Source organism: Abramis brama (genome assembly GCF_963993115.1).
Source record: "Abramis brama genome assembly, chromosome: 20".
Taxonomy (NCBI): Eukaryota; Metazoa; Chordata; class Actinopteri; order Cypriniformes; family Leuciscidae; genus Abramis; species Abramis brama.
The window spans coordinates 21994449-22066537 of record NC_139982.1 but is presented as its reverse complement, the minus strand read 5'-3'; the positions used below and the strand labels follow the sequence as shown (position 1 = coordinate 22066537).

The 72089-nt window shown below is 36.5% G+C and overlaps 2 protein-coding genes across 4 annotated transcripts in view; both read right to left on the bottom strand.

The window, feature by feature from the left end:
• kitlga (kit ligand a) overlaps positions 1–3480 on the bottom strand; it is a 16539-nt gene extending 13059 nt beyond the window's left edge. The window contains exon 1 of the mRNA XM_084095384.1: positions 2981–3480. Coding sequence (XP_083951510.1) covers positions 2981–2995 — 15 coding nt within the window. The 5' untranslated portion in view covers positions 2996–3480. The remainder of the gene's footprint in view (positions 1–2980) is intronic.
• Positions 3481–13041: 9561 nt separating this feature from the next.
• Positions 13042–42711, bottom strand: LOC311070613 (solute carrier family 23 member 2). Of its 3 annotated transcripts, none has more exons than XM_084094576.1 (12): positions 42475–42711; positions 37236–37391; positions 34578–34735; positions 32722–32893; positions 31153–31334; positions 29969–30086; positions 28038–28194; positions 21397–21650; positions 19651–19815; positions 19414–19522; positions 14954–15049; positions 13042–14309 (listed from the first exon to the last, which is right to left on the bottom strand). In XM_084094576.1, exons 1-12 carry the CDS (start codon positions 42547–42549, stop codon positions 14125–14127), a joined length of 1827 nt encoding a protein of 608 aa, XP_083950702.1. In that variant the 5' UTR covers positions 42550–42711; the 3' UTR covers positions 13042–14124. The 3 variants fall into 3 exon arrangements, with proteins under 3 accessions (XP_083950702.1, XP_083950701.1, XP_083950703.1); XM_084094575.1 differs by lacking the exon at positions 42475–42711 and adding an exon at positions 38822–39008; XM_084094577.1 differs by lacking the exons at positions 13042–14309; positions 14954–15049; positions 42475–42711 and adding exons at positions 18051–18286; positions 38822–39014.
• Between the last annotated feature and the right edge of the window lie 29378 nt (positions 42712–72089).

Here is a 72089-nt window from a genome sequence, read left to right as displayed (position 1 = left end):
CTTCTTACTTTACACAATATAAAAACCTTCCCTTCATCAGTGATGTTTACAGATGAATCATCTTAAAATCAGATTTACGGTCTATAAACTTTCATAAACGTAGACACAACAACACAGTTTTGTTCATCTACAGCCCAAACAAAATTACTTAACTGCATCACAAAAACATTTCTAGCAAAAACCAGAAAATCTGTTGTTACCAAGATCCTTCCACCATATACCCCAAAATGCCCATCAATAATAACTCTTTATTAAACATTGTCTTCACATTTTTAAAAAAAAACATTATGCTATATACATTACAGTGATTTTAGGGAGGAAAATGGCTTATTGCTTTAGTTTACAACAATCATTTAAAATAATTATTCAATAAATGGTTATCTACAACATTTGATTTGAAGTAAAAGTATTTAAATTATGGGAAAAGACAACGATATATGATAGCCAATTTATGAGAGAATTGATGGACAACACATCCCATAAAGCACTGCAAATAATGCAGGCCATCTGTGTGTTTTTAAATATATTTTCAGAACACATTACCTATGTATTTATTGCAGTAATGCTGCAACATCCCATATTAACTAACATATGGTAGACTTATTACTTATAACATATTACTAAGACTTTTGCACAGTAACAAGACCTTCCAGGGATTTGCAAACTAAATGTGCTTTTTTAAATAAGTTGAAATTACTACATTAAAAAAAGTACTTATGACTTATACTCAAGCATAAGCCATCGTTAAAAAAAAATCTTGTTGTTCGTGCTATGCGTGTCTTAAAAGATTTGTTGTCATTAAAACCAGTTTTAAAGATTATGAATGGAATTACTGCTATGGTATGCTATGCTATACAGCATAAGTTACGCCAAAAATACAGAATAGCTCATTTATTTTGCAATGAGGTGCTAATATACCTTTTCCCATGTCTAATTTCAGAGGTTAAACACACAAATCACATTTGTACATATAATACAGTCCATACTCAAGAATGTCAACAGTCAAAATACCTGCACATTTCAAAAATTTTCTACAATGGAGTCTTCCAGGAAGAAGCACTGGTGTAGTGTGCGCTTCATGTGGACGTGTGAAGAACATACCAGACAGAAATCTGGTATTAGTTACTCAAGAGAAGGAAATTCAATAATGCAAAATTCCCAATCTTCACCTCCTTCAAGATTGCTAGTTTTCGATGCATAGCATACTTCCTCATAGTCACATTGCAAACTGTCACTTACTTTTGCCTTTGGGCTTGGCACATGATCGAAGGTGTTTGCTTTCATGCTAGATGTTGCTTTCATGCTAGATGTTGCACATAATTGTGCACAAGTTTTGCCAAAGGGGCCGATGTATGTCAAGGGTGATGGAAAAAAAAAATGAGTTCAACGATTATTCACATACTAGGTTAGGTTTTTTAACTGCAGCCACAGAATACTGTACACTGAAACGGAGCTGCACACACTTTCCTCATACACCGAATTCTTTCTAATAGAATAACCACAAGATGAAATGTCTCAATCTTGATCAGAAATCAAAACTGTCACGTGTACAGTATGAGAGAGCTTCCCTGTGATTATGTTTGCCAATGATTAACTTTATTTTGTGTAATAATGTTACAAGTGATAATGGCAACAAGAAAGCAATGATATTCAAATATAGTGGCACACTCTTAAAAATAAAGTTTCTAAAGGGGGGTTTCGCAGAGATGCCAAAGAACCAACATTTTGGTTTTCCTTAAAGAACCTTGAAGGTTCTTAAAAGAACCTTTTTTGAAGAAGAACATTTTAATAATCTAAACCTTTTTCCACTATAATGAACATTTTGTGCAATGGAAAGGATCCATGGATGCCAACCGTTCTTCAATTTAAAAAAACAACAACTTATTTTTAGGAGTGCAGATGAAAACTGCTGAAGTTGAAATTAATTATGTATATGGTAGGCTACTCAAAAAGTGTTTTATTGAAGCAAGTGAATGTTCCAACATTTCATGCCAATGTATCATCTTAAAACTGCCTTACTCCCAGAAAGAGGTAATGCCAATACAAAGCATGGCAAAGGTGCAAGGAGAATGACTTCTGTCTGCTCTTCATACATCACTATAGATTAAGCCGCCTTGATGTGAGAGAAAAAATATCCTTACAGCATGGCAAATGTTTTTCAGGTGAATGCTCATAACAGTAAACTAAATAAAAGACAAGCGCAAAGCTTGACATAGTTTACTTCAAAGAAAGGAGTATATTGATGCTGGTATACATACATGATGCATTTCGACTAAATATCCCCCACAGTCAATGAAAACCATTTCCACTGGCTTAGTTCCCGCTGTATAACATGTCTAAGACAGCGAGTAACGTATTAGGAAAATCTAGTTTTCACAAAATATGTTAATGTATAGCACCTGTGTAGGCCTATGTCTAAAGGTCGTTCCGTTTAATCATAGTTATTTTGCTTTTATCTCCGTTTTCTATCACTTTATATCTATCGCTCATTTTGTCATGTTTTAATTGTCACATTATTCAGATAAGCTACATCATAAAGAGGACACCACATATTGTCGAGGACATAATATAGCCAACTGAACGTCAATAAAAAGCTGATTTATTTTTTTCAGGGCGAACGTTTGATAAGATCGCACCATTGTAAAAACAGTTTATCCCAATGAAATCGAAAACTTAAGCTTATTTCCTGCCTTAAATGTTTCAAACAATTTGAAGGTGATCATTTAATTGCACTTTCGACCATTTGACCAAACTCTGAAAATTCATAGGCTATTGAGTAGAAATGACTTGAAATTCGATGCAAGAAAGTCTGACAAGACGAAGACTATCGTTTTAATGTGTTCTAATATAAACATGCTATTGTGTTCATTTACATTTCCTCCAGTTATCTTCTGCAGACAGCGCAGTTTTGCAAGCGCAACGGAGCGAAAATGTGATTCACGCTAAATGACTCGCGTTAAAGCAAAAGCCGTTCACTTACGTTTGACTTCTTCATATGGAACGAGAGGAGTAACTCCAATGTCAGCGAAACCCTATTTTATCTTACTTCGGCGGGCAGGGAAAGGGTTTTCTTCATCCCAAAGGTACATATCCAAAATCATCATAAAGTAGAATCCAAGTCGGGAGGGAAAGAAAGTCACCTAAATCTGCGTAATGATGGTAAGTATCCAGGTAGACGCTTCATACCGCACGATGGAGAACGGAAGGCTGCGGAAAGAATCAAGAGTTTTTTCCCAAGAGCAAAGCCTTTTTATCGTGTGACTTCTGCGCACTCCCGCCCACCCCAGTTTCTCTCGGTCGTCTACTGCCCTGGGTCTCACTCAATCGATTTCACAATCACCATACAAACGTCCAGTTGAGATTTATTTAAACGGAGATGTTTTCCTGCTAATTTTCACAGGATGGGGTCACTTGTTTATGGCTCGTCGTGACAGCAATTAGTTTGTAAGATGTTTTGTAGCTAGTCTCTGGCGCTGGAGTGATTTAGCCCTGAGGCGTAATAGAAATGTGGTTTTTGGTATCTTTCTGGAAAACGTTCCATCACGGGAGCGTTTTTACGGCATCTTATTATTCCTGTGCTTGTGATATATCAAAACGTCTTAACCTAGACGATGAAGAGCAAAACAAACGGCTAAATTAGATTTTGTAATGGAAAATGTAAGAAATGTATTCAAAGTTTAAAAAGAAAAGAAAAAAAAAGACCATTCAAAGTTTCGCCAACGGAAAATTGAGGGTAAACTAGCAGCGAAGTGATTTTGTTGGTTTCATACTGCACTATTTCAAGTTAATGTGCAAAACAAAAGTGCAAATCTCATGTGCTCAAATCACACGTGTTTCACTTATGGTCAGACAGACGTGTGTTAACACTGAGGTAAACAGTGACATCTACAGCAGTAGTACAGTATTCTGGTACAGTATTTATTTTTTTATTTTTTTAACTAACCCCATTCCAGTCTTTTTTATTTTTATTTTTTAGTTATTTTAAAGAAAGTTATTTGAAGGCTAATATTTCCTGTAATTAGAGGCAAAGCTTACTATATTAGTTGAACACATTTATAATATAAGGGTCATTCTACAGAAACGTAGGGCCTACACTTTTGGTATGGCAAGATGTCTTAAAATTGATTTCTTTTTCTAACATTTAAACTTAGACCACATTATTACCCTTTGACTTTATAATTGAATACACATAAATGCCAGCTTAATGATTTTTATCATAACCCATAATTATTATAATATACTTCATCACAAAATGAATTCTTCCAGCCGTGTAGCAAATACTCATAAAAAAACTTGTCACTTTTCTCATGTGAATCTCAGCTCAGGGTTCTAGATAGATAGACAGACGAGGAGGTGACAGCTTATCCACTGACCCATCTTACCCCATCCTGCCCTACCACACAATGAGAGCACCCCGAATGCTTTATTTGAATTGTATTCTCTAAACTTCAAATAATAAAACTTAATAGCTGAACATTCAAGATGACATACATACAGTGGGCAACTTTTAAATATACTGTTAATACACTTTACTAGAATGATATAGCAAGCATAAAACACTGGCTTCGCTTGACATCTGGTGTACAGTCTACTGTAAAGTTTCAATGTGGATTGCAAGTTCAGAATTCATAACTCATAAATGATTTGTCAATATAGATATGAAAGTGCCCCATAAATAACTTCACCTAAGACATTTATATTATTATTATCATGTCTCACTTGTTTCATGGATGTGTCAGTGGAAGAACAACCTTTTGTATAAGTCTAACAATGCACAATTGTATGTCGCTATATATTTAAAAAGGGCCATATCTTGTCAACCATAACCATAAATCTTTATCATTATTTGTGTTTAGTATTAGTGCAGAAATCTCCACAATATCATATTTACAGTATTATTTGCACATAAGAATAATATTCAATCAGTTTTTAAATTACTTTGTTTACAAAAATCTCCATTTCTGTTTTCATTCCAGTGGGATATTCTTCAAAGCTTGTCTGATGATAAATATTCATTTTAGAAAAAAAGTTGTTTCAGTTGAGCAAAACAAAACTGGCACATCTTACCCCACTCTCCTCTACTGCAGGGCAACATTTCTCTGCGTTTATTTGTTGCGTTTCTTACAGAACAGTGTTCAGTGTCGACCTTTAACTAATCTCTTGCACTCTTTCTCCAACAAGTGTTGTTTTATGGGTATGTCCGCTCTATGAACTAATGCACTGTCATTCCTCTGATAATGATTTCATCTATTATTACAGCTTTTTCCTCTTTCTCCTGCTCTCACCAGGTTGTCACAAGTTTCACTTCTTTTCCCCTTGTGCATCTGTGCATGAGTGATAACTTAATGGTCTTTTATTTTCTGTTGTCTGTTTTTCTTGATATTTATGTGTAACTTAAGATCAGACAGAGGGCTAATTTTTCACTTCCATGACAGACACTAATTTAATCAAGCCGCTGAAATCTTTCAATTTATTTTCCCTCAACACTCAAAATGCATCACTTCATCACTTCATCACTTGTCCCTCTAGAGCTCACGCATTACCAAGAAAACACAGGGGCTTTCAGACTCTTCAGAGACTTATTTTAACCCTCCAGGCTTATGATGACTGTCTATTCAAAAATGTATGTTTCCCATCAGCCCTTGCTGAGCCCCTAGAACACGTGAAGGGAATTTTTCAGAGATTAAGAGGACATGTTTGTTGTAGGGTCAGAAAAATTGCAGAAAACAGTTACAGTCTGTTTGTTACAGAATACTAGGCCTATATAACAAATGTATTATATACACACATATATATATATATATATATATATATATATATACACAATTATATACAATTATATATATAAATAAATATATATATATATAAAATACATAAAATATATTTTATATATTTAGATATTTTAATAATTAAAGATAAATATTATGAATAGTAGATAAATATATAAAATATGAAAATTCAGCTTTGCATACACAGGAATAAAATACATTTTCAAATATTTTCAAATAGACAACAGTTATTTTAAATAGTCTATTTTTGAGACCAAAGCCTCTCTTAAGCTACTACATGTTCCCAGTAATACATCAGATTGTACTGCTATAAGCAATACCACATGTTGGGGGGCTTGAGCAGGGTGTTCCCAAAGAGGAGGAGACCGTAGAAAGACAAGAGTTGGTATGCATAGCATAGATAGCAGAACACAAGTGTAATTTGAACAAGGTCTAAATGTGTTCCCCTTCAATAAGAGAGATATTTCATTAAAAATGATTTACTGGAGCCCACCCAAATGACTATCCATCTTCAATAGTCTGCTCCCAGGGCATTTGCAATGTCATTTGGTGCACTGTTTCAGCTTAAAATATTGGGTCAAGAACTGAAATTCTTATATACGAGGCATAACAAACGTCAGAACAACATTCCTCATTCAAGTCAAGAAATACAAGAGAAAAATCCAGACAACGGCAACATTGTCACCTCCTAGAATATTTCCCCTCATCTTTCCTTGAAAAAGAGGTCACACTGATTGAGAAAACCAGCCACTTTCACTCATTTATGAGCAAAGCAGAGAAAAGCAACCTCCCCAACATCACCAAAACAACCGTTTTTCTTGGTTCGTTCTGGCGTATTGCCTTACCTTAATTTGTTAAACTGTTTATTTTGTTGTTCTCAATTTAAAACACATTGGACATTGGCGAGGCTGATAAGCCTTGGTTCACATGATCCAAAAAACAAAACAAAAAAACATCACAAATGCTGAACTTGATTTGTGTGAAGACTTCCCCATCCAGATAATGTGTGGCACCAGCATAAACCACTGATCATAAACTACTTTAATGGCTCTGTCCCAAGAGAAAAAGACTTATAGCTGTCAGATAGCACATTTGGGATGGTTTAGTCACAAGTAAGTAGGCTACTAGAAACTTGCTGGTCGCTGTCAAGGCAATAAAACACAGTTTTATTTTACACTAGTACAGTTTTTATACAGCATATTGTCACAACAAACATTTTTGCCATTTTTGAACATAATTGCCATTATGTAATTGCCAAATTATTTTTTAAATCATTATGAAATAAAAATGGCAAATTCTTGTTTTTTATGGAATAATATTGCAATATTTATAATAAAAAAAATTAACCTTGTAATCTTTAACCAAAGTAACTTCCCTCCCCTCCTTCTTTCAGCGACATCTCTTCTCTGATGGCGTGTTTACTATCGTGACGGCGGGACAAGCTGTCACTCACATGAGATCGACCAGTGGAAAACCACAACCATTCAACCAATTCCCAATGGACAAAATTAAGTCCCGGCCAACATTTTTTCTTGTGCAAGGAGCCGATTCACTCAGATATACATCGCAATAGTGGAAGAAAAGACTATCGCAACTTCTGTTTCATGTCGACTTTAAATTATTAGTATTTTTAAAGATTAACTATAAGACAGCATACGATGTCTACAAAGGTAAATGTAAAAATAGCACTAAGAATTTAGTCTAAAAATCTCTCAGAACTCCTTAGCGTGCTTTGCATGGCAGGCACCGCTCTTGTTTTCTTCAGAGAATGTAAAAATCTAGTTTTAAAGGGGTGGTATAATGCCCTTTTCACAAGATGTAAAATAAGTCTCTGATGTCCCCAGAGTGTGTATGTGAAGTTTTAGCTCAAAATACCCCACAGATATTTTTATATAGCATGTTAAAATTGTCACTTTTTGAGGGTGAGCAAAAACCCACCGTTTTGTGTCTGTTCCTTTAAATGCAAATGAGCTGCTGCTCCCGGCACAGAGGGCGGAGCTTCAAGAGCTCACGTGTTCGCAGCTCTGATTACCTCACACGGACATGCACTGAAAATTGCAAAAACTTTTAGCCTTTTATGTTCAAACTGGAGTCAGACAATGATGGAAAGACTCGAGAAGAAGTGACAACATGTAGAATGCAACATGACATTTCTGAATGGTTAGTTGATGAATTTAGGTAGCTTATGTGTAGTGATCTTCTAGTCATTGATTAGCATATTCTGTCTTGATAATCTATAAATCGTGTTCAGGGGGCGGGGTTTATGTAAATTCTTGACATCACCAAACCTGGAGGAATGTCGTGCAATTTCTTTAAAAGAAGATATCTCCCTTTGCTTTGAACTTTGAGCATTGTAACTTTGCAGATGATGTTTAAAAAAGTGAAATCATAATCAACCACCCCTTTAATTCAAATCATGTGACTCTAGAATTACAGTCATGTCTAAACATTACATCTCATAAAAAGTGATGGATTTATTTTCCAACTTAATTATGCTTGACTACCCTGCCAGAACCCAAAGCCACAAACTTAAGGATTAACTTATCAAATGTCATTTAATTGAGAAATTCAGAACACACACGTGTTTCCCTCACCAAATAAAGCTGCTAGATGTCTGTTGCCAGCTTTAGAACAGAAGCTACAGTTGTTGTAGGTGTGCACTGGATAACAAAACATGACATAAGATTAAGATCGCATAAGAGTTATTAACTTCCTGGTAAGGCAAAAAAAAAAAAATTGTAAAGAAAAGCGAAATTTGTTTTTATATTATCCGCAATTAAGTGTCATTTCCTTTTTAAAATAGATCTGACTATTAGTCAAAAGATTAATAATGACTTTTTTTTTTTTTTTTAATTGACATCCCTGATAAAATTGCTGCTTCAAAACAGGATCACTTTTAAGAACAAAAGAGCATGTGACTAAAGTGAGTACACCCCTCACATTTTAGCAAACATTTTAGTATATCTTCTCAAGGGACAATACTATAGAAATAATACTTGGATATATTTTAGAGTAGTCAATGTGCTGCTTGTATAGCAGTATATATTTACTGTCCTCTGAAAATAACTCATCACACAGCCATTATTGTCAAAAACTGTTTTTTTTATTATTTTATTATTATTTTATTATTATTTCAGCAAACTGTTTGTTGGCTTTCTTGTGAGCCAGCTTCAGAAGAGGCTTCCTTCTGGGACGACGGCCATTCACGAGGACTCAAGTTCTTTGACTGACCCATGCGAGGCCTGTTCCGAGTGGAACCCGTCTTGGCAAACTTCTGTATGACCCTGGCCAATACTGTAACTCAGTTAAACGACGTTATCACTTAAGGTGTAATCACTTTTTTTGCTAGCTATTTTGACAATAATGGCTGTATGCTGAGTTATTTTCAGAGGACAGTAAATATATACTGCTATACAAGCAGCACATTGACTACTCTAAAATATATCCAAGTTTCATTTCTATAATATTGTCCCTTGAGAAGATATACTAAAATGTTTGCTGAAATGTGAGGGGTGTACTAACTTTCGTGAAATACTGTATATATATATCACTAATAATCTATATAAGCATGCTATTTATTTTCATTTTACTTAAGAATTCAACTGAATGTGTCAAGCGTTAATAACTATAAATTAATAAACTCAATTATCTTTAGATTTTCTTGTTATTATACAATAACAATACAATAACAAAATAACATTATTTGAATATGCTAAGCCGTTAAAAAAATAAAAAAATAATAGGACAGTCAAAAGACAAAACAAAAACAAACAAATTGTAATTTCTGTCCAGCAGATTTACCAACTCAAAATATTTCCATGTATCACCTGGCTCTTGCTTATATTGCCATTGTTGGGAATCACTGCATAGGTGTTAACATCTTGGAGCACTACTAGAGTGGGCCAGCTGTAGTGTTCCACCCTAATCGGATATCTTTACTGACGAAATGAGAGCTAAATGCACTGCCCCATTTCAGGGCGCAAGTACCAGCTGGTGGCCATTTGGTCTGCTGGTGATAATTCAATATGATGTACCTTTGGGTAAAGCTGGATCAAGGGACTTATTGGAACAGGTACAGAGCAAAAGTCACAACAATGTAGCTCAGTGTTTTCTGCTCTAGGACTGGGACGATAGCTTCAAAAATCACGTATATGAACCCTTACAAAGAAAAGAGCAGGTCACAAACACTTCAGGCGCATGTGTCAGACAAGACATCATACTCATTAATTGAATTAAAGTGGTTTGGATACTGCTGTTTCTCAGGTGTAAGACATTAGACTTTATAAGTCTGGCACAGTTTGAACAACATGGTGCACTATTACACAATTGGCTGAGTAAGCGGCATAAAAGGGAAATTAGTGAACAAATTGTTCTTTTGAGTGGAATCTTTTTTTTTGTTGTTGATGTAGTTCACAATGATTGAGGGATTGATTCAACTCAATGATCAGTGCAAAAAGACTATCAGCGAATGAGACTTTGTTTCTGTCTGTTTCTCACATAAAGCAATCGTTTGGCTTCGGAAGACTTGGAATATTTATGGTGTTTTGTGTCTTTTCTGGAGCTTAATAGCTCTAGTCCCCATTCATATTAACAGCTTGGAAAAAAGCAGCCAGGACATTCTTCACAATTTCTCCTTCATCATAGAGTTTTGGAATGACTTGAGGATAAGTAAATAGTGGCAATTTTCAGTTTGGGGGAACTATTCCTCAATGGGTCATATTTGCTCCAGTGAAGAAAAGAAATGGCATCAACCGCACCTGGATTGGACCTATAAATCTCTTGGCAGGTGGAGACAGACTTTCACTAATACACAATGTTCAAGGCCTACCAGAAGATTTGTTGCTTAGTCAGCCTATACATCTGTTAATGTAATCCAATCCTAGCAATCCAACTCAAACTAGGAGGCCGAGTTGTAATGCTGTTAGATTTACGCCAGTACTTCTGAGAGTCAAGTTACCACACTGGCTTCACTGTAAGTGTGAACACAACAGTTGTTACCTAATAGTTACTGTAGTTAAACTGCTTCCAAGCCTTGTTGCATTACAACTAGGGCCGTCATTTGAATAAAACATTTTATTGAATTAATAACATTACATGGAGATTAACGACTCAATTAATGAACATCTCAAACATGAGCGCAGCAAGTGAAGTCAAAAGTAGCTGAACTTTGAAAAACGCATCTCAAAAGCCCTGTCTTTAGAACGATATTTAGAGAGAGAGAGAGAGAGAGATAATGTTTTACATCTCGATCAAACCTCATTCATGACAGGGTTCGTTGTCTACAAATTTGGGCAGGTTTTATTAATAGAAAAGCATTCCATTGCTAATATAATATTTTAATTTAAGCATTTTCTCTGCATCTATTCCAAAATGTCCCATATCTTGATCAAGCCCACGATTGAATAATGCCAAAGATGTCGCCAGTACGTCCAATTGATATCAGCTGACTGAGCTGAGAAGCCACATGAGTGATTGAAATGAAAGAGAAGAAACCAGATGTTTAGTAAAGTCCCATATCATCTGTTTTTATAGGTTGTATGCTTAATTTGTCTGGAGGCGATTCCTCAGAACTTCACTGGATTATGTGTTTACGTGCATGAAAAGGGAAGTTGAATGGCACGCCACACACACACACACACACACACACACACGTCGATTAGTCGTTGGCTCCGCATGTGATCTGCCTTGCATGTATTGATATTTCAGAGTCTAGAAGGAGTTTCTTGAAAATGTTTTATGGTGAAAGTTATTTCCTCATGACATAATGCTTGTGAAATGAAAGGTTATTCAAAATTGTGTAATAAAGAAACATCAAAAGTGCCGCATAAAACTGAACTCGTTCCATGGAATTCTACAGATGCAAATAAGAGATCTGTGATTGATTGAGGGTGACTTTGAAAATTGGTTACTTGTGTTTTACTCGTTTAGTCAAGCGTGGCCTCAGACAGGACTGCAGTCATCACAGGGATTCCCATAGGCATTAAAAACAAATGTTGTTGCATGAATTTCTCTGAAAGGGAATGAGAACTGGCAGAGCTGTAATTTCATTTGGCACAACTGAAATGTCATGGCAAAGTTGGTCTTTCTATTTACTGATACTTTGACGCAACTGTCCTACGTCAAAGAAAAAAAAAGAAGGCTCTTAGGTAAATGAGCTAAATATTGTGGTGCCGAGGAGTCCAGATCCTCTAGTGACCAGTGTCTAAACTCTTTTAGGTCACAGTTTGTTTTCAACGTTTTTCCCTACTAGTTCTCATTTCTAGACTTTTCTCCATGCTTAGTGTCTAAAAGGAATAATTCACCCCATTCTTTTAAAATTCTATCATTATTTACTCACCCTCATGTCATAAGAAACCTGTGACTTATAGAAGAACATAAAAGAAGATATTATGAAGAACTTTGGGGCCCAAACAATATTAGACCTCAGTCACTTTTAATGTATGCAACAACAACAAAAAAAGAAGCAATGAAAAGTAATACAGGTTTGGAACAATATGAGGCTGAGTAAATAATGACATAATTACCCATGTTGTATTTATTTTTTATTATATATATTATCTATAATAATATTACATATATATACGTATATATAAATACACACTGTTAAAATTCAATAAGTCAATAAGTTATGACTACATATGTTTATATATATATATATATATAATCATTTCACTTTGTATAAGGCCATGTTGAAGCAAATTAGAAAATGTTTCATATTTTCTCAGTGTCTTAGTTTCCAACATAAATACATTTAAACAAATAAAAAATAAAATAAAATGAATAGGAACACAAGTCAACAAGATATTTATTTTCAAGGAAGACGAACACAAATTAGTGTATTTATTCACAGACCTGCTTGTCTGTGATCTAAAGATTCAGCTTGAAAGGACTTGTTGCTTTTGTCTTTTTTTGTCATTAACATGCACAAGTGTGCAAAACACAGTACTGAAGATAGCATTTGCATTTGAGGACAGCATAATAGTCCTTTTAAAGAATATTTAATTTTCTGTAGAGGTAGCATAAAAGAATCTTGCTTAAATTATATTGTCACATGATATTCAGATGTGAAAATACACTGTATAGTGTGTATATATATATATATATATAGGATACAACAATGTCCTCAAAATCACAAGTCTAATATACAATAAATCTAAAAATAGATTTGAATGGCTATAATTATTTAAGTATTAATCAGGATCAAAAATCTAAATTCCTACTTAAAATTTGAATGTGTTCAAAGCGCATTGTGGATTTTGAATATCTGATGCGCAGTTCTCACAGAACTGACATGACATTTATTCTTTAGTAGTACATTTCTGTATTCAGGTTACAGAATTCAGGTAATGTCACAAAGAAGAACTGAAATCGCATTTTTGGAATTTTTTATATTGTGTATACACAAGTACTTATTGCCAACAAAGCTGGCATGCCATGACAAATGTGTTATACCATGAAAGGAGTGCAATTATTGTCATGAAAACAGTAGCATTTATGGCAACGGTACCGGTGAGCTCCAGGGTACAGCAAATCCACCACAGGCATGAGGTTAAGTTATGTTATCCACTTCAAACAGTGAGTGCAACCAGATTCCACTGACGCAAATGGGTTTTATTTGATTTATTATGAGTATTATGAACTTTTTGAAACCTGAATCTTAGGGTGGGACTTGTACGTCACAGAAAAGTGATGTACAGCCATCATGCTCACAAGCTCAAGAACTCGAAACCAAAGAGTTTTCAATTGTAAATGTGAGTTACTTACTTGAAAAAGTAACTTCTATATTATGATTTAAATGGTACCAATGTGTTATTATATATACATATACGTATATCATTGCTGTCAGGCAGAAACCATTTGAATTTTTTTCTTATTAATCATTACTATTTGTTAACCTTTACTCTGCATCTGTCTGTGGATATAGCAAATATTTATCCAATGAAAAGTATTAAAAAGAACTTGAACTTGAAACTGTCGGTTAAACCGCATAACTCCTCCCTGCCTCAATGTTGAATGAAGTGGCGTTCACATTTTGAACCATCTCTGCTTGTTTGCAATGTAAGGGTAAATAAAGAACTGTTTTTTTCTTTACTCAAGAAATACCATATATATATATTTAAGGAACTTTTGAGGAACTTTCATGTAATTTAAAAATCCCAAAATAGCTGAAAATGTCCAATGTTGTATGAGTCCCATGAAAAATGGGAGCAATTCTGTGGTTAGGGTGAACTCTTATTCTAATGAGCTTAACGTTGGAGCCGGGCTTGAATGTTGCTCACCTCTTGCCTGGAATGTGCCATTCATAAACCAAGCCTCACCACAGAAAGCTATGGTGCTACAGATGCGTTCCCAGTTCCTGTGACTCAAGTGATGGGAGAAATGGGAGGTAGTGGAGCAATTTGAACCTCTGAATAAAGTTTGTGCAGAAAGGCAGATTGTAACAGGAATGATCGGTCATGTGTATTTTAGATCCTACATCAACCTTCCTCCAGCTCTTTATTCCTCTTTCTTCTTCTGTTCCTAAGGAAAAAGACATGATTTTTATTAATTATATTAACAATACTTTGACACAACTAGAAGAAAAAGCAGATATTTAAATCTTTTCATAATGCAAACATTCATTCAGATTTCATGTTATATGCCAATTAGATCTGGACTCTTTTTTTTTTATTGGCATCTGGTTCCATGAAGAACCTTTAAAGGCCTGTTCACACCAAGGACGATAACTATAAGGTTAACAATAAAGATATAGTTTTAAAAATCATTCAAAAGAATGCTATTAGTGTGGACGCTAATATAGTTATCATTATAGTTATCGTTCTTGGTGTGAACGGGCCTCAACATCCAGTTCTTTATAGTGGAAAAAGATTCTGTAGATTACTAAAATGTTCTTTACACTAAAAAAATGGTTCTTTTAAGAACTGTGGGGAACCAAAAATGGTTCTTCCATGACATCACTGCAAAAATGACCTTTTGGAGTATTCCTTAGCATTTCCTGTTATGTTCACAGATGTCATTTTTATTGAATAGTGACTTTCATATGGCTTCCGAAGAGTTGAAACAAGCCCGTACAAAGGCGTAACAGGCACGCTAGCTAAACCTTTTGACCACAGTGTTCCCCTGCAGATTTACATGCCCAACAGTCATGCTTTTTTACGACTTACCTGGTATTGTGTTGTCCAATACAAATCCAAAGAATCCACCAATGAACATGTGGGTGGTGAAGAGAATCATAATGAGCTGATCCAACTCTTTTATGCCTGTTGACAGATACAAACCATTCAAGTCACAAAGAGCTGGGCGGACAGTGACAGATGCCCAATGCATGTATATATATGCAAGTCAACGGGTAGGTGTAAAAACTCTTGGTATAAGATATCTTATTATTATGTCTTAATAGGGTAAATATTATAGGACCAATTAACATCCATCTGACGAAACCAACACAGCAAGCGTTGGTCAGGAGTTCAATATGTCAGCTTAGATCACTAATTCCTGAAAGCCTATCATTAAACTGCTTAAAAGAGGCTCTGATTAAGCACTATGAGACTTATGTTGAAACCCCTCCCTCCTCCCCTCCCCCCTCCCCAAATTTTAAGCAGTGTTAACCCAACACGAAGTTTAGGACAAAGTTCATCGAAAGGGTGCATTGGCCAGAATGTCGAAGGGGGAATGCTGGTTTTCACGTGAAAGGTTTGTGCTGAAGTGAAGGGAGGAGATTACAGCAGAGTCAAACGTAGACTTGTAAAGAGGATTGGCAGATAAATCGCCCTAACCTCAGGAGTCCAGACAATGCTTCTCACCACTGCGGATAAGCTTAGGATGTGCCACTTGCACCGAGTGACCCGCCACATAGCTGTAGTTATGACTCTCAAATGAGATCTCAAAGAAATGAAAGCTTTAGCGCAAGTTCTGCCAGGAAGACTCAATCGTTACGTCACTTATTACCTTCACATCTAACCAATCATGTTCTAATACTTGCAGTGTAAAAGATTGGGACTTACACATGTCTGAGTTCGCAGATGCTGACGCACACAATTACCTCCATCCTCCCCAACCACCACCAGGATGGTCCCTTCCCATACCTCCCGGGGGATCGGCTCGCCCCTGCCTTCATCTTCAGACAGGAAATGCAGATTCTGATACCCTCGGATTGCGCGCTACGGTCTACGCCAAATAAATTTATAAATATTTGCTTGCAGGGCTGTTAATAAATATATGCTTTTGTTACATCATTTTATCTCCCGAGTTTTTCTGGTAGAACTACTGTTTCTTGCCCTGTTCAGTTGCTGAAGCAATATTTGAGTCTAATGCGCAGCAAAGGAGTTCAGACTGGAATTGTTCTTTTAGTGTATTAGTTATTTTTTTATTAGTTTTATTAACTTTTTCAAATGTGTGTGTCAGACCATGCAATGCTACACAAGAAACTACACAAAAACAAAAAACAAAAAAAACAATAGCTACATCTCAGACTGCAGGTCTCAGTTAAATGTTAAAGTTCATGACAGTACAATCAGAAAAAGACTGAACAAGTATGGCTTGTTTGGAAGGGTTGGCCTCTTCTCTCTAAAAAAACATGGCAGCATGGCTTAGGTTTGCAAAGTTGCATCTGAACAAACCTCAAGACTTCTGGAACAATGTCCTTTGGTCAGACGAGACCAAAGTGGAGATGTTTGGCAATAATGCACAATAATGAACACCAAACACAGCATATCAGCACAAATACCTCATACCAACTGTCAACCACAGTGGTGGAGGGGTGATGTTTGGGCTTGTTTTGCAGCCACAGGACCTGGGCACCTTGCAGTCATTGAGTCTACCAAGAACTCATTTTTGCTTTATTTTTGTTAAATAAATAATGACATTGATTTGACAATTGATTTTTTTGTTATGCACTGACGCGCAAAACCATATAATGCAAAAGGGTGTACTTTCTTTTTCACATGACTGAATACATACATAAACACATACATGCATTATATATAAACACACATACATGCTGTAACAGTCATGTTCTTTTAGTTTTGTTTTCATGGAATTTTAGTTTGTATTTAGTTCCTGTTTTCCCATGTCAGAGTTTCCCACGGTCAATTACCATGGACACCCATCTCACCAGCTGTCATTCATCATGTTCGTTAGCTCTGTGTATTTAGTTCCTCGTTGTTCTCTGTTTCCTGTCAGTTCTCGTTAACGCACTAGCTAAGTTTGGTTATGTATTCATTCTGCTATTAAAGCCTGTTTATTCTTATTTCGTCTTCATCGTGTTCCTGTTGAAGCCACGCTGAGCCAGATCGTGACACATGCATTATATATATATATATATATTCAGTTTACAATTAAGTTTATATTTTGGCAAAATGCAGTAGGTATGGCTCAACTATACTCTTATTGAACATTTATATCAAAGCAATCAAGATTAAACAAAACTAAACTTAATTTTGTGTGAATGCTTCTTGAAACCATAACAGAAGTCATCAGGTAATGTGATTACGCTCAAAACGGCGTAGTTTTCAGTTTTCTTTCAGCCTGAGCTCACTGAGTTTTAATGAAGAATCCTTTTATGTGTAAACATGATGTAAATAAGAGATTCATTGAGCTTCTTTGATTATAATGGGAGTTTTCGCAAGAGTGCAGAACTGAGACTGAAGTTATTGACAGCTTCAATGATTAAAGAGAGCGCACTTTGCAAGCTTTTTGTATTGGCTATATCCCATTCGCTATTTCAATAAATGTTTTTGACATTTATTGTGTTTTTCATGCTACCAACACACTACACAGAGTACAGTTTCAGGAGTGACAACCCAAGGGTGAATCTGCTAAATTATTGTTTTGTTAAGTCACCCGGAAATTTTAATGATTGACAGAGATAATTATAGCAATAGACTGATGGAAAAAATGATGATATGTAATCAAGCGGCAACATTCTGATCTGAAAAATGAAGCCTACCCGGAAGTGCGAAAAACTGCAATACATCGAAAATCAGCTAGAGGGAGGTCCCAAAAGGGAGCAAATGTCCATAGACCCCATGTAAAAATGTCCGTTTTCACAGCATAAATTCATGTTTTTACAGGTTGGTCCCATGGACTTTTATTGTATTTTTCGATAGCTTCCGAGTGCCTGACAACTGTGAGGGGGGTGAATTTTTTTCTGACTCGTTAGTTTAGATCGTATTTAGATATAAAATGTATGACAAATAAGGGCGTGGTTAACTTTGACAGCTTAGGCTGCGCCAAGGAGAATGACAACATAAGAAGCGCCATTTTTTAACACAGTTGAAATATAATACTGTTTTTGAATCATGAAATGTAGTTTTAAGAGTTTTTCAGGCGAGAATGTAGTTGTTTAAATCTCAAATCTGTGGTTTATTTAAAGATTTATGAAAATTTTATCCAGTTGTGAGATCCAGCGATGACCGGGCGCTCGGCGTCATGTACCCCGTCTGGAACAGCCTTTCCTCGGCTAGTCGTTCTGGCATTTGCCGCGGACTCTGGCGTCTCTGTAGTGGTTAAACATGAGATATAATTCGTCTTGTCTATATCTAATGGGCGATTTTTGGTCTTGTGAATATAATTTGTTCCCTGGCCAATCGTTTTGGCTGTGGGGAAGTTTCATAACTTTATAAGCTATTTAACTTTACCGTTGTATGGTTAGACTAGAGTGCTGACTTTGTATGTTTGACTGAATTGTTTGCTTTATTTGTATAGCTTCTTGTACCTTTTACTTATACTTTTATAATGGCTAATATTGATAAAAGGGAAATTTAACAAAAAGAGACTGGGTTGAGTTTTGTCATTTTAAATTTTTATACAACGAAGATGATCTTTAAAGTTGTTTACTGTAAAATCTGTTGTTTAGTACAAATGCACGTATTGCCTGGACAATATTAAAATGTTTAATTTTTTATATTATATTTAAAACGAAAAGAGGCAGGTTTGTGTTTTATATTTAGTTTTGTTATAAATAGGCAAACGTTATGTGCAGTGAATATAATCAATATGCGTTGCCTGAACCACATTTGTGTGGCTATAATGTTTAAGATTTCTTTAAATGAAAACGAAAAGAGTTAGTATGGTGTTTTATAACATATTTCGTTGCCTAAAATATGCACAGAGATAACCGGAGTAGCAGAGCGAGCTGAGTGACGCGCGCTGCGTCAGAAGGTGGGCGGGGTTAGGATTTTCCAAGATGGCGCCACCCATACCCCCCACAAACGGCTACAAACCCGTTCTTCAGAAAGTCTATGGGTGATGTCACTGACGCTTTGTCCATATTTTTTACAGTCTATGTATGTAATGTGTTTTTTTAACTGAATTTTCACTTGGTCTTTTTAAAGGAATGATGGCTTAAAATGAAAATATTCGAAGGGTACATTATAATGTTTTAATGCAAATAAATACAATTTAAAATAAAAGCTGTGAATCATAGTGAAAATGAAGCAGTATTGGGTTTTTGTTGTGGTGAGAGGCCTGACCCTTTGGTTCTGTGACGGGGGCCCAATAATTGGTGCTACGCCCCTGGGTAGAAGTATTATACTCCTGTAAAATATGTTTACTGATGGGTTAAATGCTGCATACGATAGGTGATGCTGATGTTATTTTGTATATGTTTCAATGTTATATTCACCTGTGTTAATCATGCCTGGATTTGAATGAAACCAGGTTGGGAGCACAAGACCACTGAAGGTCGAGAAGCCAAGAATTAGGAGATTCCTGGAGGAGTTCAAGTCCACATACTGCAAGAAGAGAAATGAAATACAAAAGAAACAAACTCTTAGTATGTATTTTATTAGATGAGGTCGCCCTGACATACAATTTTATAACAATGAAATGAAAATGTATGAGAACTCTCTATCAAGTATACCTGCAGATTGGAAATACCCACTGCTGCTACCATGCCAAACATGATGAGGAACATTCCACCAATGACCGGGTCTGGAATAGTTATAAAGACTGCACTGAATTTACCAAAGAGTCCCAAGATGATCATAAGAAGCCCAGCGGTTTGAAGTACCAATCTGCTGCCGACCTGGCACACAATGTAGGGATCAGCCATCAAAAATATAAATCATTCAAAATACTGTCATGAAACCCAAACCAAACAAACCAAAAAACATTTATGAACATGCAGGAATGCAACAATTGTCATTCCCATGAAACGGAGATACATTATTAAGAAAAATGGCCTGATAACATTTAAACACCACTTGGCAAAAATCGAAATAAAATCTTCAAAATAAGACCTTTTTATATAGCACTGCCCTGAAGAAGCAGATGTTTAAGCATTCCTCCAAAAATGACATTAATCTCATATTATGTGTTGCCTCCTCAAGCATCAATGATGGCTTGCAGGTGTTGGTGATAGATGTGGATGAGACCCTCAATTTCCCTGAGAGGGGAAGACCTTAAATGTGCAGAGGATGCTCAAAAACCAAAATAATTTACAGGAAGTGCAGGATGTTTGAGAACAGTGGGCACCTTTATTACTCAGAACTCATGCACAGGAACGATCATAAAAGGCCACAAATTGTCACTGATGCTCGGGAAGTCAACACTAAATATTAAGCGCCAAAACAACCTGAAATTCTGATCAGGATTTCTGTAAATTAGTTCTTGATTTTGTAGTGTTGGGGATTATATGTATATCTGTGTACTGCATATTCTTTTATTGAATTGAATTTATTTATTTACTGCTCTAACTTCTCTTTAAAAAGTGAAAAATTATTATTTTAGTTATTTTATGTTCTGGGATATGTGTAAATATCAGTAGTGACCAGTTTTGAAAAGCTTAACCACCAAAAAAAAAACTTTTTTTTAATGCACGTGCAGATTGTCCAAGATGTATGTAAACTTATGAGCAGAAATGTATGTAAATATTTGTTACGTGAAAAAACATGCATGGTCACATGGTGATATTTTTATTAAGAACATATACAAATGGCAATATTAATATTAAGAAGATATCAAACTTAATCTGAAATTAGTTTAATTTTGAAATAGGCCTACATAAAGTTTAATGTCATGTCATTCTCACATTTTTTATTCTCAAATATATTGTACTTTACTATTTGTATATCCAACTTTATCCGCATACATACAGCATATTTAAGCGATATTTACTAAATAGCTAGTCTCAACTGCATGGTTGTTTATAGCTGTGCGATAATAGTTTACATTTTGATATGATATAAAGTTTGATCCAAATTTATTCTCATACATACAGTACACTGGCATAAATATAGCATATAGCAAATCTGCTTGATTGTTTATATTTTCACAAAATGTTTATTATAAGTTCACCCAGCTCTAATCTGTTAAATTCGTATATAAAGCATGAAGATATTAAAATCGTATAAACAATAACATAATGATTTACTGTAAAGCTGCTTCGAGGTAATGCGTATTGTGAAAAGCGCTATATAAAATAAAATCGAGTATGGATTACTAATGTGTGACTTCAGGAAGCCTAGTCAATGTTTTAGATGAATAGTAATATAAAAGTGTTGAAATATAATGAAGAACTTGCTTTGGTGTTGGTTGCCACAACGATGAAGATAGTTATAGTTATTATTATTATTGTTGTTGTTGTCAATAAACAGAGAAATCCTACCCTTGTAATTCCCAGAGCGGCGATATTCTGACTGTAGGAGGTGGTTCCATTACCACTACCCCACAGGGCAGCCAAGATGCAGCCCACGCCTTCCACCGCAATGCCGCGGTTAATAGCATGCGTGGGAGGTGGAGGCGCACCAGAGAGACGAGCGCACGCATAATAGTCTCCAATGGACTCCATTGTTGAGGCCAGCACTCCAGCCATCATGCCCAGTACAGATGACACGCTCACAGTGGGTAAACCCCACTGTCCTGTAAAAGAGTTAATAGATGAGGAAATGCTCGTTATGGACAGCAAGTTCCCTAGTATACTTTATGGTGCAAAAAAAACATATAGTATGGTTGGAAGCATGATGAGGTTACTACGAACACCATATCTTCTAAGCGTTTAAGGTGGAGAAGCTCAACAAAAAGAAACCTTTGGTTTGTTGTTTTTTCATATTGTCTATTGACACAAGGAAGCAAAGTCTGACTAGTTTGTTATGTGTCATGAAGGTATGTTTGCTTTGACTCCCATTCAAATTTGTGTCTGATTTTCAGCCAAAAAAATACTCAAAATACCAGATTTTAATCAGACTTTCTGAGTAATACTTAGTAATACATAGTTTTCTCAGTGACTCAACTCAATGCATTTAGGCATGCAGACATGGTCTAGATGATCTGCTGAAGTTCAGCCTCAAAATGGGGAGGAAAGGTGATTTAAGTGACTATGAACGTGGCATGGTTGTTGGTGAGATGGGCTGGTCTGAGTATTTCTGAAACTGCTGATCTACTGGGATTTTCACACACAACCATCTCTAGGGTTTACAGAGAATGGCCTGAGGTCAGAGGAGAATGGCCAGACTGGTTTGAACAGATAGAAAGGCAACAGTAACTCAAATAACCCCTTGTTACAACCGAGGTGTGCAAACAAACATTTTTAAGCGCACAACACGTTGAACTATGAAGCAGATGGGCTACAGCAGCAGAAGACACACCGGGTGACACTCCTGTCAGTTAAGTACAGGAAAGCTCACCAAAATTGGATAATAAAAACAATTGGAAAAACTGATGAGTCTCGATTTCTGCTGTTACATTCAGATGATAGGGTCAGAATTTGGTGTAAACACACTTTGAATTTGGCACACTTTGGGCCCCTTAGTACCAATCGAGCATCACTTAAACACCACAGCCTACCTGAGTATTGTTGCTGACCATGTCCATCCCTTTATGACTGCAGTGTACCCATCTTCTGATGGCTACTTCCAGCAGGATAATGTCCCATATCACAAAGCTCTCTCTCTCTCTCTCCCTCTCTCTCTCTCTCTCTCTCTCTATGTATCTATATCTATATATATACATACAGCTATATATAAAGCATTAAGGATAATACACACAGTAGTAGAATATACACAGAAGAAACACATTATGGTAAAAAATACACACAGTAACATGAGGCCCATGTTCAGTTATTCTTGTATATCAGCCCGGAGCACATACATGTCTCAAGGGATTTAAGTGGGTCAAGCGAAACGACTTACAAACTGACTAACATTCAGACACTGATGCAGTCAAACCTGTATAACTATTTGATGTTTAAAAATACCACATTCCCGAACATGTAAGCCCCTGGGTGACACAACTAATAGGCTTTATCTAAAGAAGTCAAATGGGACGCAGTGAAAAGTAACGATGGAAACCTTAAAGCTGTTTCAAATACATATACGTGCTAGCTGATTCCTAGCAGAGGCCCGACTGGTGTTGAATGCTTTTCTTAATACAACAGAATGACTGAAAAGACCTGAGTGGGTAGCACGCTGAAACGGGCGAGGGCTCAAAAGCCTGACTGTCATTGTCATAGACAATAATACACCACACCTTTATGAGTGAGAATTGACCCTAGCAAAGACAACTATGGTTCCCGGTGGCTGACAGTTCCCAAATGTTCTTCAGGATGAATTATAGAAGCCCTATTCATGTCACTCTTCACATGTCACATTATGTATCTCTCATCTCTGGAATCTGAAAGAAACACTACCATTCAAGATAGCTCTTTCTTTTTTGACAGACATGTCTTAAAAACAGCTTGCAAACAGCACTTTGACAGTACTGTTGAAATAGCTAACGTTCATGTTCATTGACTATGAAAATCAACTTTCATATATTATTCAGAATCGTCAGATGGTTGACAAAATGTTTGTTTAATGAGTTCCATGGAAACTTTGCATCAAACCATTCATTGACTTTTTGCTATCATGAATTGGTATTTTAATTCATGACAAGATTAATTAATTATTTCTTCTGGAATTTTCACAGTTAAGCAAGAGATAACAAATGTGGGTGTTTTTTCAACTATGGGTATTTTTGGCCCTGTGCACTTTTAGGAAATAAATCCTATTAAAACACAACCTTTTCTGAAATGTAATTTCCACCACATCTCAAATTATGTTTTTTTCTGCAGCATTCTGTGATGGAAATTCTAAAGATTTTTGGAAAATTTTACTTTTTAAAATTACTTTCATTGTCCTTAGTCATCTAAAGCATGTTTTTCATTGGCATGAAAAAATTATAAAATTATATTAAAATTAATATAAAAAATTGTTTACATGATCAAACTTATTTTATTTTTTTAAATTTATAAATATTTTGGATATATATATATGTGTGTGTGAATGAAAATGAGTGAATTCGGACACTTTTTACTGAGTAAAAAGGAATTTATACCTGTATGATACTACGCTGTACCCACATTGGACCAGCGGTTTGGAAAATTGGATGGATAGACGATTCAGCTGCGGGCGCCACCTTCTGGTCAGACGCCGGAATTCATTCGGCGTGACCATCAAAATGAGTTATGGGTATTCTCTAGCTCAGTGTTTCCCTACCCTGTTCCTGGAGGCACACACACTACACATTTTCCAACTCTTCCTTATCAATCACACCTAAATCAACTCATCAGCTCGTTGGTAGAGACTCCAAGACCAGAAATATATGGGTCAGATAAGGAAGACATCCATAATGTGCACTGTTGGAGGGCCTCCAGGAGCAGGGTGAGGAAACACTGCTCTAGCTGTTCAGCGTACATTGGTTGTACACTCGTTATTGCGGTGCATTCTGGGATTCGTCCACTATGGTTTCGGACACCAGTAAAAATGGCTGTCCCCTTAAATAGTGCACTATTTAAGGAAATAGGGGGCAATTTCAGACACAGCCAAGAGCATTTCTCAATAACAAGTATGCAAAAGTTCGGACTTGCGTCCTTGGTAGTTCAGACTCGCCAAGTTCGACTCAGGAGTACAAACTCCCGAGGAAGGGAGGACGCAGATTCAGTTATTCTGCAAATGGTACAGCAGCGTTCTTGATAACGTCACTCAACTCACCTTGGCTACTCTGGTTATCTGTATGTATATTTACAATAAAACATACATGTACACCACCCTGCCTCTTTTCGTTTTCCATTTAAAAATCTTAAACGTATTAATAGCCACACAAATGTGGTTCAGGCAATGTATACATAGATCACCTTCATTGCATGTACAGTGCTATGCATAAGTTTAGACACCCATGCTAAAGTTGACTAAAAAGAGGAATAAAAAATCAACTTTTGGAAATTGAACTTAATGCCTTAATTAAAAAAATTTGGAAAAATCCAACCTTTAAGGACACCAATTTTCTTTGTGAATGAATAATGTATCATAAATAAATAAATGTTCTTCCTTAAAATACAGGGTGCATAAGTCTGGACACCCCTATGTTAAATTCCCATAGAGGCAGGCAGATTTTTATTTTTAAAGGCCAGTTACTTCATGGATCCAGGATACTATGCATCCTGATAAAGTTCCCTTGGCCTTTGGAATTAAAATAGCCCCACATCATCACATAGCCTTCACCATACCTAGAGATTGGCATGGAGTACTTTCCATAAGATCATCTCTCAATGCAAATCAAACCAGCTATTAGGCTAACTGAAATAAAACCATGCCAGTCTCTAGGTATGGTGAAGGCTATGTGATGATGTGGGGCTATATTAATTCCAAAGGCCAAGGGAACTTTATCAGGATGCATAGTATCCTGGATCCATGAAGTAACTGGCCTTTAAAAATAAAAATCTGCCTGCCTCTATGGGAATTTAACATAGGGGTGTCCAAACTTATGCACCCTGTATTTTAAGGAAGAACATTTATTTATTTAAGATACATTATTCATTCACAAAGAAAATTTGTGTCCTTAAAGGTTGGATTTTTCCTTATTTTTTTAATTAAGGCATTAAGTTCAATTTCCAAAAGATGATTTTTTATTCCTCTTTTTAGTCAACTTTAGCATGGGTGTCTAAACTTATCCATAGCACTGTATAACCAAAGGAAATATAAAACAACCCTGCCTTTTGTTGTTTTCATTTTTAAAATATGAAACATTAATATGTTCAGGCAATATGTGCATATATACTCTGATTCTCTTCACTGTATGTACATGTATAATAAAATGAAACTCTTTTTGTTAAATGTCAGTTTTAATGATCAAAATCCCTTATGAAAGTTTTAGTATGAAGTATAAGAAGCTATACAATAAGAAATAAAGACAAGCAAACAATTCAGTCTAACTACATCAGGGGGACTAAATGCCGCTAGTGGAACAAATTGTAGTTTGCACTACTGTCTGTTCAAAATAAAATAAAATAAATCAGCATTGTGGATTTGTAGCTTTTTCCTGTTGTACTGAACTCGTATCGAACCGTGACCCAAAAACCGAGGTACGTACCAAACCGTGACTCATGATTTCTGATGTTTACAAAAGCATCTATTTCAGATAAAGGCAAGCCTTGGTGAGCATAAGAGACTTCTTTTAAAAACGTAAAAAAATCATACCAATCCCAAACTTTTGAACTATATATATACAGAGCCGGATTAACGCAAAGGCAAACTAGGCACGTGCCTTGGGCCCGATTGGCGGGATGGGGCCCAGACAGAGGGACAAAAAAAAAAAAAAAGTACAAATGTCCTATCTACAATTTATTTCAATATTTATTAATTAACTAAAAATAGTGACGATGTTTATCTTAACCATAGACTGTTACATTACTGCAGTTAAACCAATTAATGTGTCCGTTACAAAGCGGGTGTCGGCTTCTGAAAGTATGTGTAACGAACGCATCCATCAGGTGCTGCGAGGCAAAAGCCTAATAAGCACACAAAGAAGCACAGCTCATAATGCAGGTGTGTGAGTTGTCGTCATCTATTTTGGAGTGATTGCAATGTATTCTAAATATAAACTTGTACTGTAGATCAGCGTCATTTCTGGAAAAATCATTCACCGCTTTATTACGAGTTTAAAAGAGCGCGAGCGTCATTAACGTGCCCAGACGCGACGCTTTGAATTTGTGCGTACAATGAATAACATCGCGTCCGGAGCTGACTAGTAAAAAAGCTACAAAATTAAAAGACAAGACGTTTGTATTCTAAGTTAAAAAGCCAACACACTACAACATTTTTAAATGTTTCAAATAAAGGATCTCATATCTATGGGTCTATCTTCTAAATTCTGCTGCTGATTAGATTATACCCTGACATTACGCCAATAATATCAGTTTATATATTTTTTTCTGCTCAGTAGCGATCGTGTCTTTCTCTTCCACTTGATTTGTGTATAGCATATTTAAGGTAGCAATGCAAATTCAATATAAAGCACTTATGCTCATCTACTGAAGTGGGATTCTGGAACTGTGAATAAATTGAATAAAACAGCAAAATAACAACAATAACATCTTCATTAAACAAAAAAGAGATTACCTTAGATAAAGTTTGATTAATATGTACATACAGTACCGGTAAAAGTCTGGACCCATTACTATTTTTAATGTTTTTGAAAGAAGTTTATTATTATGCTCTACAAGCCTGCATTTATTTGATCAAAAATACAGAAAAAAACAGGAATATTCAGAAAGGATGTGTTAAATAAATAAAAAGTGATAGTGAAGACTTTTTTAAAACAACTTTTTAATAATCAAAAATCCTGAAAAAAGTATCACAGGTTATAAAATAAATATTAAGCACCATTTCTAACATTTGATAATAAATCAGAATATTATAAAGTTTTCTGAAGGATCACGAGACACTAAATTCAGCTTTGCATCACAGAAATATAAAGTATAGTAAAATAGAAAACCATTATTTAAAATTTTAATAATATTTCACTATATTATTTTTCTGTATTTTTGATCAAATAAATCCAGGCTTGATGAGCATAAGAGACTTCTTTCAAAAACATTAAAAATAGTAATGTGTCCAATCTTATGCACTGTGTAAGTAAAAATATACTGCTTTTAAAATTAAATGTTGTATAAATAAAAAGGTTAGGAATCATTTTTGTTTCAAGTGTTTTTTTATTGGGGGTGGGGGGGCCTCCAACATGAATTTTGCCTAGGGCCTCCTAATGTCTAGAACCGGCCCTGTATATATATATAGTTCAAAAGTTTGGGATGTTTAAGATTTTTTAATAAATTATATATAATTTATAGTGAAAAAACTTGTGAAAGTCTGGGTCTCTAAAATCTAAATCTTTAAATAAAATGTGTAAAAATGATGATGACATAATAGCAAAAACTGCAGGGTTGCAAATAAAAGTCCATGTTATTTGCTGTATAGCTGTTTGATGGTGGCTCACCTGGATAAGGCACATAAAACCATGCAGCACTTTTTACTGCATTGAGATTTATGTCAGTTCTGGCCATGTATCCGTACTCATTCGGGGATGAGGGCAGGGCATTGAAATATGTCAGCAGGAAGCACACCAGCCAGGCTCCACACATCCCAAATAAAGCCTGTACATTAAATACAACACACATAAACATGGCATTCTACGTCTCCTTGTCATGGACTTCACAATGTACACTTTCTTGTTTTAGAACCTTTAACAGCTGGATTTATTAGCTCACTTAGGCTCAATTAATGTCAGGCTAGTAATGCTAGGAATCCTTTTGTAATCTGTATCTGTAGCATGTAAAATGTGACAAGTGTATTAGCCCTGGGGTATTTCTTGATTTTTGCCAAGAGTAAAGCTTGAAACTATTATTTTTTATTTTAACTCTTCCCACAACTCTTTCGACAAGATTGTCACAGACTGAGTGTGGTATTTAAGACGTAACTTAGTTACTTCAAAACCACCATATGACAGATTACATCAGATAACATCTGTTATCAGTATTGGCTTTCGCAATGGAGGAACCTTTTCATAGTTTCTAGAACTATTGGCGGAAGAAGTACTCGGATTTAGTAACGATTTTAGTTCTAGCAATTCCTAGAGGAACTAATTTCCACTAAGACGTTAGTGTACGCTGATTGGCTAAACGCACGCGAAACACCGATACGTTATGGAACATGTTGTCAGTACACGATCCGTTTCACGCATGCGCGTAATTACGTACGTTAAATAACAAACGGGTTCTTATGGACGTATTTTGTTATTCTGTGCCGTGATGAAGACAGAAATATTATGTCGGTGCCTGTAACAGTTTTATACACTGCTGTCACGTTATTTGAGCTGTTTCTGGATGAAGGCAGAATGCTGACAGTGAGTCGTGTTGACAGAGTTCAGGGAAAACTTCCTAATGTCAAGTTTAAAATGAATACGCGCTTAAGGTGCGTGACAAAAACACACGCGCACTTTAGTTAGTGCGATTAATGTGTTTACATGGCCGCAAACTGCGATTAAAAACGGCGTACGCCACCTGTTTTAATACGAGTTGATTATAGTTAAGTATTGCGTTTACATGAGGTTAAGTATAATCGCAATATTGCTAAAATCCCATTATACGCATGCGTAGAACGGATCGTGCAGGTGGAACGGATCGTGTACCATAAGAACCCATTTGTTATTTAACGTACGTAATTAACGTTACGCGCATGCGTGAAACGGATCGTGCAGGTGGAACGGATCGTGTACCGACACGTCAAACAGTGATAGATGGGCCTATTAACCTTTACGCTAAGGAGAAAATCCAACGCAGCTTTGAGGGGACCAAGCGAAACATGATTATGTGTTTCTGCTCAGCTAGCAACACTGGACATAAACCACATGGCATACGCAAATACCTTTTCATATACTCTACTTTCTACTGTAACGTATTAGACAGGAGTGTTGGAAGAGTGAAGACAGATCGTAAACTAATCAACATGGAGGCTCTGGTTGGCGTTCTCAGCACCGTCAAAATAAAGGTCTGCCGCGCCGTCAAAATAAAAGTCACAAAAACAAGCGCGGCTTCGTCACTTCAGAGTTCCAACTGGCACTGAAAATCTGCACTATTTCTAGGTCACTAATTTAATTGAAAGATTCAAAAACGTGGTTCACCAGGCACAAACTTGTGGAATTCATGCCAGTTTGTCACTAAAGCAAAATGGGGATGGACATACATACCCAATATTAAGAAATTAAATTTTTCACTCAAATTGTTATGCTATTATACAGTTGTAATGACAATTTAAACAGCAATGCAGAAGCATTTTCTCTAGTGGCTCCAGACCTTCGGATCCCATGGTAGATATACCTACGTAATTATATTATACAAACATAATTATAATTATATAAAATACACTCACAGAAAAGAGTTTGAAGAGAGGGTACTGGAAGACTTTCCACTTCTTGTCCTTATAAGCAATGAGAGGAAGGTTAACTTTGCTCAAATACTGGGAGAAGAGAAAGATCAGGCAAACAGTTCTGTAGAAAGATGACAAGATATTATCGTTAGAAAGATAGTAGCTCATATGCACAGATCTATACAGATTACAAATTTTAAACATCTTTATCTTTGTTTCCGTATGAAATATCATCTTATAAAAACCATAATTATTCTAAAAGTATTCTAGTTGTTTTAATCCATTACTTGTATCTGTTTTGAAGGTCCAGCAAAGCAAAATCAAATTCTTTCCAAGTATCTGCCACGTGTAAACCCTGATTGGACTGCTTTAAACGTAATCTTCTCTTCAAGAACAAAATGTCAATAATCCATTGTTTTCAATTAACCATCATTTTAATGTGCATACAATTCAGTTTTTTTTATTCTAATTCAATTGGTTCACTTTAACAACAAAGGTTGCCATATTGTATATGGTGTAGGTAAGGTTTAAGATTAAGACTAGTGAGGATCAGATTAAGGACTGGACGAGAATGAAGAAGAGGATTATGAATAAGGATTTGATTTAATTTGATACTGAATTAAATATCCTCATAAATAGCATCTGCTTTGATTTTTTTTTTAAAGTAGCTGACAACAACAAATTTCAAATAAAAGTATATCAGCAAAAACACACAAAAAATCAACACGTTATTTGTTCAAACAAACAGGCATCTTTTGTCTTGTACACTAATTAATGCTGCCACAACCTGAATCTTATTTACAGGGCTTAAGATGAGATGTTTACTATGTGACCTATGGGTCACACACACATATGTGCCTTAAACCTTTGTTTACTCTGAGGCACCTGGACAGGGAGGGTCTGAGGGGCATGTCGCTCAAACCGATGGCAGGATTAATGTATTCTCTTAGGGATGCTTGAGGATGAGTAATGAACAGTGGGTTTTTTTCATCAAAGGATCTGAGCGATGTTTTATCATTTAAATGAAAACACTGAAGAGGGTTGATCTGTACAGATAAACACTGAACCCTGAGGGTGTTTTGTTTTTAAAGGGGCCTTGCATTGTGAGAGCCACACAAAAGCCATACACAATTAGAAATACAGATTAGTGACTCATAGAAGTTACACATAATTCTGCAGTAACTCACAGAGCAGCAATTCCCCAGTGAGCTCCTGACTTCTGCCCAGCCTGGATGAAGAGCGACAGTCCGATGAGGTTGATGGTGGGAGCAATGGCCAGCGGCCCGATGAACCTCAGCACTAGCCCCACAAGACCCGACAGGCCCAGGAAAAGCTGAAGCATTGAGGCCACTAGAATAGCACCCTGGATCTACGGAATGTGAAAAAATGGTCAGAATGTTCTGAGAAAATATATGAAAATTGTAGATATTTATTCATGAAACAAGGTACATTCATTGAGTTTAGGTTTTCCCTGTCTGTCTGTGTTCCTAGTTAGTTTCTTTGGTTGTTAATTAGCTGTGCACATGTACTGGTTTACCTTGATTTCTCTGTCTTTAATTTAAGTATTTAATTCCTTAGTTGCCTGAGTTCTGTGTTTCATTAACGTTTTGTTGTGAGTTATTCCCTGGTTATCTCCTGCACGTTCCATTTATTCTATTAAAATATGTTTTGCATTCAAGAAATTCTTACATACATCACACAATAAATATGAATAAGCGAGTCTTGAGTGACCAGTACGACATCTCATATATACGACCTGGTCATTTCTATTTTCAAAATAATAACAATAATTAACTCATTGATTTAGTTCTGGGCTCACCTCATATAGGTTGTTATATGCATTCATTCCATTCCATTCTCCATTTATTGTAAATGTACAGATTTTACAGATTACCCTATACAAGTGAATAACTTTAAAGCCTCCTGATAATTTACAAAGAACATCAATATATTTTTGCAATACTTAAGACTGACCTTAAAGCTTAAAAATGCCTTTGATTGAAAATATCTGGTCATTCAGATGTTAAATATTATAGTTTTTCCTTTTGTAACCTCCTTAAGACAAAAGCTGCTCTTCACATCTGAGACTTTACAAGGTAAAATTATTACAGTAACAAAAAATTCTCTAATTTTACAGTCAACACTCATTATTTGAAATGAGCAGACAATAGTTCAACATGATCTCATTAGTATTCATAAGTACAGGTATAAGCATTCTTACATTTTTGTACATTACTGATAATTACAATTTCCATGACAGCTTTTAAATCAAACCTTTTTACATTTGAAAATCTTTAGAGGCGTGCAAATGTTTATCAATACTTTTTATGAATTGTATTGCATTTAATATAAATGAAATCAAACTGGTTTAATGATATTTAATTTAACGCATATACAACGGTTTTACTCTACTGCGTATACATCAACAATGTTTTCTTATATTTCATTCTTGTGGAGCTTTTGCCATTTAAAATGTCTTTAAAAGTTCAATGAGAGTATCACTACGAGGATTGAATTCCAACGCTTCCAACGATTTCAGTTTGGATGAGGTTTCGTAAAGATTTGCGAGTCTCCAAAACTCACTAAAATCTATGTGCTCACTTTCCACATAGTGGATCATTATCGTCAATCTGTCATTATTTCTTTTGCTCTTGCCACACATTTCCTTTTGACACATGACTCGCAGCTAAGAACAGACACACTTGTTTCAAATGATGCAATTTGGTTCAGGTTTGAAATAATATTTCCTACAGTACCTCGCGGATGCGGACCTTCCACACCTCGTCGCCATCCACGAGGAGGGCTGCAGAATCTGTGGTGTTCGGTTGAGCGGTGGCACTCATGTCTGGGCATCTCCACTTGGGGAGGGCGAGGATAGCCAAGGTCGGGGTGATGAATGTGAACGTCCCTCCTTGGAGGATCGGCAACCTGCAAAGTCATAAAGAATGAGGCAATTTTATTCATTATGTCAGTTAAATCATAAAAACATTGGCAGGAGGCATGCAAAACATCAATATATTCCTTTCACTGAATTATGGAGTACATAAAAACCATTGAATGCAAAGGTCTCGGCTGAAAACACGAGAGCCAGACTGATTTTAATGTACTTCTGTAAATTTACTTAATGTAGGCTACTTAATGTAAATTCTGTTATTATTTATTCACTCTCATGCCATTCCAAACTTCTTTCTTCTATGGAACATAACTACAGATGTTTTTTTCAGTCAGTGTTCAATGTTGTTGATTTTCATTGTATGGACAAAACCAATACTCTTATGTTTTGTACTATTACGACTCTAAACTCTTTACTCTTGCCATTGACAGAATTTTCTGGCAATCCATGTTTTCACTGTTATGCATTAGGGGGCCCTATTACACATCTTTTGATATAGTACAGTATCTCTGGATCAAAACACAGGAGAAGAAGCAGAAACAACAAGCGATTGAAGCATTGCTTATGCACATGTAAAATTATGCGGTGTTGATGAATGAGATCTACTGGATCTATGTTTTGATCATCGTTCTGAATCTAATTCGGATGTAGTCTTTGACAAAAACATGATTTTCTCAGCTTTTTGTTCAAATTGTCACTTTTTTTTAAATGAAACTTACCCACATTCAGTTGTTGATAAAAAAAAAATGCATGAAGCTAGAATAAAATGCTTTATTCCCCAAGGAACCTTTCAGTGAACATGCTTAAAAGAACCATTATTTTCTCAGTGCAAAGAAGACTGTAATAACTAAAGAAACTTTTTCCACTATAAAGAACCTTTTTGTGCATTTCAGAGATTCCATGGATGTTAAAGGGATTGTTAACCCACAAATGAAAATTTTATTGATGAAATCTGAGAGCTTTCTGTCCCTCTATTGGCAGCTGCGCAACTACCACTTGGATGCTTCAAAAAGTTCATAAAGAGATCGTAAAACTAATCCATAAAAATTGAGCAGTTTTGTCCAAATTTTCTGAAGAGACATGATCGCTTTATATTGTGGGACAGATTGAATTTAGGCTTTTATTAACATATAAACATTGATCAGCGAACATAAACAGAAGTTCAAACGGACTTGCTTGACGAGCGAGAACAAAGCTCTTGCTGAAGCTCAAACGTCCTGCATAACACATGAGAATGAACCTAATTGGTTCTTGAGGACCTCAAACGTGATGCGTAACACATGAGAACGAACCTAATTGGTTCTTGAGGACCTCAAACGTGATGCGTAACACATGAGAACGAACCTAATTGGTTCTTGAGGACCTCAAACGTCCTGCGTAACACATGAGAATGAACCTAATTGGTTCTTGAGGACCTCAAACGTCCTGCGTAACACATGAGAATGAACCTAATTGGTTCTTGAGGACTCCAAACGTGATGCGTAACACATGAGAATGAACCTAATTGGTTCTTGAGGACCTCAAACGTGATGCGTAACACATGAGAATGAACCTCATTGGTTCAGGCGGACCTCAAACGTGCTGCGTGACACACGAGAATGAACCTCATTTCTTTATGGAACCTTTAACATCCATGAAATTTTTAAGAGTGAAGGCATTTTTTTCAGGCAGTGTATATAACTTCAGATATCACACATTGAGGAATGTTAATCCCCATACCTGGTCCCAAAGGTGGTCTGTAGCAAGGTGCAAAGGCCAGAGACGAAGAAGATGGTAGAGATGAGTTGACTTTTGGCAGTGTTGTTCTCTTTGATGCACAACGGCTCAGCCAGGATGAGAGGAATTGCCAGGATGCCACCAAATGCCAGTATGTAATGCTGTGTGACGCAAGAAATGGGTATGAAGAGCTACCATGGATGACACCGGGCTTAGGTTCATCGCAAACAGCTTGTTATGCGGGACGAGACCCAATCTAAGACAGATGATCACAAAAAATGTAGCAAATCTTAAATCCGGCCTGACTAAGCCAGGGAGACGTGTGAGAAATGGAAGACAGATGTTGGCCTATCTGTTGTGAATATATAGCACCTCTTTACTCTCACCAGTAAGCTTCATAAATTTGTCAGGCTCAGAAAAAGTTAAACTTGCCTGAATGCTCAGCAGCTTTGATGGGAGATTATGGTGCGGATATGGAGATGGTGCACGGGAGACTATTTATACAGCAGGAGAGGTATGGAAATAAATGTGTACAGTTTGATGCTTTATGTTATCCACACTTAAATTCCTGTTGTTTTATTGTTTTTCGGCTGTTCTAGTTTATGCTTTCACAGCTGCCTTCCCCCCAGAAGTCAAGTAGAGCAGAGCGGGTAAAACAGTTTTGAATTGAATTTACAATTTCATAACCCTATAGGGACGTGCATTAGCATAAAAACACCGGTAATGAAAGCAGAAACGGCTGGGGGCTCTAAGGGAGTCTGTGCTGACATGAAATACCAGGTCTCTCCCTGCCTTTTCCTCCCCTCCATGACACCAGAGAGATGAAAGGGAGCATGCTGGAGGAGTGAGATTTCTTCTTTGTACTCCTCTTTACGCTCAGCACATCATCTTACCTCACATGTCAATGCGAGTCCCCTGTGTACCTTGCTGACCTTTCTCTCCCCCCACCCAGTTGCCTTTGATCTCCATGTGTCATCAGGACGAGTAAGTGGAATGCTTTGGCTTATATTCCCCTCACCTTAAACATCAGATGCATATAATAAGGAATAACAGGGTCAAGAGTGGCAGTGAAGCCTTAAGGCTCTTAGGCTGATGATGAGGATTAGTGGTGTCAGAGCAACCAGAAGTCATTCGTTTTTAATGAGAATTGGTGGTTTGAAATGAAAGAGACAATTTACAAAACGGAAACTGTGAACTCCTGTTCACACCAAGAATGATAACCACAAAAAAAATGTTTTAAAATGTTGTGTTCGGCAAAATTTCACTGGCAAAATCTAGGCATTTCATTAGGAATCCGCACAATCTGGTGTTTCGTGTGATGGTGAAAAAGTTCCCCTCGCAGATTTTGCTTGTTGTCAAGTTGGTCGCACAAATTCGCTGCTTTGATCAACAAAAGCTGCTTGGTTTTAAACTCATTTCTGTGTGACCTACGCTACTGACAACAGATAATGGATAATGTTTTGCTAGTACCTTAAGAAATTAGCAGAGACCATGCCAACAATATGTATAACGGCAGAGAGGAAAGATAACATTTGAATCACTTTCAGACCGATTATTTTTTTCAGTTAATGAACTAAAGCTATAGAAAAATAACGTTATCGTCCACTAGTGCGAACGGACACTATTGTAGTTAGCATTATAGTTGTTGTAATAGTTTTTGTTCTTGGCTGGAATGAACCTTAAAGCGATAGTTCACACAAAAATTTTAATTAATCATCTGTCATCATTTTCTCATCTCATGTCATTCCAAACCTTTATGACTTTCATCTGCAGAACACAAAAGAAGGTATTTTGAAGAATGTTGGTAAACAAACAGTTTTGAATACCATTGAAATTTGAATAACTATTCCTTTAAGCTATGTAAGCAAAATGCAAAGGGTAACTGAAATATACCCCAAAAGATTCATATTAAAATCAAATAAATTAATCGAATTAAGAGCTTGTAAACTGCAAAATTGGATCATAAAATATATATCTATCTAGACTGGTACCATCCGCATACTATCCGTCATAAATAGTACTCGAAATTAAAATTAGTATGTCCCAAATCATAGCATGTTAAAGTGAGTATTCCAAAGATACCCGGATGGTCTACTATTTTCGGTTAGAATACCGGTTAGTGAAGATCCATGCACACTCAATAGCTAATATAGCCCACAACCCAATGGGTGTTAGACGAGGATTCGATTAGAACTACAAACTCACAATAAAAAATTAAAACTACAAACATGCCAGATATGAGCAACCGTATCTACCTGAAAAAAAAAAGTTTATTCAGTGTTATCCACATTATATTTCATCTGCAACAACATGATACGTAAAAAAGCAGATCTGTGAAATATCAGATGCCACCAAGCTTCAGTGCAACATTCCTGTGAATTAAGGAGTTAACCTTATCTTTAGTCATCTTTAGTCTGCTCATGCCCTTCAAGGCAACTCTACCATCCAGATGTTTACTCACCTTTTTCTTGGCATGCAATGAGGAGAACTCTACCCTCAGGCTCAGTTTAACCAAGAAACCCATTAAAGGTCAGTTGTTTAAATCAGGAAAGACCTGTTTGCTTGAGAAGAGATGTGTGCAGAGATGTCTTTATGAGTGGATGGGGTTAAGCTGCCTTTCTCAAAAGGCTAACTAGAGATAATTTTCATGTCGTGTCTCACCTGGAAACCCAGAAGAATGCAGAGGTACCAGGGTGGGCGATCATTGATGGAGTAGATAAGGTTGCCATCGGGCCTTGGGTCCAGGCCCTCTTCCAAACTGTCAGCACGGGGTTCAGTGATAACGTTCTTCTCAGGGTCATTGCTGCCATCTGAAATCTGAAGGTAGTGGGGATTATTCCAGCATCTAAGGAGAGTCAGCATTGAGGTTAATTAAGAGAGCAAAGGGATAACCACTGAATCCTTCAGAGAAACAAGATATGGAGACCTTTAATGTTCAGAGAAAAGCTCTGTTCCAGAACCTATAGGCAGCTGCTTTATTCTCTGCAGCATCTTAACAGTTATGGAACCTCATAAGTGACCATTTTGGCAAACTATAAGGCAGCATTTCAGTATAGATGACATGAGGGAAATGACACACTAAACCCTGGATATATACATGGATATAGCCAAATATGTATACTTTTCTCAAGAGAAACCACGCCGGATTATGAGATAATGGGATGGCAGCCGTATTGCGCCATCAGCCCATTTCGTGACACGGAGGATATGTAAAAGCTGACAAAAGGCCTTGATATTATAGGTACTGCCCTAACAAAAGCCACATTTTTAGCAAATATTATCTCTAATAATTCATGTGCATCCATGTTGTAATTTTCTTCATAGAAGATGGCAGTGACGCACAATGGAAATAGGTTATAGTTTACATAAACCGGAAATTTTAACGCATGAGAATAGTTTCTTGTGCGCTCTCGAAAGACTGTATATTTTTTTATTTTTGCAAAGGTCCCATTAGGGGCTCCTTACTATTGAGGCATAAATATACTTTTGTATATTATGGATAAGACTGGCCATCTTTATTTTCTTATTTAATTCTAATTTATATAATTGAATCAAATTAAATTCCGAAACTATTTTCAGTATTGAAAGAAAAAATATCTTGCTCTGCCCAGCATCACAGTGTTGCCAAGTCTGTGGTTTTCCTGTGGAATTGGGCTTCTTTCACAATGTTGCATCAGGTTGTTTTTTTAGTCTGCAGGCTGATTTGCCAAGTGGATGTGAACATGATAGGTCAATATTATCCTGCTAACATTATAATCAGCCAATGACAGTGACGAGGAGGCACTGCCTCCTCTCATGTGACATTTCACTATTTTTTTTTGCAATACCCCCTCAACTGAGGCAAAAGAGATACTACATTCCTCTGAAACTTTATCTACTATACACTGTAAAAAGTGAACAGTTGGATCAACTTAAAAAAATTACTTCAATTGGTAACACCTAAAGAAATTAAGTTTTCTCAACTTAAATTATCACATTTTATCGTGAAAAACGTGATAATTTAAGTTGAGAAAACTTAATTTCTTTAGGTGTTACCAATTGAAGTAATTTTTTTAAGTTGATCCAACTGTTCACTTTTTACAGTGTTTATTTTAGAAAATTCTTCTTCTTCTTAAATTATGTCATGCTAATTATTTTCAGGAGGCTCTGTCTTCTGTGCCTCCTTGAAGAAAACACCACTGGTTCATTTTCAGAGGAACACACTACCAGACATTAATGCATTCCTGTCTCTCCTTCCAAATACTTACTTTCTTGTGTGACTCATTCAAGTCAATGAGTTTCCCAATCACCCCTTTTCCTTTCGCTTCATGCTCATTGAGAAGTTCATTCAGATGAGCATGCATGCAGCCAAATAATGGGCCTTTTAAACAGTGTTTGTTCTGTGGTTGATCTGCAGTTAAGAAAAATAGGCCAGAGCATCTCACGGGGGATAGGCTATACGATACAGCAAACAAATGACTTGATTTAACGCGATTCGGTCCAGCGCTTAATGCATGTATGAATGATTTTAAGGAGTTTGCTCTTTTCTTTTCATAAGCTACATACCCTCAGGTCAATTTCAATACATAGCATCTCTTTAAAATTAAGGAATAATGATTCATCCGTGCGTGAACGAAAAAGTCATTATGAGGTAGTGAGATTGATGATGTCTTAAAGGAAGAGTTCACCAAAAATGAAACTTCTGTCATCATTTACTTAGCTCATGTCGTTCCAAACCTGTCCAGGAACACAAAAGAACATTTTTAGCAGAATGACAGTGTCAGTCACCATCTCTGTAACTGAATGGGGGAAAAAGATGCAACAACAGTAAATGGTGACTGATGATGTCTAAATAACATAATATTTTTGTGTTTTCCATGGAAGACATATGGATTTAAAACAACAAAAGATGACAGATTAATTTTCAGCTTTCAGTGAACTAACAGACAGATAGATAAATCGACAGACAGACAGACAGATAGACAGATAGATAGATAGATAGATAGATAGATAGATAGATAGATAGATAGATAGATAGACTAACAGGTAGATAGACAGATGTACTGGCAGTCATTGAAACTGTAGCTAGCCAGTCAAACAGACAGATTAACAAATAAACAGACTAGGCAGGCTTGGTAACCAGACAGAATGTCTGAACAATAAATAAAAAGAAATAAGCTAGCTAGCTAGCTAATATCGATCAATCAGTGTTTTTCAACAGTGGAAAGAGGTCAATAAAATTGCTGGAGTAGGCTAAGTCACATAATGTTACATTTACCTCAGGAAAGCCAGTTAATGACCATAGCACATAAGTTGGCTAGAAAAAAATGTATTTTAAAATATATTTAGTATTAATATTAGAGTTAATACTCTAAAAAAGAGTATTTTGCTAAATATGTGCACTATATTACATATTTATTATATTTTTTACTTATATCATTAAAATATTAGTTGTTGTTGTAATAAAAACCGCATTAGGCCTATATTTAATTTGAGTTGTTATTTTTAACCTTTAATTATACCAGCTGACAGGGCTCTATAGCCTATGTTTTACAGCATTAGGTGAGATTTTCTTTCTTGAGAAAAATTAACACTACTGTAGCCTAACGTTACCTAATAGCCTACGTATCCAAATTGAATCAAGATCGGAATAAAACCACAAGAATTAAATTGAAATTGTAAAATTTGTATCAAGCAATAATAAAGGCAGTAGCCTACACCAATTGCACCATGCTGTCACGAAACTTGATAAAATTATGTTTAGTTAGGCAACCAAATGTTTTGACAATCACAATAACCTACACCTACACAGTCTGCTTTCCCAACAAGATTATCATTTTTGCGTACTGTATTTGTGGCATTTAAATCCACTCAGCTCTTGTTTCGTACGCAACCCTGCTTCTGTTTCAAGCTCTGATGTTGTTTGTACCAGTATCCAGTCACGTCTAACCATAGACAGTATATAAACGCGTTTAACACACCAAATCCGCCATTAAGGATATGAATGCAAATGAAAAATCTATGCATTCACGCTTCGCTGCCGCCTCGTAGTGGTAGTTGGTGGGTATTTCATTCACATTATTAGGCCTCGAGTCTTGCACCGCTGTCTCCGTCAAGTACACACATTCTGCCTTCACGTGCTATCGGAAACTTCCTACTTCCCACTTCTGAAGTCGTGATTACGAGTTCATTGCATTCAATTTTGACTTGAGACGGCGTTCATGTCCAATTTGTTAAGAAACTAGGCGTTTTTTACGATAATTCCAATATCACGTGAAGGCAGAATTAGTCTGGACAAATTGTAAGTTATATTTTTTATTAAATATAATAGGCTACTAATTTAAGTACGTATACAGTAGTAGCCTACCTCCCAACCAGGCTGTGTTGTTATTCACTGTTTTTGACTAATGCTTTGTTTAGGTTTGCAGTTATGATTGTTATATTATGTAAACGTTTAATCAATGATGTAGTTGCTCATGACATGAAATTCCACATGGTGACTGATCCTTCATTAAACCCAGTTGGCCTGTATCTGCAAAATATTAAAAGCTGGTTGAGGGAGGAGTGTTGGTTATTGTTGGACTATGGTGTCTATTTTTTGCACTTAAGGAAGTAAGTGTTTATCTAAAACAACAAGATGGTGTCCCACTGTTTCCCCCAAAGCCATTTGACCTTTCTAAATCTGTTTTCAGTCCGTAATTAAATTACTCTGGTCTTTATCAGCCTTTCCCTCCACAACATATGAAACAAATTGACAAGAGCTAAACTTATTCATATCTGTTATGCTATATTTTATAATAATGCTTTCTTTTATGGACGAAGCCTCCCAAAAATTAGGCTATTACATAACCCATAGCCTATATATCTGTAATGAATGAATAATAAACTTAATTATTAAAGACGCATTAACAGAGAATGAATAAATAAATAAATTATATATGTTTATGCTTTACAATGTGATTTTATTTCAATAACTGTAGGATATTCTGCAATGTAAATGTAGTGTGTAATCCTGATTACGGAAATAATTTTTCTAGTGTGTTCATTAATTATACTTGCAAATATTTTTCTTACATCATATTGGAATCAGACTTAATTATTTAAAACTGAACTTCATATGCAGTTTCATTGCATATGACATTTTTCTGATTTTGCGGTTATGTGTGTTACTGGCCCTGTAAAGCATATTAATAATGTGGTGGCAACAAGAATTTCTCTAAACCATTGGCTTAATATTACCTCAACAAGCCCAGCATTCATGGTCTCCCAAGACCACAAATTATTTGTTATTAACTTCTCAGATTACTCATGTTAGTGCTGCAGAATTCCACTATGACAAGATGGTTATGATGATTTGAAAATGATCCGAAATTTGGAATCCAGTTTGAACAGTTGCATTCTGTCACATATCACAGATATATTAACCTCTGTTAACCCATAATCCACCACATGGCTCCAGAAAACAATATACACTAGTACTGTTTCACATTCGTTAACATTAACAAATGCAGTAGAAGTGCAGTTCATTGTTCATGTTAATTTCAACATTCACTATACATTATTAAAATGAAAAGTTGTATTTGTTAACATTAGTTAATGCACTGTGAACTAACATGAACAAACAATGAACAGCTGTATATTTATTAACTAGAGTTATCATAGATTAATAAATTATGTAACAAATGTATTGCTCATTAATGAGTAAATAGTTCAAGTTAAGTTAGTTAATACATTAACTAATGTTAACAAATGAAAACTTACTGTAAAGTGATACCCATGTATTGACTTGCTCGTAACTAAAACGGACAAAACAAGGCTTTCTATAAAATCACATGTGGTGAAAAGAAACAAGCAGCAATTGATAAAACTTGTTTTCCTCAGAATTGAGCGGTTTTTATTTAGAGCATTTTTTGGCACTTACTTCAAAAGTTGAGTCTGTGGCTCCATGGTTTCTTAACACAATGTCAAGCTTTTGGTCCTGTTGAGTGAGATGCATAGCTGACCTGTAGGTTTTGGAGAGAGACGGCGGCCACACTTCTGATAGAGAGAGAGAGAGAGAGAGAGAGAGACACTGGCCTTTGCAGTCTGCTGGTCGTCAAGGAAACCAGAGCTGTGTTATACATGCGCCTTGAACTTTTGAAGCATTTATGTAATCGGCAGCTTGACCAAGGGTTTTGGAGTCATGTGCCAGTCTGAGGACCGCTATACGGCCACTGATAGGGCCCAAGACCACACGAGTGCTCCCAGTGTTTGTGTTGATTTTAGGCAGATCAAACCAACCCTGACTGAGCACGAGGAGGACCAGGGGGTGTCCTTTTGCGTCCAGTGGAACAGGAGACACGCTGACTAGAGCGGTGCAAATCAAAATCTATGCTCCAGTCTGGGAAAGACACTTTGTAAAGCAGAAACAGAAGGAATCAACCCAGTGTTTATCAAGAACCGAACAGATATCTCCTTATGATGTTAAAGTGTCAACTTACTTGAACTTCTTTAATCTGTTTTGTAGTAAAATAGAACACAGGATAAATTAAAGTGAATCAAAATAGACTGTAAAATTACATTTAGTGTTTGACCGTATATGGTAAAGAAACAGCAGTTTTTATTGCTTTCTCATTCTCCCATCAAAATTATTTTAAATACAATTAATAATAATAAAATATATCTTAAATTTTTTAGTAGCCTAACATTATAGTACATTGACATAATATAATATAATATAATATAATATAATATAATATAATATAATTAATATAATATAATATAATATAATATAATATAATATAATATAATATAATATAATATAATATAATATAATATAATATAATATAATATCAATGTGTTGTTTGAACATATATGGTAAGGAAACACAGTTAATAAAAAAATTTACTGAGGCATTTTAAAATTATTTTCCTATCAAATTATTATATTTAGACCAGCATATAGTCAATCGCATTTATGAGGCATGGAGTGCTGGTGTACAGTTGTATAGCCATCATGCTTTTTGATTAACTTAAACAGCAAAACATAATGGTTAAAGGAATAGTTCACTTAAAAATGTATCATTTACTTGTTGTTTCAAACCTGTGTGAATTTCTTTCTTCTGCTGAACACAAAGGAAGATATTTTGAAGAATGTCAGTAACCAGACAGTTGATAGACCCCATTGACTTCCATAGATACAAAAATACTACATTCTTCAATGTACGACAATACGACATTCTTTAACATATCTTTTGTGTGTGTGTGTGTGTGTGTGTTCAGCAGAAGCAAGAAATCCATACAGGTTTGAAACAACTAATAATCTTCATTTTTAAGTGAACAATTCCCATCAAGATTTGCTTGTGAGGAACATGGCAGTGCTGGTCTGGACTATACACTATACTAAATCAGCATGAATTGGCCTAGACCAGCATGGAAATTGATGGCAGTTTTGTGGAATCATCATTACATGAACTGCCATTTTGATGATGTCAGCTCTGACCCTATTTGCTCTAAATGCCTTCTCACTGTCACAATTATAATTGATTATAGTGTGTCAGAGCAGCTCCCTTTTAAACGGTCTTGTCATTATGGCTTTGCATTCGTCTGTTGGATTGATAAATAAAAGAATCAGTTGATCTCTGTGACCTCTTTTTTCATCCTGCCCCCCTCATCAGCCAACAACCAAATAAAATACTTTCAATCAATAGATATTCAAAGAGCCCTTATAAACTCATCACAATCTGGGTGAAAGGTGACAGCTTGGCTGACAGGGTCAGAATCATATAATAGATGCTGAGATGTGACTTGCGTAACTTTTCACCTGGAATTTTTTTGTTTGTGTCTTTTGCTTTTTCAAACATGGTCACCAACCCCCGTGTCGAACAGCTGGACAAACGTATAAATATACAGAAGTGGTTTTTTTTTTTGCCTTATAAGTTTTGAGGCCTTCTTTCCCTTGTCCAGATTTCCCTTTTTATATTATATTATATTATATTATATTATATTATATTATATTATATTATATTATATTATATTATATTATATTATATAATATTATATTATATTATATTATATTATATTATATTATATTATATTATATTATATTATATTATATTATTATATTATATTATATTATATTATATTATATTATATTATATTATATTATATTATATTATATTATATTATATTATATATGGATGAATCAGTTCAAGGTTTAAGGTCATTATAATTATATTTTTATTTTATTTTATTTTTTTAATGTTTTCGAAACAAGGCTGCATTTATTTGATTAAAAATACAATAAAAAAGTAATATTTTGAAATATTATTACAATTTAAAATTTGATTATTTGCTGCTCAAGAAACATTTCTTATTTTAACATTTCTTTTTTATTTCTGTTTACATCATTATCAATGTGCTGCTTAATATATTCGTGGAAACCGTGATACATTTTGTTCAGGAATCTTTGATGATTTGAAAAAGAAATGTCACTTTTGATCAATTTAATTATACATCCTTGCTGAATAAAAGTACTCATTTAAATCAGCTTGAATTCAAACACAGTCTTGGGACATAGTGTAAAAAAGTAAAAAAAAAAAAAAAACTGCACACCATAACCTTCTGTAATCTGATACGGTCTCGTGAGGGGATCGTTTGAGCAAAACAGAGTGGGCTTATGGAATATTGAGTAGACCACATGCATGAGTCCAGACCCTGAAAGAGCGAGTTAAATCAATTTACTCAGATGTGGCAGAAACACAGCCTATACCACACAAACACTCTTTCATGTAATCCTGCCTTATCGATGCACTGTTCATGCACAGAAAATGCGAATTAGATGTAGATTGACTCACATGAACCTCACATGGTTTGACTGACTGACTATAGATATGTCAATGCTATATAGGTAATGTGACTATATATAGATAATGTGATATATATATTATATATATATAAATGAATGAAATACTAAGAAAAATGGTTGTGTAACTGGTATATTTTTTTAGATATTTTGGTGATATAATATATAACTGGGGTAATTTGGGATATACTCGATAGATGGGATATTTTGGGGATATTTTGGCATTCTATAATACTAAATAACTGGGCTGTTTTGGGATACAGCTACTCTATAATTGTGATATTTGGGGTCTAAATAATAAACTATAACTGGGATATTTTGGGGATATATAATACTCTATAACTGGCTGGGATATTTTGGAGATATATAATAGCAGATATTGTGGGGATATATGGTACTTTATAACTAGGATATCTGGGGATATATAATACATAGATATATATAATACTGGGATATTTTAACATTTAAATGACAAACACATAAACTTAAAACATAAGGAATGATATTTTATCAGTTCACAGAGGAAATTCCTCAAAGAAACACAGTGGAGATAAATGTGATTTAAGAAGAACTTTAACATCAAATAAGACCAAACATATTTTTCCTGTTTCATTTCCCCTTAAACCAATGAGATCTTAGCTAAAATTAAAAACTGTTTTGTGTTCTCATAGAACTGGCCAAGAATGGTCAGAGTTTCCATATGGACAAGCTGTGATGTTATTTAGAGGCCCCCAAGCAAAAGGGGGTCTTAGGGGATTTCTATGAAGAAAAGGAAATGAGAGAATACTACTAATGCTAACCCCACCACAAACATAATATGATTTGCAGTTGATTTATGTCTTGTTTGCGGTGGAGTTGTTTGCATGTGGTGACATGGATATGCAAGCCAGAGTATCCTAACTTTTGTACAGTTCCATAGAACATCCATTTTGAGCATTCATTGCATGCTCATATTGCTACAGGACAGGGATTACATGATTACATTTCATTATGGTTCTAAGTTAACATAGTGGTTATATTCAGAATGAACATAATCCAGCAATACAATACATAATAATACAGTAGAATATTTTATGAACATCTGGCCAGCTATTTAGCTTTGAGCATGATTTAGAGAAAAACAAGACTTTTTTGTAATACCCCTCCCTTTTAAACTAAAATAACTTGTATGCACCCATACATTTTTTTAACTTGTTTAGTAGATGCCTTTTTCCAAAATGACTAAAACATTATGAAACACAAAAACACATTTTGGTCAAGGCCTAATGATCTACATGATCAAAACTTTGCTTAAAAACCTGTTATGCTACTTACATGCCTTTTGTCGTCTGATTGATAGTTTATACTTTTTTAGCAAGTAAAAGGCTCCTAAAAACGTCCACCTTCAGGTCGTTGTTCGCGTGTCTGTTTGTTATGAAATCTTTAATGATTTTTATAAAGTAAACATATTGTTAGTAATATTTAATAAAACTAATCTAAGGGAGATATAGAGTGACAACTGATATTTATATGCATTTTTGTTTAAGTCTGTTTAAAGATTATTTACATTTCAAGCTATCCGATTTTAATCTTACTTTTTGGTTATATATAAATAACAGCAACTACAACAAATTGCATATAGCGCTACATATTCTCACTATATCATTCTGTATAAGCCATAAAGGCCTGACGTATCAAATATGATACTTAACAAAAAAACACATACATTCAAAAAAATCTTTTGAAATATTTGTCTAAATGTTCAATAAACTGTTTCATTTAAATAATAATAACAATAATAACTGTTTTCTGTCTATATTTCATATGCCAGGCTTTACAGGGTTAACTTTTGTTCTTTTTAAATTTTTACTGTTTTCACAGTTTTACATGCTGTTTTTAATGGCTTTTAAAAGTGATACTGTTTTGAGTGAGCAAATTTACCCCTCAAATTCTCACATTTGAAGTCACAAATATATAAATTAATTCTTAAATTAAAGCATTTAATTCTAAAAATGGGTAAAACAATATATAGCAATAGCTGACACTGAACTGTATCACGGTGAATTGAATGTGTTAAAGGTACTGTAAGAAAAAGGTCATGTAAAATTACATTAACATTTTTTAGAAACCTGGATTTAAAGGATGAAATTATTTAAATACATTTTAAATAATAATTTAGATGAAATTAATCAAATGTAATGCTACAAGTTTGCTAAATAGCCCCTTTAAAGAAACACTTAACACTTTACAAACTTCCTCTTCATTCTATTCAATTGTTGTATAACTGATTTCAATGTCCTCCAACTGTTAAAGGGGTGGTATAATGCCCTTTTCACAAGATGTAAACAAAGACTAAATAAGTCTTTGATGTCCCCAGAGTGTGTATATGAAGTTTTAGCTCAAAACACCCCACAGATATTTTTATAAAGCATGTTAAAGTTGTCACTTTTTGAGGGTGAACAAAATCGCACCCGTTTTTGTGTCTGACCCTTTAAATGCAAATGAGCTGCTGCTCCCAGCACAGGGGGTGGAGCTACAACAACTTGTGTCCTTTTACCTCACACAGACATGCACTGGAAATTTCAAAAACTTTTAGCCTTTTATGTTCAAACCGGAGTCAGAAAGATGTGACAGAAGAAGTGACAACATGTAGACAACATTTCTGAATGGTTGATGAATTTATGTAGCTTATGTGTAGTTATCTTCTAGTCATTGATTAGCATATTCTGTCTTGATAATCTATAAATCGCGTTCCGGGGGTGGGGTTTATGTAAATTTTAAGGTTAGTGATGTCACTAACCCCGGAGGAATGTCGTGTAGTCCCTACCAGCCAGGGGCGGATTGGCAATCGGGAATACCGGGAACAATCCCGAACGGCCGGTCCATTTCAGGCCGAACCGGCCGGTGGGCAGAATATTTTTTTCAAATGATTAGCTACCGTACCGGCCTGGCCGGCCGCTCAGCGGCAGCGGAACGCTGTGTGTCTGTGTGTGTGTTTCAGACCGGGCCAGACCAATACTTCCAATCTTGAGGGGGGATATGAGCGGCCCCTCCCAACTTGGACTGATCCTCGTTTTTCCTGACATCCGATTGGCTCAAAGGCGCGGGCGCCGATCAAAGGAGTTTACTTTTGGTTAGGTTTGGGTTTGTGTGAATACAACAGAGAGACAGACGGTAAGAATGGCGAAAAGAAGGAAAGAAGAGAAAGAAATTGGTGGGGCTGAAAAAATACGAATGGAAAAAGAAAAAATTACTGTCATTGGATTAATATTAGGCTATAACTATTATTATGTAGTAGGTGTAATGTAAATAGACACTGTAACTAAAAGAGGTTTGAATTTTTCTTTGTTTAATTTGCACACTGAATATGGTTTGGAGCTTTTAATTTTGAACTTTCAAAGTGCACCAGATTGATGAATTTAACATTAAAATGCACCAAATTTTCTCACGGGGGGGCATGCCCCCGAACCCCCCTAGAAGGACCATGGTCCACCAATTACAGTTTTACCAAAAATCCTGTAAGAAACACTTGTATTGCTATGCCAATGCAGATTACACCTTGTTTTAGTATTCAACACTGTGAAGTATAGTTGGACCGTATTAATAAATATCACATTTTTACTTATTTCATCTGTTAACTCTCACTCGTTCCTATACTCACTCATTACATGGCATTAGTGGTTTTAATGAATAGGAGTTGGTATGCATATAATTAAGGGCGTGCAAAGAAGGGTGGTGTTTATGATCATATAGTGGGGCGGTCTGGGCCAAAATGCCCGGGCCGATTTTTTGTCCCAGTCCAGCCCTGCTACCAGCCGTTTGTTGTAGTCCTTAAAAAGCAATTTCTTTAAAAGAAAATATCTCCCTTTGCTTTGAACTTTGAGCGTCGTAACTTTGCAGATGTTTATGCTCAAACAGCAACATTACACACTAACTAAAGTTAGAAAAGTGAAATCATATTCAAACACCCCTTTTTTGAATCCTCTACTGCAGTCTGTCCAGCAGATGGCAGCATGTATCATCATATGCACCACAGCAAACTCCTGACATCATCAACCTTGGGGCAGAAATATCCATGGTAACCCATGAATGAATTCTCACAGCTTACTGTAATGAATAAAATGAACCCAAAGAAGAAATACGGCTGCCGTCACATGAGCGCTTAAACATTAGGATTTGCACTTGATCACACCTGGTGAATATTTAACATCATGTTTAGGGCTCAAGATTTGGCTGGTTCATGGTCCAGTTTAGCCTCTGATGGAAAGTGCTGAAACTACACCATTCTGTCTTTCTCCAGGTCACCACAATGGCATCTGTTCTTAATCTCTAGAACAGTTACATGTCCAACAGGAAAGGACTGATAACATGTCTGTTCAACCGAATCAGGCCAGTTAGCTTCCTGTGAACACAGAGCGGACAGTCAATAGTGACACGGAAGGGTCACTAGCCACTGGCTTTTAATGACATGCTGAGAGGACGCAGGATTAGCGAGGGATGATGTCATCCCTGCCACCAGCAACTGTGCCCTAAATGACATTTCTATTACTCTGTGTCGTCTTATAAAGGAACTCATGCCATTTTAATGTCAAAGAGACACAGAGAAAGAAGGTTTGTGGATGACAAAAAACGAGGTGTACCGATATCCTTTCCTCTGATTTATTTATTTGCTTGTTATGAATCATAGCCTACAGTGCATGGCTGAATTTATATTGCTTCATGCAGCAAGAATGCCTGATTTGTTCAAGTCTCAGTACGACTTCTCGAAGACACAATAGATTCCAGTACATCTGTGTTACATTACATCCAAGTTAGATCACTTTATGACTCGCCTTTTTTGGAAATCTGCGTACTGGTGATGGGGGAATAGAGTCTTTTTTATATATCTAGGTTTTTGTTGTTGTTGAGTGAACAGTCTCAGTTGTTTCTGTACAGCTAGAGTTTTTAACCAAGGTTTAGAGAACATATTTACGTATCAGAAGAGCAAGATTGCCATTGTTATGAATATCATATCATTCAGCCGTAGCCATGACACAGTATTGCCAGTTCACACCAAGGACGAAAACTAATGCGATAAAGCTTTAAAAATCGTTCTAGTTCTATGAGTTCACACCACCACAACTATAACGATAACATCACAGAGAAGCTTATGTAGTTGGAATCACTTTCAGAACGTTTTTGTCCAGCTAATGAACAATAAAATCATTAGCAGCCAATCAGAATGCTCAAGCATTTAAAGTGGCAGATGACAAAACTGCAGCGCGCTATTAAAATAAACAGAACGGCTGCATGTTCTTTTGAGGTACTTATTTTGAATAAGTATATTGCGACCAATAAAAAAAGCATGTTCTATATTGTATGAATCTGTATAGTATTATTATATAATCCAGACATACTACATCAGCCATGTAGTTACTGTCACGTGACCTACCAGAGTCAGTTGTGTCACTTCACTGCCATTCACAAATCCTCTCCTGTGGCCTCATGGGATATATTGCTTATTCTTTTATGAGTACTGTGAATTTGGACATTCTACTTTTGTCACATACTGTTTTGCACCTACTAGCCGATTATAGTTAGTAGGGAAGTATACAGTTTCCAATGCAGCCAACGTTATCATCTGTTGGTGTGGACACTAGTTCACTAGTACTATCACTATATCGTTCTTGATGTGAACAGGCCTTAACAATAATGATAACAATATAGTTTTTAAAATATCACTGGAAAATCCCTTTCAGAACAATGTTTTACTGCTGTTGAACAATAAAAACATTAATAGCCAATCATAATCTACCCGAGCATATAAAGCAGCAGACCACATGCAGCATTCACTTATGATTAAAAGAACATTATCATCCACTGGTGTGGACTCTAATATAGTTATCGTTATAGTTATTGTGAATGGCCCTTTATGGCCTTGTTTTACTCCATCAATGGATAGTTTCAGTCAATGCCATTGTGTGTCTCAGAGCAACACAGTAGTGGTGTTTTGTTCCTGAATGAATCAGTGTTTTTGAACAAATCAGTTGAGTGAATGATTCAATAACTCACTCAAAGGCAGTTCAATGAAAGAATCAGTGTTTTGGACTCATTGGTTCAGTGAAATGAATCCGTCCATAAAGACCGTTTGCTTGTTTCTTTCCTGAAATTAATCAGCGTGGTTGAATGAATCGTTGACTAAATGACTCACTTATAAAAAAAGCCACTTGTTGCTGCATTCTGGCATAATAATGTAAATGTGCAAAATCCCCACCACTAATGTACAGCGATCAGCCAATCAAATTTGAGAATCATTTTGTAATATTATGTAAAATGGTCATTATGATGGTCTTCTTTTTATAAACGGTAGTCTTGATGGTTGATTTGTTCAGGATTTGAACTCAGAATTCTCTGTCATGTGTTTCATCCATTCGTTTTCTTTTGCTTGTCTGCCTACTTTCATTATTCAAAAGCTTTCATTCATCCCTTGTTCCTTTGATTATCTGCCACACTCAATGCTAATATCTGTTGAATCCATTAGGTATTATTTTTAGCTCTGCTTTACAAAGGAAGAAAATGTGGTCTAAATCTAGATGCATTCTCTTTACACAGACTCTCTCTTTTCCATTCTTCTCTCTCTCTCTCTCTCTCTCTCTCTCTCTCTCTCTCTCTCTCTCTCTCTCTCTCTCCAGGGTTGAGTAAAATTCTGAACTTAAGAATTAGCTTCCCTTCATGAATTATTTGGAAATTGAATTTGCACCTCACACAGGAATGAACTAATTTTAATAATTTTAATTTTTACTGTTTTTGAAAGAGGTTTCTTATCCTCACCAAGGCAGCATTTATTTTATAAAAAATAAAACAGTATTATTATGAAATATTATTACATTTTAAAGAAATGATTTCAAAATAACTCAAACTCAAAATATAATTTCTTCCTGGGATGGCAAAGCTGAATTTTCAGTGGCACATGATGGGGGATAAATGTGTCACGTTTCTACAAAAATATTAAACAGCAGAACTGTTTTCTACATAGATGTTCACAATATTACTGTTTTACTGTATCTGACTGATCAAAATAAAGCAGCCTTGGAGAGTATAAGAAACTACTTTCAAAAACATTTAAAAAAATCGGAATTATGAAAACTTGTACAAAAACTTGTGTATATATATATATATATATATATATATATATATATATATATACATATATATACATACACTATAATTTAAATATTTTATAGACTATGTAGATTCATTAATGCATCCTGTTTGCTACTTCAATTTAAATTTGACTTGTGAATGGCGCACAACCTTTCCATTCACAATGCGACTCTCACACGCATGCTGCGGTATATGAACCTCCCCTTCCCCCCTCCCGACTTTTTCCTGAATGGATGCTGAAGCTCAGGGACCGGCAGCTTCCACGCTGCGGCTGTGGCTCAGGGAGGGAGGGATGCTGGAGGTATTAGTGGCTTCTGTCGCCATTACATGTGCAAGCTTGAAACATGCAGCCTGCCATTCGATGTAGAGGAAGGGGGGGTAAGGGAACTCTGTCATCCACACTCACACTGCCTGAGGATTACAGCCCATAATCTGCACGGCAACAGCCCCGCTCTCTCTCTCTCTCACTGAGATGATGGAAGGAGGGGGGGGAAGAGATAGAAAGAAGAGATGAGATTAAGAATGGCTGCTGATTCATTCATATAATTTCTTCTCTATTCACATTCCCGGCCTGCACTGGGGTGTGGGGGGAGGGGGTGTATAGCGAAAAATGGGCATCACTAAGATGAAGGAGGGCGAGTGAGGACGAGCACAGCTTCATCCATCCACACCCCCATCTTCATCAGCAGTGAGGAAGACGAAGGAGCTAATGACGTCATTGCAAAGGCACCGCAGTACAAAGGCAAAGTTGCAATGGAATACAGACGTGCACTCGTTCTGCCCAAAATCCCACGAATTGTGAGAAAACGCTGGTGTGCAAAAATGGATTTGAAGCACAATTCAGAGTCTGAAGATGTGGGTTTATATTGGCTGAAAACATTTCAAACCATTGGTAGGATAGTACTGGGAAAAATGTGGAAAGTCTTTCCATACGCAAGCTTTTTTATTAGGACAGGTCGTTTTGGGAAAAGGGGGGCAGAGCACATGCCAGTGCAGTGGTTCGGGCTTGACGTAGGCACGATGATGTCATTGATTCAGGAGCACAGAGAACTAGTGCAGTCTGATTTTTATTTTTTTAGCGCTGTATTGTCAGGAAAGACAAAGAAGTGTACAAACTCCAAGAGACAAAATATAGCATGATTTTACGTGACATTGCACTAAAAATCTACTTTATGCTGTGCCATTGAGGTAGAGACGATTACAAGAACTCTTTCAATAATGGATCCATTGAGGAGCCATAGATGCATCTATCCAATATAGCATTGATGATGTCATAAAGCAGTATTTTTCAACTAGCAGGTCATGGTTTAACACGTTTGGTAGATGCTATGTTATATCACAAGTCTTTCTTTATTGTTTGATTTATTGTTATTTTGAGAACAGACCTACCACATGAGAACCACTGGAGTCATATTGTGATGTTTCACCATTTGCTTGGCCTGTAAATGCTTCAATATGATCAGAATCATCAATGGTGCATGAGGACAGATAAACCTTTCCCACTCTTGCTGAACGGGCATTTGACTGGTCTGTCCTCCACTGACCCAGAATAGCATCCCTTTGAAAATGAGGTCAGCACCCCCTCCATCTCATAAAAAAAAATAATAATAACGGAAGAAGATTTTGAACGGGGGAGTGTGAGGAGAGAGAGACAAAATGAATCATGCCAGGATGACTAATGTCTTGCATAACTGCCTGAGAATCCCTCCTAGTGTTTATCAATGGGCGGTGGGCTGGCTGGATTTCATAACCCTCCCACATTCCCTTCAAAAAGATCAAAACCTGTGAATATTCACAGCCGCCAATCATCACAAGCCACCATAGGTATCCGCACTGCGCCGTCAAAAGCAAACAGATTCTGTTTATAAAAGAGGAACGCTGGTTGAATGTTGTATTATTGTCATCTATTGACATAATAATCAGAGGGAACTTATACTCTGACCTCTTGTCAATATATTTCAACATCCATTTGTCCTCTCTAAGAGTATGCTTATTATTATTAATGAACTCTTTTGTTCGCTTGGAAATAGGACTGACATGGCTTGGAAGGGATTCCTTAAGGATGTCATGTCTGACACAATCAAACTGCGTGCCCCTGTATTTTGTCCTACTTTGTTTGAGATGGAGAATCCAGCTCTCTTCCGCTTTGACGTCATCAGCCATATCTGGCCTGTATTATGTTCGCTCCCTCTCCTCAGGTTTCCCCTCGAGAGTTTGTTATTCCACTGAATCAAAATAAATTGCCTATGAAACCGGATGAATCAGTCAACCCCCTCTTCCCTCCTCCCTATTCCCATTCCATCCTTTTTCACTCAGTATTACGTATTTGAAGGGAGTCTCGATGCGTCTTTCATATCTTTTCTCCTTTCTTCTTTTTTTCAAAGTGGGGCATTTCTTCCAGCACCCACTCTGTTTGCTCTTTTTAGCATCTTGCTGCTTTCCGGTTGTCACGCCTTATTTTGAGTCATGAGTCGTGTTGTTAGCCAAGTTAGAAGGAGTTTGAGGATGATGTGCTGACAGCAGAAGTGTTGAATCATCTGGAATCATCTTGGGAGGCTGGTTGGAAAGGGACTGAATTTTAAGAATAAAGTAGCCAGAAAAGTGGCATATAAAAACATCAGGAAGCATTTTGGAAGTTGCATAATTGTTCAGTTGCATTATTTAAGTATACAGAAAGTGCTTACTAGATCAAACAAAAGCAAATCAGAAACAGCTGAGTTCCAATTCAGAGGCTGCATCCTTCGAAGGTTGCATTCGAAGACCGATTGCGTCACAGTGGCGTGATGAAGGCTGATTTTCCAATGCCTCGTTTTATGAGTACAGAACCTATTTGTACTACTGTAGAAGTTTGGTACCATTCTGGGCATTATTAGTGGGGTAATTTACGAGATACATCATAGGATCCATTAGCGCCTGCACTAAGCCATTCGGCTGATATTTCAAAATAAGCTCTAACTTTAATAATGTTCGACCATGGGAAAAAAGGCTTCTGGCTTCTGGGGGGCTATTTGGCTCGAGGTCATGGTGCAAAGGACCCTAGGTTGATTTTACTCCGAACCATCCCTTTAACAATGCTCGGCCTGACCTTCGCAGACTTAGAAGGCTGGCCTTTAAAGTCTGCATCCTTCGAAGGATGCAGCCTCTGAATTGGGACACAGCTAATGTTGTATCCTCATGTAGAATCCTCTTCACCTCCCTCAGTTCTTGTTAGCGGTATGCAAAGCTAATAGGTTAAGCTATTCACGTGCTAACCTAAGGCTAATTTAAAATATTTATATATCTTTTATATCTGTTTAAGTGCTAGTGCCATACAAGATAGGCTACTATCTCCCTTTTTTGAAGGCTGATCAAGGGTGTTATTGTGACATCTTGTTCTAATTAATAGAAAGTGCTTTTCTTAACCAGTTAGCGCTATAATGAGCAAAATGAAAACTAAGAAAGGAAATGTTTCATTTGACCTTCTATAACTTCTATAACTTTTTATTTCTTTTTATTTTGTCTTTTTGTTGTCGATCCACCTCAACAAAAAGATAAATCCCTCCACTCCTCAATGTTTACAACAATCCAGAGGTCCAGTAAATAAGGAATACTGGAGAGGTGTGGGAACAGATGGGCTGAGGGAGAACCAAGGTGTCTGCGGCGCCAGCTGGTCAATAGCGGATTGAAGGAATGCGTTTGATGCACGTTTCGCTGGAGAGGTGCAATATTTCCCTCACAGATCCAAAACAAAGACCAGAAGTTGCACTGACGCCACACACTTCATTTTATCTCTATCCATCATTTCCAGAAATGAAAAGAGGGTCATCTGGTCAGATAAAGTTCAGGATTGTTCTTGATTCTGTGATGATGATGGTTGGCATGGTTTCTGTTTCTCTAGCAGAAGTCACACATGAAAGTGAAGTTGTAGGCGTTCATGAGGTGGCTGAGGCCTCAAAATCCTCCAGGCCAGGCAGTGACAGGAACACTGAGCCCAGACTAAGAATAAAACCTCACACTCTCTTTCTAATCTCACGTGTTTCAGAATGTGGGAATGTGAGTCATCTGAAAGTGAACACAAAACTTGCACCTGAGTTTGTTAGAAGCTAATGCATAAGACTGCTGTGATCTCCTTAACCACACAGAACACCCCAGCAACATAGAAACAGTTTGTCCAGTCTATCTAGTACAAATCTAGACAACTAACAGGGTTCTGCATAAATGCCTGTTTTATTTTATTGTAGTAAAAAAAGGGTAAATTTGTGGTTAGTGTGTTTTTACAACAAATAGCCTATAGTTAGACTCTGGTAACTGTAGTAAAAGAATAGTTAATTTTCAATACTGTTTTATTGAATTTTACTGTTAGTAAACTAGCTAGTGAAATATGTAATTTCTGTGCCACTAGTCAGACCAAACAAAACTACAAAAATCTGTTAAAAAACTGTTGTAACTGTTAAAAAAACACATTGATCTGCTGCCATTGGTCAAATAACCTGATAGCCCCGCCCCAGACCCATGCCATTGGTTGAGCCAATGTTGTTGTCTGACAAACAGATTACAAAAATAACTACAAAAATGCACATTTGTAAAAAAGGTGACATCATGTGACATAATTTATATTATGTGTTCAGTCTAGGCGCAGTGACATCGCCAACAACTATGGAAGGCCAAAAGGGCCAAAACGTGTATAAACTGTCTTTAAAAATGAACAATGAGCATAAATAGCACAACTAATTAATAAACATGCTGCGTTTTTTGTCATTTTGACAACATTGTCGTATATGCAAGTTTTTAGTACATCATTGTTGATGTTTTTCTCGTGAACCACTTAGTTTGGTTAGTCTGAGAAGAAAGAGCTGGCGTGGAAGCATGCAATGACATGATGTTTTAAAATGCAAAAATGTTTTACATTATTAATGTGCATTTGGTAAGTGGTGGGAGTTTAGTGTGCATTATCCAGTATGATGTCATGACACGTGTATGGAGATCTCATGAGGGGGCTCATAAAATCTTTCGGTATGAAATCATCTTATCAAAAATGAAGCAGATGAGGGGAATATTGGGGGAACGGATTCAAATGCAGCTCCCTTGCCTATGATGTCAGAATTTTCTAAGGATTTAGAGAGAGAGAGATCGAATGAACATAGGTCAACCTGAAGTATTCATAAGAATTTTAATGTGCAATGTGGCTACAACTATATTTTATTCATTCTTAGTGTGTTGTGATGTTTACTCATTCTTCATGCTGATGTAAACACAAATGAGGTAGTCAAGTATATTTGGCCATTTTGTTCATGCTTTGGCTGAATGACTAAGTCTCTTGTATTCGCTAGCTTATCTTCTTCCTGCTGCCTCAGGATCCGGGAGAAGCCTGTTTAATTAAATGATGATGTGTCCATGCCAACTCCAGTTTAATTCACAATCAGTGGAAAGCATTTAATGATTCAGGAAGGATGTTTTCTATTTGGTTTTTAGCCCAGTGGTTCCAGCGGCCGAGCGGGTTACACAAGAACGTATTGATCGGCTCTCTGTCCGGGTTCACACAAGTGCTGATTCTGCTGAAAAAGGAATTTTTTACCTGACATACACATAACACATATAAGTAACACACTTTAATATTTGTATATTTAAAAAGTTAGGGAACCCGAGACTGTTGGAACAACACGGCTGAGGATGAGCTTGTGCAAGTTAAAATGTAAAATAAAATTTTACATGTATTTATAAAATGAAACAATTGTGTGATATAAAGTCAAACTGTGACATAAGCATCGTAATTATGAGGAAAAATGTATGAATGCGATATATGAGAAACAAAGTTGCAGTTTAGGACTTTAAAGTCACAATGTGATATAAAATTGCAATTATGAGAAACATAATCACAGTTGGGTAATATAAAGTTATAATGCAAGATATAAAGTTGCAACTATGAGAAACAGCTGCAATTTTGTCACAAATTAACAATATCAAATCTGAGTTATGAAATATAAAAGTAATTTTGTGAGATATACAGGCGCAATTATGAGGAAAAAAGTTACAATTACGAGAAGTAAAGCAGTCATTTTGATAAATAATATCACTATTGTGAGATATATAGATGTGATTATAAGAAATAAAGTTGTGAAAGTGAGATATAAAGGTTACATTTTGAGAAACAAAGTCAGTTAAAGGGACAGTTCACCCAAAAATGTCATCATTTACTCTCCCTCAAGTTTGTTGACTTCCATATGGAAAAAAAAATATGGAATATACTGCCTATTAACTGTTTGGTTAACGACATTCTTCAAAATATCTTATTTTGTGTTCAGCAGAAGAAATAAATTCATACAGGTTTGGAACAACTTGAGGGTGAGTGTGTTGACAGAATTTTCTTGGGCAAACTATCACTTTTAAGGAATAGTCACAGTATGACAATCAAAGTTGCAATGATGAGAAACAAAGCGCAGTAATGTTACAAAGCTGTAATTTTGAGAAATAATGTTGCAAATTTGAGATATAAAGTTGCAGTTATCTTTTTATACTTTTTTTTTTTTTTACTCTGGTTTGGACAAGGACTTTCATACAATTCTGCTTGGACAATCTGTGATCAACCAGATTCCAAGATCTGAGTTTGTCTGATGCTATAAGGAAGGATTCAACTACTTGTCTGGTGTTGTTCCCCGACAGGATGAAAGGTTTCGGCATGCACCTCTCTAGCGATCGCTGCTACAAACCCGAAGCTCATCTGCAAGTCTTACCACGGCATATCTCATCTCAGAAGTGCGACATGAGACTGACACGTCACCTCCTGCCCGCTCAGGTGCACCCAATGCTGTTTCACGCCCCGTTGCGTCTTAAAGACGAACAACCATGGATCCTTGAGTCAGTGAAGGCACAAAACACATCAGCTTCCCCAAATACACTCACCACAATGGTACTCTTGTTAAAGATTGAAGTGTTTTCATTGTGTACTAGGCCAAAGTAAATAATGCATGGGCTCCTAGAGAAACTCTTAGCATTTGTGCAGAAGTCACACTGATTCTTCTTGCTTTGTTGTTGTTGTTGTTTTTCTATCACACATTACTTAATCAGAGAGTGAGGTAATCATATTTCCAAATCCCTAATCGTAGCAAATCTGCCGCTTTTATTAAACGAAACACGATAATCCAGTGACTCTTGTGTGAAGGAACAGGATGTTCTGCTCTACGGTGACAAATGTTCTATTTCTGCACACAAGATGAACCATTAAACTTTTTGTGGTGTCCTTTTCATAAGTAAACTTCATTTTTATTTTATTTTTTGCCAATGTGGGTGTAGAAGCTGGTGGGTAATAGGAAACATTGCTGGACCAGAGCTGAGGGAGTTTCATTTAGCATGAAAGGGAGTAAACGGCTCCCAGTGGAGCAGTGACTGGCAGTAGCCACATGGTGTCATAAGTTTTGTTATGGTGTCATCCGAGCATGAGTTCCTTCCTCGTTGTCAAACAGTTCAACCCCAGCCCTCCCTTTGTCACCAACAGCCGCAGACCACATCCTGAACTCTGGTTTAGCACTCTTCCTACTGATATGACTGCTAAATCCACTGTAGACACACATGTACAATGCGCTGTGACCTTTGCTACATCAAAAACGTATTAGAGGACTATACAACTGCTTTACACGCCAAAAGTAACACATTAACCAGGGCAGTCTCACAAAGAAATTTCAGGGTCATATTTAGCCCATAAATTCCAAAAATTTGAGCACTTAAATTATTATTACTGTAACTGTACTTACAGTAATAATAATTGAAGGGGAAATGGACTAAAATGATCATAAATAAATGTAATAAGCATGCTGGGATGTCTATTTATAAAGCTAGTTAAGTTTATAATATAGAGATTACATGAACATTTTAAGTTAAATATATGAATTAGTGTACGGTAATATTTCAAGTTAAGAACAATTAAAATATATAAGTACTAAATAAAAATCTGCCAGTTCTACTTCCTTAAACTTTGAATTTCTTAAATTAAAAAAATTGAGGCAACTGATTGCCTTAAATTTTTTGAGTTTTGCCAACTGATCCAGGTTTACATTGTGTACGTTTATTTATTATTGCTTATAATGTTTTTATTTAGTCTAGTTTTATGTTATTTTAAACAGATTATTGTTTTATACAAAAGCTAAGTGCATCATTTGGTCAATGAGGTATCTGTGATCTGTTTTATCTTGTGCAGGGGGCAGGATAGATGATTTGACACCCTTTGTGCAACACTGAAAGGAAAAGACCTGAACAGTTTACTGAGCACAGCACGGCTGTTTTAAACTCATCAATATTTAAACAGCTCGGCTTACTGCTTCTCTCTCTCTCATGGTTGAGTGAAGGTAATTCTTGCATAATTTGACTTTAATGCATTCTTAGCTCAGCAACAGGAAGATAGAAGAGTTAAAGCGAGAAAAAAAAAAAAGTATCAACATCCCCTATGTGATGAAAACTTTCAGTTTTGAATGGCTAAGTATGCCACCAATTAGACTGGCACTGACTGAAAGAATGTGCTACTGTCACTCACTACAAACCTCTTTACCTCCTACCCAGATGAAAAGGTTCAAAGCGACCTGTGTGCCCTGCATCTATTCCTTATCAGGTGTGACGCTTCCCCCTCCTCAGGATCAACCTTTTGAACTGCGTCTTCAAAACGCCTGTCTTGAGGAGTCTCAGCCATCAAGGTGCAACCAGAACACAGTGGAATTTTTACAACAGGATATAATTATGCTGAGGGAGATGTGTGTGTCCGTCCGTGTTTATGGGAGGAGCCAAAGGTTTGACCCTCGAATGAAGGGTCAAATGACAGCCTGACAGGAAGATTAGGTGTGCCATTTGTTTTGTTATTTAGAAGGAAATTGCCTCAGTCGGCGCTGTTGGATTCATTCATTCTGACTCTCTTCATTTGTAACTTGTTGACAAATGACTTAATGTGTAAGATGTTCACAGTAATTCATTAATAATCTCTAAACCAATGAATCACCTCTCACAAAAGATCACCTCACTGTTAAGCATTGATGTAACACAATGAAACCTAAATAGGGGTCATTCAAGACCAAACCCTCTGAGGCAGTAAAAGCCAGTCTGCAGTTGTAAAGTAGGATCTTCCCTCGCTGTGAAAGCTAATGAATAGCGCCATTTATCGGGTGGTCATGTGGACGTCGACACAAAACATTAGCAGTTATATCTGGCCTCCTCTTTAAATCTCATGATACCATTTGTACAGAGGATGAGGAAGCAGAGAGAAGCGTGAGAGAGAAACATTCTCTAGGAGTATTTTTAGTTCATGTCAAACTGTTTATGCTCTCATTTTGTTGCCTGAAACGATAGCTCTCACAAGGACGAACGAGGAGATGTTGGAAAATGCAGCAGTGCCATGACTGTATGGTTGTGTGTTCTGCAGGCCTTGATACACACACAAAAACAAACAAACTGATGGACAGAAATATTAGGAGCAATGTGACCAGAAATATATCCGTCCACAATGAATTTGAAAATGCGGTTTGTGTCATTCGGTTCAACGGTTTCTTGCATTCTTCCGTTGGTGTGGATGGAACATCATGCTAAAATACTTTGACTCTAGAGTTTTGTGCAACAATGCTAAAGGGCGAAAGAGGCAGTGTGTTTATTGTAGACTGATTCTCAAAGAAAATAACTATTTTCTGGTTCAAAAACATCCAGTGCACGGGTGTAATCCACACTGTAAAAAAATATTGTTGGTTCAACTTAAAAACGTTAGTAACCTAGTTAGTTACCTTCAAATTTTGAGTTCATTGAAATTGATTGAAGGAGATTGGTTTAATCAACAGAAAATCCAAATATGTTATCTGAACCACATTAATTATCTAAGTTGATTTGACAAAAGAAAAAAAGTTGAGATAACAAATCATGAAAATATATTTTTTACAGTGACCTTAGAACTAATGACGTCGGTCCTTTTGAAGCAAAAACAAATAGAGCAACCAGTGTAGTCGGTTGAAAATTCTTTTAAGGTAATGAAATTTCAATTCTTTTTTCTGAATATAATTCTTTCAAGTAGTTACTAAAAGAATTGTTATTAAACATTTTATTTAAAACACATTGTAAATATAAAAAGAAAGGAAATGCATATTGATGTAGAAAATCCAGGTGCAATGATTATTTTTAAACATAATTACTGAATCAGCATTCCACTTATTCACCCGCAGCAAGTCATGTCAAGGTTTTTCCATAACACACTGCAGGGTTATTTTCACCGTGAAGGAATCCGGCTCATCCCTTTAACTTCACATTGATTAGACCTGAAAAGACCTTCATCATGTGACCAAACTGTCATTGTTCTGCACCAGGTGTACGGCCTCCTGAGTGCTCAACAAGAGCAAGGTCACCTGGTTCACATCAGGCATGAGCAGAAAAAGACGTGACAGCACCTGTTTGTGAAGGTGTGTCATTGCGTCTTTGGAAAACCTGATTGTTGTGATTGTGGGTTTAGAACCAACACCTACAAGACCAAACCTGCCACCACTCCCTGTTAAACAAATACCTTATTCAAACATATGTAATAATTTGATGTTTTCTTTGATTCATTCATGAGCGGATGTATGTAAGTGCTCAACTTCATCTTAATATTTAGACAAATAAAACTGAGTCATGGTCATTTCCTAATACAAAAAACAGTGTTGTAGCCCAATGATCTAATCTAATTCAAGCAGATCTGGCTTTTAACAACTCCAGGCTCACTCTCAAATGCACTCTGGTGTTAATGTGGAAATTGGATCCCTGTTTTCTTTGTTAATGGGGGTAAGGGCTGTGTGTCCAGGTTACGCAACCGATGGCTGGTTTTCTGTCATCAATCACTCTACAGAAGCCTGCCTGGACTGCCTGTGACCTCCGCCAAAACATCTGAGACTTGTGTTCGGGCATAATTGATATGCTTGGGAGCTACTGTTTTCATTTTGGTCAAGTGTGATGTTGCCAACTGGAGTTGATCTGAAGTTCATTTTGTGTTTTTATAGGTTTTGGTCCAGAAAACAAAAGCTGGCTCAGATCAGGCACACGGAAAAGGCATTTTAAAGTTAACCTTCCAAGTAACATGTTCAAACCTATTAGCAAACAGTTTTGGGCATGCTGACTTAAAACACATACCTAGCTAAGCTAAACTGAAAGCTATCCTTTAGTTCTGGACAAGTTTGGCAAAAGTAGCATGCTCCGTATTTTTGCTATGTAATTTTTGTAAAATAAATATGGAAAAGTACAACAACAAAAATCAGCGGTACATAAAAAAAATAAAAATAAAAAAACACATGTTAATGGGCTGCCCAAGGTTGCCAGGTCTGCACAACAAAACCCTCCCAAATGCAAATCAAAACTAGCCGAATAATGGCCAAAATTAGCCCAGTCGCGTTCCGGGCTGGGTAAAAGTGTAAAAGTAGCCCAATTCTGCTGGAAAACTGCAGACTTGGCAACACTGAGGCTGCCATACATTTATAGACTGAAAAAAACCCCCCACTGTCTGAATGACTCTGAATGAACTATTTTGCTAATCTATTTAACTAGTTCAAAAGAGTGATTCATTCATGAATCAGACATTGCTAAATCCGATTTTAAACAGCTTCAGGGTTACATGATCCTTTCTAATTCAAATACATGATCATTCTAATATTCTGATTTAGTACTCAAGAAACATTTCTTATTATTATCAATGTTTGCAGCTTAATATTTTTGTTGAAAACGTGATACTTTCTTTTTCAGGCATCTATGGTGAATTGAAAGTTCAAAACAACAGCATTTATTTGAATCTGAAATGCTTTGTAACATTATAAAAGTCTTTACTGTCACTTCTGATCAATTAAATGCATTCTTATTAAATACAAGTATTCATTTCTTAGAATTAACGACTCTAGGTTTGATATTATATTTAATGCAATATCATTAATTTAAAGTGTGTGTGAGTGTGTGTGTGTGTGTGTGTGTGTCACTATCAGTAACTCCTTCAGCTTCTGGTCACCTGATCAATTAAAACTGTAGCTAAAAACAGAAACCACGGCAACCGCACTTCTTCTTTCAATCATACACTCTTTCTAATTATTCACTCTGTCATTGTTCCTGTTTAGCAGGTCTGTTATTGCCACCAGACTGGAAATTGTTGGCTAACAGTTGTTTATTACAGAGGAAACCCGTCCTACTCCCCTCATCTCCGGCGAAAACATTCTTGTATGTCCATTAACTGCCATAAAGACTGTAGTGGTGTTTATGTGGAGGTCTTTGTAGAGGCTCCTGTGGTTTTTGCCTTGTAACAGCTTCACCCAACCCTCCTCTACTTCATTAAACAGCTCCGTCCAAGAGGGCCTATACCAGACTAATGCGTCCCCTCTGTCCTTCCTTCCTGCCTTAGATGATTAGCACTGGACACTCGCTTTTATTGACCTCACAGCTAGGAGGCCAGACAACGGCACCTCTCCTTCTCATTAGCGCCCACGTCATATACACATTTTCCACAAGGTCGGACTAAATAAACCCCACAATGCACAAACATACACGCCAGTCAACTTTTAGTTGCCTGTTCTCGTAGTTTTATGATATCCGGAGGAGGTGGCGTGGCTGTATCCTGCCCGGAGTGTCGTAAAAAGCCTCATTTTGCTTCGCATTTGTTCCGTCTCTAAGGTCATGAGGGCTCATACAGGCCCCAATAAATGTAGGTGAACGCCTGTTAATCTGTTAATGTGGTGGTGGCAGTACTGGAATTTGACTTTGGTTATTTAGTGGAGAGTTGAGCACTTTTTTACTTTGTGCTGATGGGAAGTTTATAGCAAACTTTTGCTAAGTGTGTGTGTAGTGAGTATTGCCTGTGTATTAGAATTGCGAGACAGCTGGATTTTCTCTTTTAAAGCTGGGAGCTCGTGACTGTGGGCTCACACACACAACATGGAACTGGCTCACAGATGCTGTGGTGACAGCTACAGTGTTGTTGCCACCCTCTCAACACACCCAGCCCACAGTCTTTCCACTTCCTGTACCACCTTTCAGCACTCTGTGCACATTACATTACGAGAAGTGTTTCTGTTCAAAGCCGTTAGTAATGTAGAAAACGTTTTTACGTTTTACTGGATGTATGGGGTCAATTTGACAACTAAAAGTTGTCTAAATATTTGTTTTATTTGTTTGGAAAGGAATAAGCTTTCCTGTAGCTCAAACAGAAAACCGTTGGCTCTTGCAACACCAAGTTCATGGGTTCGATTCCCAGGGAAAGCTAGAATTGATAAGAATGTAAATGTGTACCTTAAAATACAATGTAAGTCGCTTTGGATAAAAGCGTCTGCCAAATATGTAAATGTTCAAAGATTTGGGGTGGGTAAATCTTATATAAAGTCTCTTAGGCTGCATTTATTTAAAAATGTTTATATTGTGAAATATTTTTACAATAAAAAAAAAACTAAAACGTAATTTATTCCTGTGATGCAAAGCTGAATTTTCAGCATCATTACTCCAGTCTTCAGTGTCACATGATCCTTCAGAAATCATTCTGATATGCTGATTTGATGCTCAGTTATCAATGTTGAAAACAGTTGATGTAGGAAACCATGAAACTTTTTTTCAGGATTCTTTGATGAATAGAAAGTTCAAAAGAACTACATTTATTTGAAATCTATATTATATCTATTTATTATAAATCTTTTGTACGATTATAAATGTCTTTACTGTTTCAGTTTACTTCCTGAATAGAAGTATTACCCTCAGTTTCACAGACAAGGCTCAAACTAGTCTCAGACTGAAATGCATTTTTGAGCTGTTTTAACTTAAAGCAATTTACACTGACATCTCTTAAAATATGTCTGCCATTTTTGTCTCAAGATGCACACCAGTAATGTTACTTCTAAGGCACATTTATAAAAGCTACTTAAATGTCCTAATTAAACTAAGGCCTAATCCTGGCTTAATCTAAGCCCTGTCTGTGAAACCAGGCCTTATTTCTTTCTCTTTTCTTTTTTTAAATACTGACCCCAAACTTATGAATGGTAAATTTTATGATTTCAGACCTAACAAACAAATGTCACTCTATGTTCGAACAGGAAGTTTGTGAAAGGATCAGCACTGATGCATTGACACATATCTGATGTTACCGGGAATCTGTCTGTATGTCTTTCAAGAAAAACACTTTACAAAATGTTCCAGTCAAATGACCCGGTGACACCAGGTTTGTCAGCGCCGCTCAGAGGGTATGAAGGTATGTGTGTGTGTGTTCATATCTGTCCTCTGTTACACTTCTCTCATTCATGCCCCCTTCATGAACCCCAGATAGGAGTGCGATTTGGTGAACAGCTGGCATACCTTTCAGCAACAGGTTTACAACATGTCTGCTACTTCATTCCACTCCTTTGCACAGAGCAATAAACTCAAAACATACACGTGTACAAACGCAAAGTTAGACTGCACTAAAAGTGTTTAAATACATGAGATGCAAAAAACCTTGAAAATATGATTCAGTCATTTAGTGACATTTTGAAAGATGCTCATGTGGGCTTTTTTAACTAAAATGTTAATGGCTGTCTTGGCTGTTGTCAAGCCAAGGTTAGTGATATTATTTGGGAATTTAATTTAATTTTATTTTATTTATTTATTTATTTAAATAATAAATCTTTATTTATTTGGAAAATAATAAATCTTTATTTATTTGGAAAATAAATAAATCTTTATTTATTTGGAAAATAAATAAATTCAGTCATTCATTCAGGTAAGGAATAAGATATTATTTTACAAATATTTTAAGATCTGTATTGTTCAATCATCAGCTGTTTTAGTATTTTTTTTTTTTGTATGAAGAATCATTGGAATATTTGTCAAAGATGTAAATTACTCGAAGTTCAAGCATGGATTCTTCTTCCACGGTCACGGTCTCATCAGATCTGTAATGCTGGATGTTCTGCAAGAACGGTTTGCCCTTATCTCTTTGAATCTCTCTTCGGATTTTTTAACTTGAAACTCAAAGGTGACCTTTTGACCCGGCTGTCAACCTCGCTGCCCTCCAAACCCTTCCACCGCTTCTTTGAAAGGGACTTGACAAGAACAACAACTGTGCTCATCACTTAGGAATTCCCAACCCTTGACCTTCCTGCATTCATCACAATAGTCAAGAGTCACACTTTCAAGTCACCGTGGCTTTCAGAACGCGCGATTGCGTGTGTAAACATTTATGGATATTCAAGTTCTCAGACTAACGTCCAGTTGCAAACGTGACACACTCGGTGCGTTCTCTGTCCTGATTCGATGTCTTCGGCCTTTGTTCCGTGTCGCTCTTTCTCTTTTTCATCACTCTCTCCCATCCGCATTATAAGGAACCCCCGAGAGGAGCAAAGGGGGAGAGAAAGAAAGAGAGCAGAGGACTGGAACAAGGGAAATGGATAGAGGGGGGTTATTGTGGAAAAGGGGATTACTGCTCGGCATTGTCCTGCCTTAATCCCACCATTTTACTATCATTTAACACCTTTCAATGGTGGCCCCCACTTCCCATCCTCCTCCGCACACACAATCTGCTCTCAACCTCCCTCCTCAGACGGCGTGAAATTTGTTATTCAGCCTGTGTCGAGCAGGTGGGGGGGCAGGGTGTTGGGTGGGGTGACAAGTATGGTGGTTTTGGGGGGGCGCCCGGCCGTTTTTTGACCCCAACTTCATCTATTTTCCACAGCTTGACTCAGGGGCCCCATAACCCCCTTTGTTGAGATTGATGGCCTGCTGTTGTAAGAGAAACCAACACACTGCTCAAACAAGCATACATGGACAATATTGGCAGTGAGGCCGACTTGTGACGCCATTCATGGATGTTTCCCAAATGACAGCCTTTCTTGAGAGCAAATGTATTTTACTGCAAAGTTTTCATTGTGTAAATGACAAGACACTATAGTTCAACACTTAATTTTCTGAAAGTAATCAAAATCCCCACTTGAGTGTCATTTCCGCCATGTATTGTGTCTAAAGGCAATCTGGAAATGACGGTTGTGGAAATGACATTTTCAACATTTTTGGTAAGAAATAGCTAACTAATTTGTCTTGCTAAAGCTAATTTCAAAGCTAAAATTGTATGCATTCGAAATACATACAAGTATATTCTGCGCACAAGTGATTACCTTGATTTTTTTCACATTACCTTGCGTTTTATTCGCTCAACTTTGAAAATAAATTGTTTCGCGTCACGGAAATGACATCACAGCTGTCAGATAGTTTCTGCATCTGAAATCGCATACTCTCTTAAGTAGGTTCTTATATTTAAAAAGTAATTACTTCACCGCTGTTAAAAAGTATGTCGTAATCATGTGACCTACCAGTTGCGTCACTTCACTAATCACATATCCACTCCCATGGCCTCATGGGATGGTAAAGTGTCGTATGCACACATCAGAGTCTCACCTGACGTAGTAGGTCAACTCTTTTATGAGTACTGTGAATTCGGACATCTTTTGTCATACTGTTTTTCGCCTACTATATAGTAGGGAAGTATGCGATTTTGGATGCATACAGTGTTTATGCATTTTAATAGCTTAAGATTGAAAGTCTATAGAACTGGGAGGGTAAAACAATGAAATCTGTACATGAAAGACATTTGAAAAGTAGAAAAAATAAATGAACACATGATAAAAAAGGTTTCCAAGTCAGTTTTAATTTGACCTTCATGTAACAAAAAGGACAAAAGATGTCGAAATCTAAAACTGCTAGTTTTCCTAAAAGTGGTCTTGAATTTCTATCAGCACAAAGGGGAAAGAAATAGAAGCCAAGAAGGGTGAGTACACAAGGGGTAACCCTAAAGTCTGTGATACCTCTTAAAAAGAATTCATTTTCCTCTATCCATCCTTCCTTCCTCTCCACACTGCACTCCTTCTGAGTAAAAGTGCAGCTGTCATTTGTAGTCCTCAGTTTGTCCGCCCCCTGCGAGCGCTCTGAGGGTCGTGGGATGGGGGTGGGCAAGAGTTAGACATTGTTTTAAAGAGGGAGGGAATGTGGGGGGGGACTGAACAGGTGCTGCCCTCCAACTCTCTCCAGAGTCCATCTCATCCTGCGTCCCTGAGGAGAGGAAGTCAGGGCTCTGTTAAAGGGATTAGAGGATTGGATCAAACAGAAGAGCGGACGTTCTCTCTCTGTGAGGCAAAACCATGAATTGGTCGACACTTGTGCTGCGTCCGAAATCGCATACTATATAGTTGGTAATACATTTGGTTTGAAACTTACTTCACGACTGTTAAAAAAGTACTATCTATATAGTATGAACGTGTGTAGTATGAATGAAATACACCCGCCATTTTGTCATTATCATGTGACCTATACGGAGTCAAATCACTTTCATTCACAAATCCTCTCTCCACGTGTCCATCGAATGCACATTTCAGAATCTCGCCGGAAGTAGTAGGTCATCCGGGTACTTTTTGCCTACTTTTATGAAAACTATGTATTCAGACTACTCGGCTCACATACTTTTCGCTTATTATATAGTATAGGCATATTTCACAATATTACTGTTTTTAAATGAATGCAGCCTTGGTGAGCATAAGAGACTTCTTTCAAAAACATGAAATAAATCTTACCGACTCCACTTTTGTATATTGTGCATTTGTATATGTTGTGTATATATACTACACTATATATTAATACACTATATATACTATATACACAACAATAGTGTATAGTTAGCCTATATATTTAAGAACATATTGCCCCCAATAATAGCTTCAATGTAGTTAGCTACTTTTTGTTAGTTGCGTAAAGTAGCAAACTACTTTTACAAAAACCTAACTTGATTGTAGTTGAACTACTTTAAATAAGGATTAGCTTAGTTTGCCAAGTGACAATTTCAAAGTAACATCCAAAAGTAAATGTAACCACTGATCTAAGCCTATATAATATCATTTATATAGATCAGTGTTTACATTTTGTTCTCATAAACAGTGTTGGGGATGTTACTTTGAAAGTGTCACTTTGCGAACTAAGATAATCCTAATTTAAAGTAGTTCAACTACAATCAAGCTAGGTTTTTTTGGGAATGAACTGATGGGCAATGGGACAAACCCATCAGAGTATTATGATGGCAATATCCTAATGGCAGCAATAAACCTGAGAGGAAAACAATGGCGAAGGACGTTGCCCCAAGTGAATTTCAGACTGGTTGAATGAGAGGTCAGAGCAATTTAACACCACTTCGCTCAAAGGGTAAGGTCATGCTTGGGCAGGTGGTGGTCAGTTTAGCACAAGAGTGTCTGCCTTCTCTGTGTGTGTGTTTGTGCAAGACAGGAAGCAGAACTGTTACGCTAGTAAATACCAGCACACAGGCATCTGACACGATGGGAAGCTGGAACGTCGGAGATACGGGCTGGGGGTGCTTTAGTTGAAACAGAAATAGACCTGCTATAGCCTCAGTGTTTTGGCATGTGGAGGGGAGGAGGTTTGTGCAGTGTTGGGTTTCACAATTGCTGGCGTCCTGAAAGGAGAAAAAAGTGGTGGTTGTTCTCAGCGCTAGCTAGCTTCCTGTTGCGGCTCTGTGTCTCTACATGTGTTTGTTTGAGTTTGTTTATGAGGATGTTACTATGACTAGGATGTGAGTCATTTAGGGCCAGTGTGAAGTTTCATTCTTAGTTTGTGTGTGTCTGTGTGTGTTGCAAACTAGTTTGTTTGGCGCCATTAAAAGAGTTGTTATACTTGAATTTATGTCTGTTGTAACTTCACCTCCGACTGCATGTTTTTATGCCACTGAGAATGTAATTTTTAAATATGGTTTTGCGCATCAAGTCCAATAAGAGTCGTGGGCTACTGTAGATTAAGCCTTAAATTATACAGAAGTGTATCCGTTTTGGTGTTTGCCAAGTCTCTACTAAAGGTAGAAAGAACAGGGCTAAAAGGAAAATATTGATTGTAATGTGTTTCCTGTTCTTAGCTTTCACTCTGGTGTCAATCTTCAGAGAGAACACAGTGTTCTAACAGACTGTGTATGTATACGACAGGCAGATGAAACACACATCTCTGAACCGAGACTAAATTTCATCACAAAATCAAGAGTATTAGCATAAAGAAAATTAGTTCTGGTTTTAGTACATTACTATTTTTTATATATAATTTTTTTATATTAGATTTATTACATAATTATAATTAAGGTTTAAAATAAGGTTTAATATTCTTAAAATGTTTAATATTTAATATATTTAGTAATTTATGACATTAAGTTATTTTGTAATCGATATAAAATTCTGTTACAGTTTTTCTCGATTGCTTAAACACATTTCTTCAAACTATGCCTCGTATTCTCAAAACAGTAAACGTCTGACCCAATTCCCCAAACATCCTATTTTGAGGTCAAAATGAAGCTCTACACTCAAAACCATTCACTCTTGCTGAAAAACCAAACTCTGCCCTCAGACATCACACACACGCCCTCACAAACAAACACACTAGTCTTACACACTGGTGCAATAAGTTCAAAACAACATTCAAAACAACAACAAAGAAAAATAGAAGTTCTGATTACTGTAACTGTAACACATCCTTTTTACAAAATGGAAGCATTCAGAAAACTCTATCTGTATGTGAGGCAATTTGATGCATTTCTTTTTATTACAGTAGTATAGTGCAACAGCTACAGAG

What these genes read in the sequence shown, in the direction of transcription:
- LOC311070613 (XM_084094575.1), bottom strand. Translation starts at nt 38,917, where the DNA reads ATGCATGCTCATCTGAATGAACTTCTCAATGAGCATGAAGCGAAAGGA. An exon ending in TGAATGAGTCACACAAGAAA is followed by an intron (nt 37,392 to 38,821) that starts GTAAGTATTTGG and finishes CACTACCTTCAG; the next exon opens with ATTTCAGATGGCAGCAATGA. An exon ending in TCCAGGCATGATTAACACAG is followed by an intron (nt 15,050 to 19,413) that starts GTGAATATAACA and finishes ATCTGTCAACAG; the next exon opens with GCATAAAAGAGTTGGATCAG.